The sequence below is a fragment of the Cavia porcellus genome, unplaced genomic scaffold, assembly GCF_034190915.1.
Source record: "Cavia porcellus strain 051 isolate PalLab524CR breed Dunkin Hartley unplaced genomic scaffold, mCavPor4.1 scaffold_3, whole genome shotgun sequence".
Taxonomy (NCBI): domain Eukaryota; kingdom Metazoa; phylum Chordata; class Mammalia; order Rodentia; family Caviidae; genus Cavia; species Cavia porcellus.
The window spans coordinates 1,952,467-2,024,555 of NW_026947486.1; positions in this window are offsets into that span (position 1 = coordinate 1,952,467).

Below are 72,089 nucleotides of genomic sequence, written 5' to 3' on the forward strand. Positions count from 1 at the left end.
CACACCCATTTCAAGGTACAAAAACCAGGGGAAAACATGGGAAAGCAAGAGAGCTGGTTAATTTGACGTAAAAATCTTTCATGATGAAAGGAAAATTATATTCTTATGATGATTTATTCAGGCTGTAGCAGTGAAGTTCTCATGTTGGTTGTCCTATGTGTGGCCTTCTGCATTGGGCAGTGGATGCAGGACAGGAGATCTTCAAATAAATCTGGTGGAACACAAAATAGTGACAAAAATATCAATCTAAATCCTGTGTATTCCTTCCCTTTGAGAACATATATGGATAATGTCCGGAGTTTCAAAAGAGAAAGTGTCTATTGGGTCACGGTTTCACCAATGGAATGATCACTTCACATAACATTTTGAAATTTGCTTTCACAGTTGCTCATGTACCAGGCCTGAGTAAAGCAGAATGCAGAGTAAGCCTCATCAATAGTTGTGCATTCCATAAGTGGTTTTAAAACCAGTGAAACCCTTTGGACCTAGTGTTTGTATTTAATTGGTTGATTGGTTTTTCAAATTGTTTGTTTTACTATTTTTAACTTTGGGAGTCAGGAAAGCCCTCACTCATAGTGATTTAGACCTCTCCAAAAGCTCTGAAGTTATTCATATAACAGCTATTACATGTTATAAGTTTCTCCTATTAAAACTTGAAAGACTAACAGACTCTGCTACTTTTCATCTAAATTCAGTGTTGCGATAAATTCAGTGTTGGACTTTTTACAAGTCCTTTGAAATGTGTCCTCCTCTAGTCACTGGTCGTGCTGGAATGTACTTTCTTGTGAAGACAGGATTTGAGCAAATTCACAAAGTACAGTTTGCCACTACTCTGGACACCCGGTTAAATATCGAGTTCCCTAAATGGTGTGTGTTTTACTTTGATCTCTGCTCACACTTTGCTCATCCAGTTAGAACCACAGGGCTCCAGGCCATAGCGTTCCAGGCCTAAACAAGAAAATTTCCATTCCGTTTTGGGAGTTCATTCGTCTCTCCTAATTACTTTTTCCACAAATGGGTGCTTCAGGAGATGCACTGTCCAAATGTGGAGAGGCCCATTTTCATTCACTCATATTCAGACTTTCTAAGATTTTCAGTTAGTAGAGCTTTGCCCAGACTTGCCATTGTCAAGGAACAGTGCACTTCACTTGAAGTTGTGCAGTATTACTTCATGTGTCTCCGTGGAAATTACACCAATGGGAAATTCTTGCTGTAGTCATCTCCAAGTGTTTCTGTATAAGAAAATATAACTAACAAAGGATATGGTTTCAAGCAGAATGAGGAATGGAGGGATAATCTTTATTTCAGTACAGGTTGACCTTTCAAAGAAATGGTAATTCCTATGAAATAGGAGGTAAAATCTTATGTAAAGAGACATGGACATGACATGCTCAAGTTTATGTCCCGTTTTTTTAAACGCCAAGGGCATTTGAGAAATTCTTGGCTGCTGAATTGTCCCTTTTTTCAAATTTCTCTTAGGTAAGACACTCCAGCTTCTTCAAACCATGGTACAGATCCTTCCATGTAAAAAACCAAAGCATAAAACACAATAAATTAAAACAAAACCCATCAAATTACATTTGAGAGCACACAATTGCTCAGCAGGCCCACTATTCAAGAAGCTAGAGGTACAGAAGCCTCAGCCTTCAGCCCATGTCCTGAAGTTTTGTCTCTATCATGGCCCCTCAATTCCCTGGCATGTCCACATTAACTCATGAAACATTATTCATTTCCTCTTCAAATGCACAGGATCCAATATATTTGAATCCTGTTCACCAGAGCTGTAATCATCCAAGGACACACCAGAGGAAGGGCAGCCACCCCCTTGCCTGGGGCCTTGGAGCTTATCGCAATAGAAATGGACACCTGAACAAGGGGAGCCAAAACAAAGAGAGGAATATTCCTAAAGCCTCAAGCACAGAAGCTACCTATAGACCAGTAGTGGGATTTCACAAATTATGTAAGAATCTCTGTGCACATGCTTGGCATGGTCGCTCATGCCTATAATCCCAGCAATCTGGGGGCTGTGGTGGATGGATCCTTGGGAGGTCCAGTCCATCTTGGGCTACCAATTTATCTCAAGGCCTCTTTCAACAACTACATAAGATGCTGTTTCCAAAAAGAGGACAACAGAAAACTAGACACACTTGGTCTAGGTCCCTGGGTTCACTACATGAGTTGTGGAGTCTAAATATTCCATGCCATGAGAAAATACTTTGAATTTTCAGTGAAAAGGGCATTTGCCTCCCCTTTCTAAGGGTTTCCCTTTCACCATGTTACATTTGAATTCTGGGAAAACCTGCTGGTGATTAGCTATCTAGCATTATGTTGGTTTAGGTATTGAGCTAGTACCTCATGTTTAGTGTTCAGGGTTATGCTGGAATGGCTGCAGACCTCGTTGAAATAGCGATTGCAGACAAGCGAACCCCGAGCAAGCTGGATAGTTGAAGCAGGCACTCCAAACATTCATGCACTGCAAGGATTCACTTGCATTTTGGGACTCATCTTCTGGTTGCTGGCTTTTAGTGCTAACTGATATTACCATGGTGGCAGTAATCCAGCAGATACTGCATGTATGGTTTGCAGGTTTGCTTCCCAAGCCACCAGAAACTTGGCAGAACCCAAATCATTGTGGCATTTTCTTTCCTCCCCTGAAACATTTGGCTTTCTAAGTTTGAAAATTGAATAGACTGGGCTAGTCAGGTTTGGATCCCATGTACCACCAACAGAGCTAAAGACAGAGCCAATTACTTCCCTCCACTTGTCAAAATATGTCAAATTTGCTTGATCACCACAACTTCAAAGAAAATTCTGAGGCAACTTAGAGAGGTGAATCAAATACTGCATGATTGGAATGGCTGTGGGTGTATGAGGTGGAAAGCTGCAGAGTTGGGCTGAAACTGTTCACAGAAATCCACAGGCTTGTGGTTGCCAGGCAACCACACTGGGCTGAGATTGGCTGAACATCACTGTGACGGGGATTTTAGGCTCTAGGTTTGAAAATTTAAAAGACTGGGGTAGTCAAGTTTGGAACCCATCGACCACCGACAGACCAAAAGGTCTTTCAATTACTTCGCTCCACTTCTCAAAATATGTCAAATTTTCTTGATCACTACAACTGTAAAAAAAATTCTGAGGCAACATAGAGAGGCTAATCAAATACTGCATGATTGGAATGGCTGTGGTTGTATGAGGTGGAAAGCTGCAGAGTTGGGCTGAAACAGCCCACAGAAAGCCACAAGCTTGTGGTTCCCAGGCAACCACACTGGGCTGTGATTGGCTGAGCACCATTGTGAGCTGGACTTCAGGCTCTAGGATACAAGTGTGCAGTAGGAGACCTGAGTCACAATGCTGGGCGTTGCCATGGAGACCTCAGTGGCACAGAGGACCTTGTAGGGCAAGATTTAAATAGGATGAATATTCTTGGCCTGGTATGCCTCAATATTCTCTCTGAAGGCTTCACTGCTCAGAATTTGTGGATGGAAATGCTAGCCAATCTACACATGGATGTACTTTCAATGGGAAATGAAATATGCCAAGGCCTGGCAGATGTTCTCTGACATGTCCTATCCTTGAGCATACGCTTTTCCCTTGTCATGTCTGTCATTTGGCTGAGTCCTGTTCCCTAAGCTATTTAGTCAAGACTTGCTGGAATCATTCACCTGCAGTATAAGAGCTTTCTGTGAAATTTCTCAACAAAAATCCTCTGCAAGCACATGGCTTTGGATATGAGAGACAGTCGTGGAAGTTGAATTTCAAGGGCAGATATTTGAAAACAATGGAACAAGCCCCAGATAAGATCTTTACATGTTTCCCAGATGAATATGTTTGGAAATACGGGGGAAGATGGAGATCAAGACTGAGAAGAGTGCACACCCATTTCAAGGTACAAAAACCAGGGGAAAACATGGGAAAGCAAGAGAGCTGGTTAATTTGACGTAAAAATCTTTCATGATGAAAGGAAAATTATATTCTTATGATGATTTATTCAGGCTGTAGCAGTGAAGTTCTCATGTTGGTTGTCCTATGTGTGGCCTTCTGCATTGGGCAGTGGATGCAGGACAGGAGATCTTCAAATAAATCTGGTGGAACACAAAATAGTGAAAAAAATATCAATCTAAATCCTGTGTATTCCTTCCCTTTGAGAACATATATGGATAATGTCCGGAGTTTCAAAAGAGAAAGTGTCTATTGGGTCACGGTTTCACCAATGGAATGATCACTTCACATAACATTTTGAAATTTGCTTTCACAGTTGCTCATGTACCAGGCCTGAGTAAAGCAGAATGCAGAGTAAGCCTCATCAATAGTTGTGCATTCCATAAGTGGTTTTAAAACCAGTGAAACCCTTTGGACCTAGTGTTTGTATTTAATTGGTTGATTGGTTTTTCAAATTGTTTGTTTTACTATTTTTAACTTTGGGAGTCAGGAAAGCCCTCACTCATAGTGATTTAGACCTCTCCAAAAGCTCTGAAGTTATTCATATAACAGCTATTACATGTTATAAGTTTCTCCTATTAAAACTTGAAAGACTAACAGACTCTGCTACTTTTCATCTAAATTCAGTGTTGCGATAAATTCAGTGTTGGACTTTTTACAAGTCCTTTGAAATGTGTCCTCCTCTAGTCACTGGTCGTGCTGGAATGTACTTTCTTGTGAAGACAGGATTTGAGCAAATTCACAAAGTACAGTTTGCCACTACTCTGGACACCCGGTTAAATATCGAGTTCCCTAAATGGTGTGTGTTTTACTTTGATCTCTGCTCACACTTTGCTCATCCAGTTAGAACCACAGGGCTCCAGGCCATAGCGTTCCAGGCCTAAACAAGAAAATTTCCATTCCGTTTTGGGAGTTCATTCGTCTCTCCTAATTACTTTTTCCACAAATGGGTGCTTCAGGAGATGCACTGTCCAAATGTGGAGAGGCCCATTTTCATTCACTCATATTCAGACTTTCTAAGATTTTCAGTTAGTAGAGCTTTGCCCAGACTTGCCATTGTCAAGGAACAGTGCACTTCACTTGAAGTTGTGCAGTATTACTTCATGTGTCTCCGTGGAAATTACACCAATGGGAAATTCTTGCTGTAGTCATCTCCAAGTGTTTCTGTATAAGAAAATATAACTAACAAAGGATATGGTTTCAAGCAGAATGAGGAATGGAGGGATAATCTTTATTTCAGTACAGGTTGACCTTTCAAAGAAATGGTAATTCCTATGAAATAGGAGGTAAAATCTTATGTAAAGAGACATGGACATGACATGCTCAAGTTTATGTCCCTTTTTTTTAAACGCCAAGGGCATTTGAGAAATTCTTGGCTGCTGAATTGTCCCTTTTTTCAAATTTCTCTTAGGTAAGACACTCCAGCTTCTTCAAACCATGGTACAGATCCTTCCATGTAAAAAACCAAAGCATAAAACACAATAAATTAAAACAAAACCCATCAAATTACATTTGAGAGCACACAATTGCTCAGCAGGCCCACTATTCAAGAAGCTAGAGGTACAGAAGCCTCAGCCTTCAGCCCATGTCCTGAAGTTTTGTCTCTATCATGGCCCCTCAATTCCCTGGCATGTCCACATTAACTCATGAAACATTATTCATTTCCTCTTCAAATGCACAGGATCCAATATATTTGAATCCTGTTCACCAGAGCTGTAATCATCCAAGGACACACCAGAGGAAGGGCAGCCACCCCCTTGCCTGGGGCCTTGGAGCTTATCGCAATAGAAATGGACACCTGAACAAGGGGAGCCAAAACAAAGACAGGAATATTCCTAAAGCCTCAAGCACAGAAGCTACCTATAGACCAGTAGTGGGATTTCACAAATTATGTAAGAATCTCTGTGCACATGCTTGGCATGGTCGCTCATGCCTATAATCCCAGCAATCTGGGGGCTGTGGTGGATGGATCCTTGGGAGGTCCAGTCCATCTTGGGCTACCAATTTATCTCAAGGCCTCTTTCAACAACTACATAAGATGCTGTTTCCAAAAAGAGGACAACAGAAAACTAGACACACTTGGTCTAGGTCCCTGGGTTCACTACATGAGTTGTGGAGTCTAAATATTCCATGCCATGAGAAAATACTTTGAATTTTCAGTGAAAAGGGCATTTGCCTCCCCTTTCTAAGGGTTTCCCTTTCACCATGTTACATTTGAATTCTGGGAAAACCTGCTGGTGATTAGCTATCTAGCATTATGTTGGTTTAGGTATTGAGCTAGTACCTCATGTTTAGTGTTCAGGGTTATGCTGGAATGGCTGCAGACCTCGTTGAAATAGCGATTGCAGACAAGCGAACCCCGAGCAAGCTGGATAGTTGAAGCAGGCACTCCAAACATTCATGCACTGCAAGGATTCACTTGCATTTTGGGACTCATCTTCTGGTTGCTGGCTTTTAGTGCTAACTGATATTACCATGGTGGCAGTAATCCAGCAGATACTGCATGTATGGTTTGCAGGTTTGCTTCCCAAGCCACCAGAAACTTGGCAGAACCCAAATCATTGTGGCATTTTCTTTCCTCCCCTGAAACATTTGGCTTTCTAAGTTTGAAAATTGAATAGACTGGGCTAGTCAGGTTTGGATCCCATGTACCACCAACAGAGCTAAAGGCAGAGCCAATTACTTCCCTCCACTTGTCAAAATATGTCAAATTTGCTTGATCACCACAACTTCAAAGAAAATTCTGAGGCAACTTAGAGAGGTGAATCAAATACTGCATGATTGGAATGGCTGTGGGTGTATGAGGTGGAAAGCTGCAGAGTTGGGCTGAAACTGTTCACAGAAATCCACAGGCTTGTGGTTGCCAGGCAACCACACTGGGCTGAGATTGGCTGAACATCACTGTGACGGGGATTTTAGGCTCTAGGTTTGAAAATTTAAAAGACTGGGGTAGTCAAGTTTGGAACCCATCGACCACCGACAGACCAAAAGGTCTTTCAATTACTTCGCTCCACTTCTCAAAATATGTCAAATTTTCTTGATCACTACAACTGTAAAAAAAATTCTGAGGCAACATAGAGAGGCTAATCAAATACTGCATGATTGGAATGGCTGTGGTTGTATGAGGTGGAAAGCTGCAGAGTTGGGCTGAAACAGCCCACAGAAAGCCACAAGCTTGTGGTTCCCAGGCAACCACACTGGGCTGTGATTGGCTGAGCACCATTGTGAGCTGGACTTCAGGCTCTAGGATACAAGTGTGCAGTAGGAGACCTGAGTCACAATGCTGGGCGTTGCCATGGAGACCTCAGTGGCACAGAGGACCTTGTAGGGCAAGATTTAAATAGGATGAATATTCTTGGCCTGGTATGCCTCAATATTCTCTCTGAAGGCTTCACTGCTCAGAATTTGTGGATGGAAATGCTAGCCAATCTACACATGGATGTACTTTCAATGGGAAATGAAATATGCCAAGGCCTGGCAGATGTTCTCTGACATGTCCTATCCTTGAGCATACGCTTTTCCCTTGTCATGTCTGTCATTTGGCTGAGTCCTGTTCCCTAAGCTATTTAGTCAAGACTTGCTGGAATCATTCACCTGCAGTATAAGAGCTTTCTGTGAAATTTCTCAACAAAAATCCTCTGCAAGCACATGGCTTTGGATATGAGAGACAGTCGTGGAAGTTGAATTTCAAGGGCAGATATTTGAAAACAATGGAACAAGCCCCAGATAAGATCTTTACATGTTTCCCAGATGAATATGTTTGGAAATACGGGGGAAGATGGAGATCAAGACTGAGAAGAGTGCACACCCATTTCAAGGTACAAAAACCAGGGGAAAACATGGGAAAGCAAGAGAGCTGGTTAATTTGACGTAAAAATCTTTCATGATGAAAGGAAAATTATATTCTTATGATGATTTATTCAGGCTGTAGCAGTGAAGTTCTCATGTTGGTTGTCCTATGTGTGGCCTTCTGCATTGGGCAGTGGATGCAGGACAGGAGATCTTCAAATAAATCTGGTGGAACACAAAATAGTGAAAAAAATATCAATCTAAATCCTGTGTATTCCTTCCCTTTGAGAACATATATGGATAATGTCCGGAGTTTCAAAAGAGAAAGTGTCTATTGGGTCACGGTTTCACCAATGGAATGATCACTTCACATAACATTTTGAAATTTGCTTTCACAGTTGCTCATGTACCAGGCCTGAGTAAAGCAGAATGCAGAGTAAGCCTCATCAATAGTTGTGCATTCCATAAGTGGTTTTAAAACCAGTGAAACCCTTTGGACCTAGTGTTTGTATTTAATTGGTTGATTGGTTTTTCAAATTGTTTGTTTTACTATTTTTAACTTTGGGAGTCAGGAAAGCCCTCACTCATAGTGATTTAGACCTCTCCAAAAGCTCTGAAGTTATTCATATAACAGCTATTACATGTTATAAGTTTCTCCTATTAAAACTTGAAAGACTAACAGACTCTGCTACTTTTCATCTAAATTCAGTGTTGCGATAAATTCAGTGTTGGACTTTTTACAAGTCCTTTGAAATGTGTCCTCCTCTAGTCACTGGTCGTGCTGGAATGTACTTTCTTGTGAAGACAGGATTTGAGCAAATTCACAAAGTACAGTTTGCCACTACTCTGGACACCCGGTTAAATATCGAGTTCCCTAAATGGTGTGTGTTTTACTTTGATCTCTGCTCGCACTTTGCTCATCCAGTTAGAACCACAGGGCTCCAGGCCATAGCGTTCCAGGCCTAAACAAGAAAATTTCCATTCCGTTTTGGGAGTTCATTCGTCTCTCCTAATTACTTTTTCCACAAATGGGTGCTTCAGGAGATGCACTGTCCAAATGTGGAGAGGCCCATTTTCATTCACTCATATTCAGACTTTCTAAGATTTTCAGTTAGTAGAGCTTTGCCCAGACTTGCCATTGTCAAGGAACAGTGCACTTCACTTGAAGTTGTGCAGTATTACTTCATGTTTCCGTGGAAATTACACCAATGGGAAATTCTTGCTGTAGTCATCTCCAAGTGTTTCTGTATAAGAAAATATAACTAACAAAGGATATGGTTTCAAGCAGAATGAGGAATGGAGGGATAATCTTTATTTCAGTACAGGTTGACCTTTCAAAGAAATGGTAATTCCTATGAAATAGGAGGTAAAATCTTATGTAAAGAGACATGGACATGACATGCTCAAGTTTATGTCCCGTTTTTTTAAACGCCAAGGGCATTTGAGAAATTCTTGGCTGCTGAATTGTCCCTTTTTTCAAATTTCTCTTAGGTAAGACACTCCAGCTTCTTCAAACCATGGTACAGATCCTTCCATGTAAAAAACCAAAGCATAAAACACAATAAATTAAAACAAAACCCATCAAATTACATTTGAGAGCACACAATTGCTCAGCAGGCCCACTATTCAAGAAGCTAGAGGTACAGAAGCCTCAGCCTTCAGCCCATGTCCTGAAGTTTTGTCTCTATCATGGCCCCTCAATTCCCTGGCATGTCCACATTAACTCATGAAACATTATTCATTTCCTCTTCAAATGCACAGGATCCAATATATTTGAATCCTGTTCACCAGAGCTGTAATCATCCAAGGACACACCAGAGGAAGGGCAGCCACCCCCTTGCCTGGGGCCTTGGAGCTTATCGCAATAGAAATGGACACCTGAACAAGGGGAGCCAAAACAAAGACAGGAATATTCCTAAAGCCTCAAGCACAGAAGCTACCTATAGACCAGTAGTGGGATTTCACAAATTATGTAAGAATCTCTGTGCACATGCTTGGCATGGTCGCTCATGCCTATAATCCCAGCAATCTGGGGGCTGTGGTGGATGGATCCTTGGGAGGTCCAGTCCATCTTGGGCTACCAATTTATCTCAAGGCCTCTTTCAACAACTACATAAGATGCTGTTTCCAAAAAGAGGACAACAGAAAACTAGACACACTTGGTCTAGGTCCCTGGGTTCACTACATGAGTTGTGGAGTCTAAATATTCCATGCCATGAGAAAATACTTTGAATTTTCAGTGAAAAGGGCATTTGCCTCCCCTTTCTAAGGGTTTCCCTTTCACCATGTTACATTTGAATTCTGGGAAAACCTGCTGGTGATTAGCTATCTAGCATTATGTTGGTTTAGGTATTGAGCTAGTACCTCATGTTTAGTGTTCAGGGTTATGCTGGAATGGCTGCAGACCTCGTTGAAATAGCGATTGCAGACAAGCGAACCCCGAGCAAGCTGGATAGTTGAAGCAGGCACTCCAAACATTCATGCACTGCAAGGATTCACTTGCATTTTGGGACTCATCTTCTGGTTGCTGGCTTTTAGTGCTAACTGATATTACCATGGTGGCAGTAATCCAGCAGATACTGCATGTATGGTTTGCAGGTTTGCTTCCCAAGCCACCAGAAACTTGGCAGAACCCAAATCATTGTGGCATTTTCTTTCCTCCCCTGAAACATTTGGCTTTCTAAGTTTGAAAATTGAATAGACTGGGCTAGTCAGGTTTGGATCCCATGTACCACCAACAGAGCTAAAGGCAGAGCCAATTACTTCCCTCCACTTGTCAAAATATGTCAAATTTGCTTGATCACCACAACTTCAAAGAAAATTCTGAGGCAACTTAGAGAGGTGAATCAAATACTGCATGATTGGAATGGCTGTGGGTGTATGAGGTGGAAAGCTGCAGAGTTGGGCTGAAACTGTTCACAGAAATCCACAGGCTTGTGGTTGCCAGGCAACCACACTGGGCTGAGATTGGCTGAACATCACTGTGACGGGGATTTTAGGCTCTAGGTTTGAAAATTTAAAAGACTGGGGTAGTCAAGTTTGGAACCCATCGACCACCGACAGACCAAAAGGTCTTTCAATTACTTCGCTCCACTTCTCAAAATATGTCAAATTTTCTTGATCACTACAACTGTAAAAAAAATTCTGAGGCAACATAGAGAGGCTAATCAAATACTGCATGATTGGAATGGCTGTGGTTGTATGAGGTGGAAAGCTGCAGAGTTGGGCTGAAACAGCCCACAGAAAGCCACAAGCTTGTGGTTCCCAGGCAACCACACTGGGCTGTGATTGGCTGAGCACCATTGTGAGCTGGACTTCAGGCTCTAGGATACAAGTGTGCAGTAGGAGACCTGAGTCACAATGCTGGGCGTTGCCATGGAGACCTCAGTGGCACAGAGGACCTTGTAGGGCAAGATTTAAATAGGATGAATATTCTTGGCCTGGTATGCCTCAATATTCTCTCTGAAGGCTTCACTGCTCAGAATTTGTGGATGGAAATGCTAGCCAATCTACACATGGATGTACTTTCAATGGGAAATGAAATATGCCAAGGCCTGGCAGATGTTCTCTGACATGTCCTATCCTTGAGCATACGCTTTTCCCTTGTCATGTCTGTCATTTGGCTGAGTCCTGTTCCCTAAGCTATTTAGTCAAGACTTGCTGGAATCATTCACCTGCAGTATAAGAGCTTTCTGTGAAATTTCTCAACAAAAATCCTCTGCAAGCACATGGCTTTGGATATGAGAGACAGTCGTGGAAGTTGAATTTCAAGGGCAGATATTTGAAAACAATGGAACAAGCCCCAGATAAGATCTTTACATGTTTCCCAGATGAATATGTTTGGAAATACGGGGGAAGATGGAGATCAAGACTGAGAAGAGTGCACACCCATTTCAAGGTACAAAAACCAGGGGAAAACATGGGAAAGCAAGAGAGCTGGTTAATTTGACGTAAAAATCTTTCATGATGAAAGGAAAATTATATTCTTATGATGATTTATTCAGGCTGTAGCAGTGAAGTTCTCATGTTGGTTGTCCTATGTGTGGCCTTCTGCATTGGGCAGTGGATGCAGGACAGGAGATCTTCAAATAAATCTGGTGGAACACAAAATAGTGAAAAAAATATCAATCTAAATCCTGTGTATTCCTTCCCTTTGAGAACATATATGGATAATGTCCGGAGTTTCAAAAGAGAAAGTGTCTATTGGGTCACGGTTTCACCAATGGAATGATCACTTCACATAACATTTTGAAATTTGCTTTCACAGTTGCTCATGTACCAGGCCTGAGTAAAGCAGAATGCAGAGTAAGCCTCATCAATAGTTGTGCATTCCATAAGTGGTTTTAAAACCAGTGAAACCCTTTGGACCTAGTGTTTGTATTTAATTGGTTGATTGGTTTTTCAAATTGTTTGTTTTACTATTTTTAACTTTGGGAGTCAGGAAAGCCCTCACTCATAGTGATTTAGACCTCTCCAAAAGCTCTGAAGTTATTCATATAACAGCTATTACATGTTATAAGTTTCTCCTATTAAAACTTGAAAGACTAACAGACTCTGCTACTTTTCATCTAAATTCAGTGTTGCGATAAATTCAGTGTTGGACTTTTTACAAGTCCTTTGAAATGTGTCCTCCTCTAGTCACTGGTCGTGCTGGAATGTACTTTCTTGTGAAGACAGGATTTGAGCAAATTCACAAAGTACAGTTTGCCACTACTCTGGACACCCGGTTAAATATCGAGTTCCCTAAATGGTGTGTGTTTTACTTTGATCTCTGCTCACACTTTGCTCATCCAGTTAGAACCACAGGGCTCCAGGCCATAGCGTTCCAGGCCTAAACAAGAAAATTTCCATTCCGTTTTGGGAGTTCATTCGTCTCTCCTAATTACTTTTTCCACAAATGGGTGCTTCAGGAGATGCACTGTCCAAATGTGGAGAGGCCCATTTTCATTCACTCATATTCAGACTTTCTAAGATTTTCAGTTAGTAGAGCTTTGCCCAGACTTGCCATTGTCAAGGAACAGTGCACTTCACTTGAAGTTGTGCAGTATTACTTCATGTGTCTCCGTGGAAATTACACCAATGGGAAATTCTTGCTGTAGTCATCTCCAAGTGTTTCTGTATAAGAAAATATAACTAACAAAGGATATGGTTTCAAGCAGAATGAGGAATGGAGGGATAATCTTTATTTCAGTACAGGTTGACCTTTCAAAGAAATGGTAATTCCTATGAAATAGGAGGTAAAATCTTATGTAAAGAGACATGGACATGACATGCTCAAGTTTATGTCCCGTTTTTTTAAACGCCAAGGGCATTTGAGAAATTCTTGGCTGCTGAATTGTCCCTTTTTTCAAATTTCTCTTAGGTAAGACACTCCAGCTTCTTCAAACCATGGTACAGATCCTTCCATGTAAAAAACCAAAGCATAAAACACAATAAATTAAAACAAAACCCATCAAATTACATTTGAGAGCACACAATTGCTCAGCAGGCCCACTATTCAAGAAGCTAGAGGTACAGAAGCCTCAGCCTTCAGCCCATGTCCTGAAGTTTTGTCTCTATCATGGCCCCTCAATTCCCTGGCATGTCCACATTAACTCATGAAACATTATTCATTTCCTCTTCAAATGCACAGGATCCAATATATTTGAATCCTGTTCACCAGAGCTGTAATCATCCAAGGACACACCAGAGGAAGGGCAGCCACCCCCTTGCCTGGGGCCTTGGAGCTTATCGCAATAGAAATGGACACCTGAACAAGGGGAGCCAAAACAAAGACAGGAATATTCCTAAAGCCTCAAGCACAGAAGCTACCTATAGACCAGTAGTGGGATTTCACAAATTATGTAAGAATCTCTGTGCACATGCTTGGCATGGTCGCTCATGCCTATAATCCCAGCAATCTGGGGGCTGTGGTGGATGGATCCTTGGGAGGTCCAGTCCATCTTGGGCTACCAATTTATCTCAAGGCCTCTTTCAACAACTACATAAGATGCTGTTTCCAAAAAGAGGACAACAGAAAACTAGACACACTTGGTCTAGGTCCCTGGGTTCACTACATGAGTTGTGGAGTCTAAATATTCCATGCCATGAGAAAATACTTTGAATTTTCAGTGAAAAGGGCATTTGCCTCCCCTTTCTAAGGGTTTCCCTTTCACCATGTTACATTTGAATTCTGGGAAAACCTGCTGGTGATTAGCTATCTAGCATTATGTTGGTTTAGGTATTGAGCTAGTACCTCATGTTTAGTGTTCAGGGTTATGCTGGAATGGCTGCAGACCTCGTTGAAATAGCGATTGCAGACAAGCGAACCCCGAGCAAGCTGGATAGTTGAAGCAGGCACTCCAAACATTCATGCACTGCAAGGATTCACTTGCATTTTGGGACTCATCTTCTGGTTGCTGGCTTTTAGTGCTAACTGATATTACCATGGTGGCAGTAATCCAGCAGATACTGCATGTATGGTTTGCAGGTTTGCTTCCCAAGCCACCAGAAACTTGGCAGAACCCAAATCATTGTGGCATTTTCTTTCCTCCCCTGAAACATTTGGCTTTCTAAGTTTGAAAATTGAATAGACTGGGCTAGTCAGGTTTGGATCCCATGTACCACCAACAGAGCTAAAGGCAGAGCCAATTACTTCCCTCCACTTGTCAAAATATGTCAAATTTGCTTGATCACCACAACTTCAAAGAAAATTCTGAGGCAACTTAGAGAGGTGAATCAAATACTGCATGATTGGAATGGCTGTGGGTGTATGAGGTGGAAAGCTGCAGAGTTGGGCTGAAACTGTTCACAGAAATCCACAGGCTTGTGGTTGCCAGGCAACCACACTGGGCTGAGATTGGCTGAACATCACTGTGACGGGGATTTTAGGCTCTAGGTTTGAAAATTTAAAAGACTGGGGTAGTCAAGTTTGGAACCCATCGACCACCGACAGACCAAAAGGTCTTTCAATTACTTCGCTCCACTTCTCAAAATATGTCAAATTTTCTTGATCACTACAACTGTAAAAAAAATTCTGAGGCAACATAGAGAGGCTAATCAAATACTGCATGATTGGAATGGCTGTGGTTGTATGAGGTGGAAAGCTGCAGAGTTGGGCTGAAACAGCCCACAGAAAGCCACAAGCTTGTGGTTCCCAGGCAACCACACTGGGCTGTGATTGGCTGAGCACCATTGTGAGCTGGACTTCAGGCTCTAGGATACAAGTGTGCAGTAGGAGACCTGAGTCACAATGCTGGGCGTTGCCATGGAGACCTCAGTGGCACAGAGGACCTTGTAGGGCAAGATTTAAATAGGATGAATATTCTTGGCCTGGTATGCCTCAATATTCTCTCTGAAGGCTTCACTGCTCAGAATTTGTGGATGGAAATGCTAGCCAATCTACACATGGATGTACTTTCAATGGGAAATGAAATATGCCAAGGCCTGGCAGATGTTCTCTGACATGTCCTATCCTTGAGCATACGCTTTTCCCTTGTCATGTCTGTCATTTGGCTGAGTCCTGTTCCCTAAGGTATTTAGTCAAGACTTGCTGGAATCATTCACCTGCAGTATAAGAGCTTTCTGTGAAATTTCTCAACAAAAATCCTCTGCAAGCACATGGCTTTGGATATGAGAGACAGTCGTGGAAGTTGAATTTCAAGGGCAGATATTTGAAAACAATGGAACAAGCCCCAGATAAGATCTTTACATGTTTCCCAGATGAATATGTTTGGAAATACGGGGGAAGATGGAGATCAAGACTGAGAAGAGTGCACACCCATTTCAAGGTACAAAAACCAGGGGAAAACATGGGAAAGCAAGAGAGCTGGTTAATTTGACGTAAAAATCTTTCATGATGAAAGGAAAATTATATTCTTATGATGATTTATTCAGGCTGTAGCAGTGAAGTTCTCATGTTGGTTGTCCTATGTGTGGCCTTCTGCATTGGGCAGTGGATGCAGGACAGGAGATCTTCAAATAAATCTGGTGGAACACAAAATAGTGAAAAAAATATCAATCTAAATCCTGTGTATTCCTTCCCTTTGAGAACATATATGGATAATGTCCGGAGTTTCAAAAGAGAAAGTGTCTATTGGGTCACGGTTTCACCAATGGAATGATCACTTCACATAACATTTTGAAATTTGCTTTCACAGTTGCTCATGTACCAGGCCTGAGTAAAGCAGAATGCAGAGTAAGCCTCATCAATAGTTGTGCATTCCATAAGTGGTTTTAAAACCAGTGAAACCCTTTGGACCTAGTGTTTGTATTTAATTGGTTGATTGGTTTTTCAAATTGTTTGTTTTACTATTTTTAACTTTGGGAGTCAGGAAAGCCCTCACTCATAGTGATTTAGACCTCTCCAAAAGCTCTGAAGTTATTCATATAACAGCTATTACATGTTATAAGTTTCTCCTATTAAAACTTGAAAGACTAACAGACTCTGCTACTTTTCATCTAAATTCAGTGTTGCGATAAATTCAGTGTTGGACTTTTTACAAGTCCTTTGAAATGTGTCCTCCTCTAGTCACTGGTCGTGCTGGAATGTACTTTCTTGTGAAGACAGGATTTGAGCAAATTCACAAAGTACAGTTTGCCACTACTCTGGACACCCGGTTAAATATCGAGTTCCCTAAATGGTGTGTGTTTTACTTTGATCTCTGCTCACACTTTGCTCATCCAGTTAGAACCACAGGGCTCCAGGCCATAGCGTTCCAGGCCTAAACAAGAAAATTTCCATTCCGTTTTGGGAGTTCATTCGTCTCTCCTAATTACTTTTTCCACAAATGGGTGCTTCAGGAGATGCACTGTCCAAATGTGGAGAGGCCCATTTTCATTCACTCATATTCAGACTTTCTAAGATTTTCAGTTAGTAGAGCTTTGCCCAGACTTGCCATTGTCAAGGAACAGTGCACTTCACTTGAAGTTGTGCAGTATTACTTCATGTGTCTCCGTGGAAATTACACCAATGGGAAATTCTTGCTGTAGTCATCTCCAAGTGTTTCTGTATAAGAAAATATAACTAACAAAGGATATGGTTTCAAGCAGAATGAGGAATGGAGGGATAATCTTTATTTCAGTACAGGTTGACCTTTCAAAGAAATGGTAATTCCTATGAAATAGGAGGTAAAATCTTATGTAAAGAGACATGGACATGACATGCTCAAGTTTATGTCCCGTTTTTTTAAACGCCAAGGGCATTTGAGAAATTCTTGGCTGCTGAATTGTCCCTTTTTTCAAATTTCTCTTAGGTAAGACACTCCAGCTTCTTCAAACCATGGTACAGATCCTTCCATGTAAAAAACCAAAGCATAAAACACAATAAATTAAAACAAAACCCATCAAATTACATTTGAGAGCACACAATTGCTCAGCAGGCCCACTATTCAAGAAGCTAGAGGTACAGAAGCCTCAGCCTTCAGCCCATGTCCTGAAGTTTTGTCTCTATCATGGCCCCTCAATTCCCTGGCATGTCCACATTAACTCATGAAACATTATTCATTTCCTCTTCAAATGCACAGGATCCAATATATTTGAATCCTGTTCACCAGAGCTGTAATCATCCAAGGACACACCAGAGGAAGGGCAGCCACCCCCTTGCCTGGGGCCTTGGAGCTTATCGCAATAGAAATGGACACCTGAACAAGGGGAGCCAAAACAAAGACAGGAATATTCCTAAAGCCTCAAGCACAGAAGCTACCTATAGACCAGTAGTGGGATTTCACAAATTATGTAAGAATCTCTGTGCACATGCTTGGCATGGTCGCTCATGCCTATAATCCCAGCAATCTGGGGGCTGTGGTGGATGGATCCTTGGGAGGTCCAGTCCATCTTGGGCTACCAATTTATCTCAAGGCCTCTTTCAACAACTACATAAGATGCTGTTTCCAAAAAGAGGACAACAGAAAACTAGACACACTTGGTCTAGGTCCCTGGGTTCACTACATGAGTTGTGGAGTCTAAATATTCCATGCCATGAGAAAATACTTTGAATTTTCAGTGAAAAGGGCATTTGCCTCCCCTTTCTAAGGGTTTCCCTTTCACCATGTTACATTTGAATTCTGGGAAAACCTGCTGGTGATTAGCTATCTAGCATTATGTTGGTTTAGGTATTGAGCTAGTACCTCATGTTTAGTGTTCAGGGTTATGCTGGAATGGCTGCAGACCTCGTTGAAATAGCGATTGCAGACAAGCGAACCCCGAGCAAGCTGGATAGTTGAAGCAGGCACTCCAAACATTCATGCACTGCAAGGATTCACTTGCATTTTGGGACTCATCTTCTGGTTGCTGGCTTTTAGTGCTAACTGATATTACCATGGTGGCAGTAATCCAGCAGATACTGCATGTATGGTTTGCAGGTTTGCTTCCCAAGCCACCAGAAACTTGGCAGAACCCAAATCATTGTGGCATTTTCTTTCCTCCCCTGAAACATTTGGCTTTCTAAGTTTGAAAATTGAATAGACTGGGCTAGTCAGGTTTGGATCCCATGTACCACCAACAGAGCTAAAGGCAGAGCCAATTACTTCCCTCCACTTGTCAAAATATGTCAAATTTGCTTGATCACCACAACTTCAAAGAAAATTCTGAGGCAACTTAGAGAGGTGAATCAAATACTGCATGATTGGAATGGCTGTGGGTGTATGAGGTGGAAAGCTGCAGAGTTGGGCTGAAACTGTTCACAGAAATCCACAGGCTTGTGGTTGCCAGGCAACCACACTGGGCTGAGATTGGCTGAACATCACTGTGACGGGGATTTTAGGCTCTAGGTTTGAAAATTTAAAAGACTGGGGTAGTCAAGTTTGGAACCCATCGACCACCGACAGACCAAAAGGTCTTTCAATTACTTCGCTCCACTTCTCAAAATATGTCAAATTTTCTTGATCACTACAACTGTAAAAAAAATTCTGAGGCAACATAGAGAGGCTAATCAAATACTGCATGATTGGAATGGCTGTGGTTGTATGAGGTGGAAAGCTGCAGAGTTGGGCTGAAACAGCCCACAGAAAGCCACAAGCTTGTGGTTCCCAGGCAACCACACTGGGCTGTGATTGGCTGAGCACCATTGTGAGCTGGACTTCAGGCTCTAGGATACAAGTGTGCAGTAGGAGACCTGAGTCACAATGCTGGGCGTTGCCATGGAGACCTCAGTGGCACAGAGGACCTTGTAGGGCAAGATTTAAATAGGATGAATATTCTTGGCCTGGTATGCCTCAATATTCTCTCTGAAGGCTTCACTGCTCAGAATTTGTGGATGGAAATGCTAGCCAATCTACACATGGATGTACTTTCAATGGGAAATGAAATATGCCAAGGCCTGGCAGATGTTCTCTGACATGTCCTATCCTTGAGCATACGCTTTTCCCTTGTCATGTCTGTCATTTGGCTGAGTCCTGTTCCCTAAGCTATTTAGTCAAGACTTGCTGGAATCATTCACCTGCAGTATAAGAGCTTTCTGTGAAATTTCTCAACAAAAATCCTCTGCAAGCACATGGCTTTGGATATGAGAGACAGTCGTGGAAGTTGAATTTCAAGGGCAGATATTTGAAAACAATGGAACAAGCCCCAGATAAGATCTTTACATGTTTCCCAGATGAATATGTTTGGAAATACGGGGGAAGATGGAGATCAAGACTGAGAAGAGTGCACACCCATTTCAAGGTACAAAAACCAGGGGAAAACATGGGAAAGCAAGAGAGCTGGTTAATTTGACGTAAAAATCTTTCATGATGAAAGGAAAATTATATTCTTATGATGATTTATTCAGGCTGTAGCAGTGAAGTTCTCATGTTGGTTGTCCTATGTGTGGCCTTCTGCATTGGGCAGTGGATGCAGGACAGGAGATCTTCAAATAAATCTGGTGGAACACAAAATAGTGAAAAAAATATCAATCTAAATCCTGTGTATTCCTTCCCTTTGAGAACATATATGGATAATGTCCGGAGTTTCAAAAGAGAAAGTGTCTATTGGGTCACGGTTTCACCAATGGAATGATCACTTCACATAACATTTTGAAATTTGCTTTCACAGTTGCTCATGTACCAGGCCTGAGTAAAGCAGAATGCAGAGTAAGCCTCATCAATAGTTGTGCATTCCATAAGTGGTTTTAAAACCAGTGAAACCCTTTGGACCTAGTGTTTGTATTTAATTGGTTGATTGGTTTTTCAAATTGTTTGTTTTACTATTTTTAACTTTGGGAGTCAGGAAAGCCCTCACTCATAGTGATTTAGACCTCTCCAAAAGCTCTGAAGTTATTCATATAACAGCTATTACATGTTATAAGTTTCTCCTATTAAAACTTGAAAGACTAACAGACTCTGCTACTTTTCATCTAAATTCAGTGTTGCGATAAATTCAGTGTTGGACTTTTTACAAGTCCTTTGAAATGTGTCCTCCTCTAGTCACTGGTCGTGCTGGAATGTACTTTCTTGTGAAGACAGGATTTGAGCAAATTCACAAAGTACAGTTTGCCACTACTCTGGACACCCGGTTAAATATCGAGTTCCCTAAATGGTGTGTGTTTTACTTTGATCTCTGCTCACACTTTGCTCATCCAGTTAGAACCACAGGGCTCCAGGCCATAGCGTTCCAGGCCTAAACAAGAAAATTTCCATTCCGTTTTGGGAGTTCATTCGTCTCTCCTAATTACTTTTTCCACAAATGGGTGCTTCAGGAGATGCACTGTCCAAATGTGGAGAGGCCCATTTTCATTCACTCATATTCAGACTTTCTAAGATTTTCAGTTAGTAGAGCTTTGCCCAGACTTGCCATTGTCAAGGAACAGTGCACTTCACTTGAAGTTGTGCAGTATTACTTCATGTGTCTCCGTGGAAATTACACCAATGGGAAATTCTTGCTGTAGTCATCTCCAAGTGTTTCTGTATAAGAAAATATAACTAACAAAGGATATGGTTTCAAGCAGAATGAGGAATGGAGGGATAATCTTTATTTCAGTACAGGTTGACCTTTCAAAGAAATGGTAATTCCTATGAAATAGGAGGTAAAATCTTATGTAAAGAGACATGGACATGACATGCTCAAGTTTATGTCCCGTTTTTTTAAACGCCAAGGGCATTTGAGAAATTCTTGGCTGCTGAATTGTCCCTTTTTTCAAATTTCTCTTAGGTAAGACACTCCAGCTTCTTCAAACCATGGTACAGATCCTTCCATGTAAAAAACCAAAGCATAAAACACAATAAATTAAAACAAAACCCATCAAATTACATTTGAGAGCACACAATTGCTCAGCAGGCCCACTATTCAAGAAGCTAGAGGTACAGAAGCCTCAGCCTTCAGCCCATGTCCTGAAGTTTTGTCTCTATCATGGCCCCTCAATTCCCTGGCATGTCCACATTAACTCATGAAACATTATTCATTTCCTCTTCAAATGCACAGGATCCAATATATTTGAATCCTGTTCACCAGAGCTGTAATCATCCAAGGACACACCAGAGGAAGGGCAGCCACCCCCTTGCCTGGGGCCTTGGAGCTTATCGCAATAGAAATGGACACCTGAACAAGGGGAGCCAAAACAAAGAGAGGAATATTCCTAAAGCCTCAAGCACAGAAGCTACCTATAGACCAGTAGTGGGATTTCACAAATTATGTAAGAATCTCTGTGCACATGCTTGGCATGGTCGCTCATGCCTATAATCCCAGCAATCTGGGGGCTGTGGTGGATGGATCCTTGGGAGTTCCAGTCCATCTTGGGCTACCAATTTATCTCAAGGCCTCTTTCAACAACTACATAAGATGCTGTTTCCAAAAAGAGGACAACAGAAAACTAGACACACTTGGTCTAGGTCCCTGGGTTCACTACATGAGTTGTGGAGTCTAAATATTCCATGCCATGAGAAAATACTTTGAATTTTCAGTGAAAAGGGCATTTGCCTCCCCTTTCTAAGGGTTTCCCTTTCACCATGTTACATTTGAATTCTGGGAAAACCTGCTGGTGATTAGCTATCTAGCATTATGTTGGTTTAGGTATTGAGCTAGTACCTCATGTTTAGTGTTCAGGGTTATGCTGGAATGGCTGCAGACCTCGTTGAAATAGCGATTGCAGACAAGCGAACCCCGAGCAAGCTGGATAGTTGAAGCAGGCACTCCAAACATTCATGCACTGCAAGGATTCACTTGCATTTTGGGACTCATCTTCTGGTTGCTGGCTTTTAGTGCTAACTGATATTACCATGGTGGCAGTAATCCAGCAGATACTGCATGTATGGTTTGCAGGTTTGCTTCCCAAGCCACCAGAAACTTGGCAGAACCCAAATCATTGTGGCATTTTCTTTCCTCCCCTGAAACATTTGGCTTTCTAAGTTTGAAAATTGAATAGACTGGGCTAGTCAGGTTTGGATCCCATGTACCACCAACAGAGCTAAAGGCAGAGCCAATTACTTCCCTCCACTTGTCAAAATATGTCAAATTTGCTTGATCACCACAACTTCAAAGAAAATTCTGAGGCAACTTAGAGAGGTGAATCAAATACTGCATGATTGGAATGGCTGTGGGTGTATGAGGTGGAAAGCTGCAGAGTTGGGCTGAAACTGTTCACAGAAATCCACAGGCTTGTGGTTGCCAGGCAACCACACTGGGCTGAGATTGGCTGAACATCACTGTGACGGGGATTTTAGGCTCTAGGTTTGAAAATTTAAAAGACTGGGGTAGTCAAGTTTGGAACCCATCGACCACCGACAGACCAAAAGGTCTTTCAATTACTTCGCTCCACTTCTCAAAATATGTCAAATTTTCTTGATCACTACAACTGTAAAAAAAATTCTGAGGCAACATAGAGAGGCTAATCAAATACTGCATGATTGGAATGGCTGTGGTTGTATGAGGTGGAAAGCTGCAGAGTTGGGCTGAAACAGCCCACAGAAAGCCACAAGCTTGTGGTTCCCAGGCAACCACACTGGGCTGTGATTGGCTGAGCACCATTGTGAGCTGGACTTCAGGCTCTAGGATACAAGTGTGCAGTAGGAGACCTGAGTCACAATGCTGGGCGTTGCCATGGAGACCTCAGTGGCACAGAGGACCTTGTAGGGCAAGATTTAAATAGGATGAATATTCTTGGCCTGGTATGCCTCAATATTCTCTCTGAAGGCTTCACTGCTCAGAATTTGTGGATGGAAATGCTAGCCAATCTACACATGGATGTACTTTCAATGGGAAATGAAATATGCCAAGGCCTGGCAGATGTTCTCTGACATGTCCTATCCTTGAGCATACGCTTTTCCCTTGTCATGTCTGTCATTTGGCTGAGTCCTGTTCCCTAAGCTATTTAGTCAAGACTTGCTGGAATCATTCACCTGCAGTATAAGAGCTTTCTGTGAAATTTCTCAACAAAAATCCTCTGCAAGCACATGGCTTTGGATATGAGAGACAGTCGTGGAAGTGGAATTTCAAGGGCAGATATTTGAAAACAATGGAACAAGCCCCAGATAAGATCTTTACATGTTTCCCAGATGAATATGTTTGGAAATACGGGGGAAGATGGAGATCAAGACTGAGAAGAGTGCACACCCATTTCAAGGTACAAAAACCAGGGGAAAACATGGGAAAGCAAGAGAGCTGGTTAATTTGACGTAAAAATCTTTCATGATGAAAGGAAAATTATATTCTTATGATGATTTATTCAGGCTGTAGCAGTGAAGTTCTCATGTTGGTTGTCCTATGTGTGGCCTTCTGCATTGGGCAGTGGATGCAGGACAGGAGATCTTCAAATAAATCTGGTGGAACACAAAATAGTGACAAAAATATCAATCTAAATCCTGTGTATTCCTTCCCTTTGAGAACATATATGGATAATGTCCGGAGTTTCAAAAGAGAAAGTGTCTATTGGGTCACGGTTTCACCAATGGAATGATCACTTCACATAACATTTTGAAATTTGCTTTCACAGTTGCTCATGTACCAGGCCTGAGTAAAGCAGAATGCAGAGTAAGCCTCATCAATAGTTGTGCATTCCATAAGTGGTTTTAAAACCAGTGAAACCCTTTGGACCTAGTGTTTGTATTTAATTGGTTGATTGGTTTTTCAAATTGTTTGTTTTACTATTTTTAACTTTGGGAGTCAGGAAAGCCCTCACTCATAGTGATTTAGACCTCTCCAAAAGCTCTGAAGTTATTCATATAACAGCTATTACATGTTATAAGTTTCTCCTGTTAAAACTTGAAAGACTAACAGACTCTGCTACTTTTCATCTAAATTCAGTGTTGCGATAAATTCAGTGTTGGACTTTTTACAAGTCCTTTGAAATGTGTCCTCCTCTAGTCACTGGTCGTGCTGGAATGTACTTTCTTGTGAAGACAGGATTTGAGCAAATTCACAAAGTACAGTTTGCCACTACTCTGGACACCCGGTTAAATATCGAGTTCCCTAAATGGTGTGTGTTTTACTTTGATCTCTGCTCACACTTTGCTCATCCAGTTAGAACCACAGGGCTCCAGGCCATAGCGTTCCAGGCCTAAACAAGAAAATTTCCATTCCGTTTTGGGAGTTCATTCGTCTCTCCTAATTACTTTTTCCACAAATGGGTGCTTCAGGAGATGCACTGTCCAAATGTGGAGAGGCCCATTTTCATTCACTCATATTCAGACTTTCTAAGATTTTCAGTTAGTAGAGCTTTGCCCAGACTTGCCATTGTCAAGGAACAGTGCACTTCACTTGAAGTTGTGCAGTATTACTTCATGTGTCTCCGTGGAAATTACACCAATGGGAAATTCTTGCTGTAGTCATCTCCAAGTGTTTCTGTATAAGAAAATATAACTAACAAAGGATATGGTTTCAAGCAGAATGAGGAATGGAGGGATAATCTTTATTTCAGTACAGGTTGACCTTTCAAAGAAATGGTAATTCCTATGAAATAGGAGGTAAAATCTTATGTAAAGAGACATGGACATGACATGCTCAAGTTTATGTCCCGTTTTTTTAAACGCCAAGGGCATTTGAGAAATTCTTGGCTGCTGAATTGTCCCTTTTTTCAAATTTCTCTTAGGTAAGACACTCCAGCTTCTTCAAACCATGGTACAGATCCTTCCATGTAAAAAACCAAAGCATAAAACACAATAAATTAAAACAAAACCCATCAAATTACATTTGAGAGCACACAATTGCTCAGCAGGCCCACTATTCAAGAAGCTAGAGGTACAGAAGCCTCAGCCTTCAGCCCATGTCCTGAAGTTTTGTCTCTATCATGGCCCCTCAATTCCCTGGCATGTCCACATTAACTCATGAAACATTATTCATTTCCTCTTCAAATGCACAGGATCCAATATATTTGAATCCTGTTCACCAGAGCTGTAATCATCCAAGGACACACCAGAGGAAGGGCAGCCACCCCCTTGCCTGGGGCCTTGGAGCTTATCGCAATAGAAATGGACACCTGAACAAGGGGAGCCAAAACAAAGAGAGGAATATTCCTAAAGCCTCAAGCACAGAAGCTACCTATAGACCAGTAGTGGGATTTCACAAATTATGTAAGAATCTCTGTGCACATGCTTGGCATGGTCGCTCATGCCTATAATCCCAGCAATCTGGGGGCTGTGGTGGATGGATCCTTGGGAGGTCCAGTCCATCTTGGGCTACCAATTTATCTCAAGGCCTCTTTCAACAACTACATAAGATGCTGTTTCCAAAAAGAGGACAACAGAAAACTAGACACACTTGGTCTAGGTCCCTGGGTTCACTACATGAGTTGTGGAGTCTAAATATTCCATGCCATGAGAAAATACTTTGAATTTTCAGTGAAAAGGGCATTTGCCTCCCCTTTCTAAGGGTTTCCCTTTCACCATGTTACATTTGAATTCTGGGAAAACCTGCTGGTGATTAGCTATCTAGCATTATGTTGGTTTAGGTATTGAGCTAGTACCTCATGTTTAGTGTTCAGGGTTATGCTGGAATGGCTGCAGACCTCGTTGAAATAGCGATTGCAGACAAGCGAACCCCGAGCAAGCTGGATAGTTGAAGCAGGCACTCCAAACATTCATGCACTGCAAGGATTCACTTGCATTTTGGGACTCATCTTCTGGTTGCTGGCTTTTAGTGCTAACTGATATTACCATGGTGGCAGTAATCCAGCAGATACTGCATGTATGGTTTGCAGGTTTGCTTCCCAAGCCACCAGAAACTTGGCAGAACCCAAATCATTGTGGCATTTTCTTTCCTCCCCTGAAACATTTGGCTTTCTAAGTTTGAAAATTGAATAGACTGGGCTAGTCAGGTTTGGATCCCATGTACCACCAACAGAGCTAAAGGCAGAGCCAATTACTTCCCTCCACTTGTCAAAATATGTCAAATTTGCTTGATCACCACAACTTCAAAGAAAATTCTGAGGCAACTTAGAGAGGTGAATCAAATACTGCATGATTGGAATGGCTGTGGGTGTATGAGGTGGAAAGCTGCAGAGTTGGGCTGAAACTGTTCACAGAAATCCACAGGCTTGTGGTTGCCAGGCAACCACACTGGGCTGAGATTGGCTGAACATCACTGTGACGGGGATTTTAGGCTCTAGGTTTGAAAATTTAAAAGACTGGGGTAGTCAAGTTTGGAACCCATCGACCACCGACAGACCAAAAGGTCTTTCAATTACTTCGCTCCACTTCTCAAAATATGTCAAATTTTCTTGATCACTACAACTGTAAAAAAAATTCTGAGGCAACATAGAGAGGCTAATCAAATACTGCATGATTGGAATGGCTGTGGTTGTATGAGGTGGAAAGCTGCAGAGTTGGGCTGAAACAGCCCACAGAAAGCCACAAGCTTGTGGTTCCCAGGCAACCACACTGGGCTGTGATTGGCTGAGCACCATTGTGAGCTGGACTTCAGGCTCTAGGATACAAGTGTGCAGTAGGAGACCTGAGTCACAATGCTGGGCGTTGCCATGGAGACCTCAGTGGCACAGAGGACCTTGTAGGGCAAGATTTAAATAGGATGAATATTCTTGGCCTGGTATGCCTCAATATTCTCTCTGAAGGCTTCACTGCTCAGAATTTGTGGATGGAAATGCTAGCCAATCTACACATGGATGTACTTTCAATGGGAAATGAAATATGCCAAGGCCTGGCAGATGTTCTCTGACATGTCCTATCCTTGAGCATACGCTTTTCCCTTGTCATGTCTGTCATTTGGCTGAGTCCTGTTCCCTAAGCTATTTAGTCAAGACTTGCTGGAATCATTCACCTGCAGTATAAGAGCTTTCTGTGAAATTTCTCAACAAAAATCCTCTGCAAGCACATGGCTTTGGATATGAGAGACAGTCGTGGAAGTTGAATTTCAAGGGCAGATATTTGAAAACAATGGAACAAGCCCCAGATAAGATCTTTACATGTTTCCCAGATGAATATGTTTGGAAATACGGGGGAAGATGGAGATCAAGACTGAGAAGAGTGCACACCCATTTCAAGGTACAAAAACCAGGGGAAAACATGGGAAAGCAAGAGAGCTGGTTAATTTGACGTAAAAATCTTTCATGATGAAAGGAAAATTATATTCTTATGATGATTTATTCAGGCTGTAGCAGTGAAGTTCTCATGTTGGTTGTCCTATGTGTGGCCTTCTGCATTGGGCAGTGGATGCAGGACAGGAGATCTTCAAATAAATCTGGTGGAACACAAAATAGTGACAAAAATATCAATCTAAATCCTGTGTATTCCTTCCCTTTGAGAACATATATGGATAATGTCCGGAGTTTCAAAAGAGAAAGTGTCTATTGGGTCACGGTTTCACCAATGGAATGATCACTTCACATAACATTTTGAAATTTGCTTTCACAGTTGCTCATGTACCAGGCCTGAGTAAAGCAGAATGCAGAGTAAGCCTCATCAATAGTTGTGCATTCCATAAGTGGTTTTAAAACCAGTGAAACCCTTTGGACCTAGTGTTTGTATTTAATTGGTTGATTGGTTTTTCAAATTGTTTGTTTTACTATTTTTAACTTTGGGAGTCAGGAAAGCCCTCACTCATAGTGATTTAGACCTCTCCAAAAGCTCTGAAGTTATTCATATAACAGCTATTACATGTTATAAGTTTCTCCTGTTAAAACTTGAAAGACTAACAGACTCTGCTACTTTTCATCTAAATTCAGTGTTGCGATAAATTCAGTGTTGGACTTTTTACAAGTCCTTTGAAATGTGTCCTCCTCTAGTCACTGGTCGTGCTGGAATGTACTTTCTTGTGAAGACAGGATTTGAGCAAATTCACAAAGTACAGTTTGCCACTACTCTGGACACCCGGTTAAATATCGAGTTCCCTAAATGGTGTGTGTTTTACTTTGATCTCTGCTCACACTTTGCTCATCCAGTTAGAACCACAGGGCTCCAGGCCATAGCGTTCCAGGCCTAAACAAGAAAATTTCCATTCCGTTTTGGGAGTTCATTCGTCTCTCCTAATTACTTTTTCCACAAATGGGTGCTTCAGGAGATGCACTGTCCAAATGTGGAGAGGCCCATTTTCATTCACTCATATTCAGACTTTCTAAGATTTTCAGTTAGTAGAGCTTTGCCCAGACTTGCCATTGTCAAGGAACAGTGCACTTCACTTGAAGTTGTGCAGTATTACTTCATGTGTCTCCGTGGAAATTACACCAATGGGAAATTCTTGCTGTAGTCATCTCCAAGTGTTTCTGTATAAGAAAATATAACTAACAAAGGATATGGTTTCAAGCAGAATGAGGAATGGAGGGATAATCTTTATTTCAGTACAGGTTGACCTTTCAAAGAAATGGTAATTCCTATGAAATAGGAGGTAAAATCTTATGTAAAGAGACATGGACATGACATGCTCAAGTTTATGTCCCGTTTTTTTAAACGCCAAGGGCATTTGAGAAATTCTTGGCTGCTGAATTGTCCCTTTTTTCAAATTTCTCTTAGGTAAGACACTCCAGCTTCTTCAAACCATGGTACAGATCCTTCCATGTAAAAAACCAAAGCATAAAACACAATAAATTAAAACAAAACCCATCAAATTACATTTGAGAGCACACAATTGCTCAGCAGGCCCACTATTCAAGAAGCTAGAGGTACAGAAGCCTCAGCCTTCAGCCCATGTCCTGAAGTTTTGTCTCTATCATGGCCCCTCAATTCCCTGGCATGTCCACATTAACTCATGAAACATTATTCATTTCCTCTTCAAATGCACAGGATCCAATATATTTGAATCCTGTTCACCAGAGCTGTAATCATCCAAGGACACACCAGAGGAAGGGCAGCCACCCCCTTGCCTGGGGCCTTGGAGCTTATCGCAATAGAAATGGACACCTGAACAAGGGGAGCCAAAACAAAGACAGGAATATTCCTAAAGCCTCAAGCACAGAAGCTACCTATAGACCAGTAGTGGGATTTCACAAATTATGTAAGAATCTCTGTGCACATGCTTGGCATGGTCGCTCATGCCTATAATCCCAGCAATCTGGGGGCTGTGGTGGATGGATCCTTGGGAGGTCCAGTCCATCTTGGGCTACCAATTTATCTCAAGGCCTCTTTCAACAACTACATAAGATGCTGTTTCCAAAAAGAGGACAACAGAAAACTAGACACACTTGGTCTAGGTCCCTGGGTTCACTACATGAGTTGTGGAGTCTAAATATTCCATGCCATGAGAAAATACTTTGAATTTTCAGTGAAAAGGGCATTTGCCTCCCCTTTCTAAGGGTTTCCCTTTCACCATGTTACATTTGAATTCTGGGAAAACCTGCTGGTGATTAGCTATCTAGCATTATGTTGGTTTAGGTATTGAGCTAGTACCTCATGTTTAGTGTTCAGGGTTATGCTGGAATGGCTGCAGACCTCGTTGAAATAGCGATTGCAGACAAGCGAACCCCGAGCAAGCTGGATAGTTGAAGCAGGCACTCCAAACATTCATGCACTGCAAGGATTCACTTGCATTTTGGGACTCATCTTCTGGTTGCTGGCTTTTAGTGCTAACTGATATTACCATGGTGGCAGTAATCCAGCAGATACTGCATGTATGGTTTGCAGGTTTGCTTCCCAAGCCACCAGAAACTTGGCAGAACCCAAATCATTGTGGCATTTTCTTTCCTCCCCTGAAACATTTGGCTTTCTAAGTTTGAAAATTGAATAGACTGGGCTAGTCAGGTTTGGATCCCATGTACCACCAACAGAGCTAAAGGCAGAGCCAATTACTTCCCTCCACTTGTCAAAATATGTCAAATTTGCTTGATCACCACAACTTCAAAGAAAATTCTGAGGCAACTTAGAGAGGTGAATCAAATACTGCATGATTGGAATGGCTGTGGGTGTATGAGGTGGAAAGCTGCAGAGTTGGGCTGAAACTGTTCACAGAAATCCACAGGCTTGTGGTTGCCAGGCAACCACACTGGGCTGAGATTGGCTGAACATCACTGTGACGGGGATTTTAGGCTCTAGGTTTGAAAATTTAAAAGACTGGGGTAGTCAAGTTTGGAACCCATCGACCACCGACAGACCAAAAGGTCTTTCAATTACTTCGCTCCACTTCTCAAAATATGTCAAATTTTCTTGATCACTACAACTGTAAAAAAAATTCTGAGGCAACATAGAGAGGCTAATCAAATACTGCATGATTGGAATGGCTGTGGTTGTATGAGGTGGAAAGCTGCAGAGTTGGGCTGAAACAGCCCACAGAAAGCCACAAGCTTGTGGTTCCCAGGCAACCACACTGGGCTGTGATTGGCTGAGCACCATTGTGAGCTGGACTTCAGGCTCTAGGATACAAGTGTGCAGTAGGAGACCTGAGTCACAATGCTGGGCGTTGCCATGGAGACCTCAGTGGCACAGAGGACCTTGTAGGGCAAGATTTAAATAGGATGAATATTCTTGGCCTGGTATGCCTCAATATTCTCTCTGAAGGCTTCACTGCTCAGAATTTGTGGATGGAAATGCTAGCCAATCTACACATGGATGTACTTTCAATGGGAAATGAAATATGCCAAGGCCTGGCAGATGTTCTCTGACATGTCCTATCCTTGAGCATACGCTTTTCCCTTGTCATGTCTGTCATTTGGCTGAGTCCTGTTCCCTAAGCTATTTAGTCAAGACTTGCTGGAATCATTCACCTGCAGTATAAGAGCTTTCTGTGAAATTTCTCAACAAAAATCCTCTGCAAGCACATGGCTTTGGATATGAGAGACAGTCGTGGAAGTGGAATTTCAAGGGCAGATATTTGAAAACAATGGAACAAGCCCCAGATAAGATCTTTACATGTTTCCCAGATGAATATGTTTGGAAATACGGGGGAAGATGGAGATCAAGACTGAGAAGAGTGCACACCCATGTCAAGGTACAAAAACCAGGGGAAAACATGGGAAAGCAAGAGAGCTGGTTAATTTGACGTAAAAATCTTTCATGATGAAAGGAAAATTATATTCTTATGATGATTTATTCAGGCTGTAGCAGTGAAGTTCTCATGTTGGTTGTCCTATGTGTGGCCTTCTGCATTGGGCAGTGGATGCAGGACAGGAGATCTTCAAATAAATCTGGTGGAACACAAAATAGTGACAAAAATATCAATCTAAATCCTGTGTATTCCTTCCCTTTGAGAACATATATGGATAATGTCCGGAGTTTCAAAAGAGAAAGTGTCTATTGGGTCACGGTTTCACCAATGGAATGATCACTTCACATAACATTTTGAAATTTGCTTTCACAGTTGCTCATGTACCAGGCCTGAGTAAAGCAGAATGCAGAGTAAGCCTCATCAATAGTTGTGCATTCCATAAGTGGTTTTAAAACCAGTGAAACCCTTTGGACCTAGTGTTTGTATTTAATTGGTTGATTGGTTTTTCAAATTGTTTGTTTTACTATTTTTTACTTTGGGAGTCAGGAAAGCCCTCACTCATAGTGATTTAGACCTCTCCAAAAGCTCTGAAGTTATTCATATAACAGCTATTACATGTTATAAGTTTCTCCTGTTAAAACTTGAAAGACTAACAGACTCTGCTACTTTTCATCTAAATTCAGTGTTGCGCTAACTTCAGTGTTGGACTTTTTACAAGTCCTTTGAAATGTGTCCTCCTCTAGTCACTGGTCGTGCTGGAATGTACTTTCTTGTGAAGACAGGATTTGAGCAAATTCACAAAGTACAGTTTGCCACTACTCTGGACACCCGGTTAAATATCGAGTTCCCTAAATGGTGTGTGTTTTACTTTGATCTCTGCTCGCACTTTGCTCATCCAGTTAGAACCACAGGGCTCCAGGCCATAGCGTTCCAGGCCTAAACAAGAAAATTTCCATTCCGTTTTGGGAGTTCATTCGTCTCTCCTAATTACTTTTTCCACAAAAGGGTGCTTCAGGAGATGCACTGTCCAAATGTGGAGAGGCCCATTTTCTTTCACTCATATTCAGACTTTCTAAGATTTTCAGTTAGTAGAGCTTTGCCCAGACTTGCCATTGTCAAGGAACAGTGCCATTCACTTGAAGTTGTGCAGTATTACTTCATGTGTCTCCGTGGAAATTACACCAATGGGAAATTCTTGCTGTAGTCATCTCCAAGTGTTTCTGTATAAGAAAATATAACTAACAAAGGATATGGTTTCAAGCAGAATGAGGAATGGAGGGATAATATTTATTTCAGTACAGGTTGACCTTTCAAAGAAATGGTAATTCCTATGAAATAGGAGGTAAAATCTTATGTAAAGAGACATGGACATGACATGCTCAAGTTTATGTCCCTTTTTTTTAAACGCCAAGGGCATTTGAGAAATTCTTGGCTGCTGAATTGTCCCTTTTTTCAAATTTCTCTTAGGTAAGACACTCCAGCTTCTTCAAACCATGGTACAGATCCTTCCATGTAAAAAACCAAAGCATAAAACACAATAAATTAAAACAAAACCCATCAAATTACATTTGAGAGCACACAATTGCTCAGCAGGCCCACTATTCAAGAAGCTAGAGGTACAGAAGCCTCAGCCTTCAGCCCATGTCCTGAAGTTTTGTCTCTATCATGGCCCCTCAATTCCCTGGCATGTCCACATTAACTCATGAAACATTATTCATTTCCTCTTCAAATGCACAGGATCCAATATATTTGAATCCTGTTCACCAGAGCTGTAATCATCCAAGGACACACCAGAGGAAGGGCAGCCACCCCCTTGCCTGGGGCCTTGGAGCTTATCGCAATAGAAATGGACACCTGAACAAGGGGAGCCAAAACAAAGAGAGGAATATTCCTAAAGCCTCAAGCACAGAAGCTACCTATAGACCAGTAGTGGGATTTCACAAATTATGTAAGAATCTCTGTGCACATGCTTGGCATGGTCGCTCATGCCTATAATCCCAGCAATCTGGGGGCTGTGGTGGATGGATCCTTGGGAGGTCCAGTCCATCTTGGGCTACCAATTTATCTCAAGGCCTCTTTCAACAACTACATAAGATGCTGTTTCCAAAAAGAGGACAACAGAAAACTAGACACACTTGGTCTAGGTCCCTGGGTTCACTACATGAGTTGTGGAGTCTAAATATTCCATGCCATGAGAAAATACTTTGAATTTTCAGTGAAAAGGGCATTTGCCTCCCCTTTCTAAGGGTTTCCCTTTCACCATGTTACATTTGAATTCTGGGAAAACCTGCTGGTGATAAGCTATCTAGCATTATGTTGGTTTAGGTATTGAGCTAGTACCTCATGTTTAGTGTTCAGGGTTATGCTGGAATGGCTGCAGACCTCGTTGAAATAGCGATTGCAGACAAGCGAACCCCGAGCAAGCTGGATAGTTGAAGCAGGCACTCCAAACATTCATGCACTGCAAGGATTCACTTGCATTTTGGGACTCATCTTCTGGTTGCTGGCTTTTAGTGCTAACTGATATTACCATGGTGGCAGTAATCCAGCAGATACTGCATGTATGGTTTGCAGGTTTGCTTCCCAAGCCACCAGAAACTTGGCAGAACCCAAATCATTGTGGCATTTTCTTTCCTCCCCTGAAACATTTGGCTTTCTAAGTTTGAAAATTGAATAGACTGGGCTAGTCAGGTTTGGATCCCATGTACCACCAACAGAGCTAAAGACAGAGCCAATTACTTCCCTCCACTTGTCAAAATATGTCAAATTTGCTTGATCACCACAACTTCAAAGAAAATTCTGAGGCAACTTAGAGAGGTGAATCAAATACTGCATGATTGGAATGGCTGTGGGTGTATGAGGTGGAAAGCTGCAGAGTTGGGCTGAAACTGTTCACAGAAATCCACAGGCTTGTGGTTGCCAGGCAACCACACTGGGCTGAGATTGGCTGAACATCACTGTGACGGGGATTTTAGGCTCTAGGTTTGAAAATTTAAAAGACTGGGGTAGTCAAGTTTGGAACCCATCGACCACCGACAGACCAAAAGGTCTTTCAATTACTTCGCTCCACTTCTCAAAATATGTCAAATTTTCTTGATCACTACAACTGTAAAAAAAATTCTGAGGCAACATAGAGAGGCTAATCAAATACTGCATGATTGGAATGGCTGTGGTTGTATGAGGTGGAAAGCTGCAGAGTTGGGCTGAAACAGCCCACAGAAAGCCACAAGCTTGTGGTTCCCAGGCAACCACACTGGGCTGTGATTGGCTGAGCACCATTGTGAGCTGGACTTCAGGCTCTAGGATACAAGTGTGCAGTAGGAGACCTGAGTCACAATGCTGGGCGTTGCCATGGAGACCTCAGTGGCACAGAGGACCTTGTAGGGCAAGATTTAAATAGGATGAATATTCTTGGCCTGGTATGCCTCAATATTCTCTCTGAAGGCTTCACTGCTCAGAATTTGTGGATGGAAATGCTAGCCAATCTACACATGGATGTACTTTCAATGGGAAATGAAATATGCCAAGGCCTGGCAGATGTTCTCTGACATGTCCTATCCTTGAGCATACTCTTTTCCCTTGTCATGTCTGTCATTTGGCTGAGTCCTGTTCCCTAAGCTATTTAGTCAAGACTTGCTGGAATCATTCACCTGCAGTATAAGAGCTTTCTGTGAAATTTCTCAACAAAAATCCTCTGCAAGCACATGGCTTTGGATATGAGAGACAGTCGTGGAAGTGGAATTTCAAGGGCAGATATTTGAAAACAATGGAACAAGCCCCAGATAAGATCTTTACATGTTTCCCAGATGAATATGTTTGGAAATACGGGGGAAGATGGAGATCAAGACTGAGAAGAGTGCACACCCATGTCAAGGTACAAAAACCAGGGGAAAACATGGGAAAGCAAGAGAGCTGGTTAATTTGACGTAAAAATCTTTCATGATGAAAGGAAAATTATATTCTTATGATGATTTATTCAGGCTGTAGCAGTGAAGTTCTCATGTTGGTTGTCCTATGTGTGGCCTTCTGCATTGGGCAGTGGATGCAGGACAGGAGATCTTCAAATAAATCTGGTGGAACACAAAATAGTGAAAAAAATATCAATCTAAATCCTGTGTATTCCTTCCCTTTGAGAACATATATGGATAATGTCCGGAGTTTCAAAAGAGAAAGTGTCTATTGGGTCACAGTTTCACCAATGGAATGATCACTTCACATAACATTTTGAAATTTGCTTTCACAGTTGCTCATGTACCAGGCCTGAGTAAAGCAGAATGCAGAGTAAGCCTCATCAATAGTTGTGCATTCCATAAGTGGTTTTAAAACCAGTGAAACCCTTTGGACCTAGTGTTTGTATTTAATTGGTTGATTGGTTTTTCAAATTGTTTGTTTTACTATTTTTAACTTTGGGAGTCAGGAAAGCCCTCACTCATAGTGATTTAGACCTCTCCAAAAGCTCTGAAGTTATTCATATAACAGCTATTACATGTTATAAGTTTCTCCTGTTAAAACTTGAAAGACTAACAGACTCTGCTACTTTTCATCTAAATTCAGTGTTGCGCTAACTTCAGTGTTGGACTTTTTACAAGTCCTTTGAAATGTGTCCTCCTCTAGTCACTGGTCGTGCTGGAATGTACTTTCTTGTGAAGACAGGATTTGAGCAAATTCACAAAGTACAGTTTGCCACTACTCTGGACACCCGGTTAAATATCGAGTTCCCTAAATGGTGTGTGTTTTACTTTGATCTCTGCTCGCACTTTGCTCATCCAGTTAGAACCACAGGGCTCCAGGCCATAGCGTTCCAGGCCTAAACAAGAAAATTTCCATTCCGTTTTGGGAGTTCATTCGTCTCTCCTAATTACTTTTTCCACAAAAGGGTGCTTCAGGAGATGCACTGTCCAAATGTGGAGAGGCCCATTTTCTTTCACTCATATTCAGACTTTCTAAGATTTTCAGTTAGTAGAGCTTTGCCCAGACTTGCCATTGTCAAGGAACAGTGCCATTCACTTGAAGTTGTGCAGTATTACTTCATGTGTCTCCGTGGAAATTACACCAATGGGAAATTCTTGCTGTAGTCATCTCCAAGTGTTTCTGTATAAGAAAATATAACTAACAAAGGATATGGTTTCAAGCAGAATGAGGAATGGAGGGATAATATTTATTTCAGTACAGGTTGACTTTTCAAAGAAATGGTAATTCCTATGAAATAGGAGGTAAAATCTTATGTAAAGAGACATGGACATGACATGCTCAAGTTTATGTCCCTTTTTTTTAAACGCCAAGGGCATTTGAGAAATTCTTGGCTGCTGAATTGTCCCTTTTTTCAAATTTCTCTTAGGTAAGACACTCCAGCTTCTTCAAACCATGGTACAGATCCTTCCATGTAAAAAACCAAAGCATAAAACACAATAAATTAAAACAAAACCCATCAAATTCCATTTGAGAGCACACAATTGCTCAGCAGGCCCACTATTCAAGAAGCTAGAGGTACAGAAGCCTCAGCCTTCAGCCCATGTCCTGAAGTTTTGTCTCTATCATGGCCCCTCAATTCCCTGGCATGTCCACATTAACTCATGAAACATTATTCATTTCCTCTTCAAATGCACAGGATCCAATATATTTGAATCCTGTTCACCAGAGCTGTAATCATCCAAGGACACACCAGAGGAAGGGCAGCCACCCCCTTGCCTGGGGCCTTGGAGCTTATCGCAATAGAAATGGACACCTGAACAAGGGGAGCCAAAACAAAGAGAGGAATATTCCTAAAGCCTCAAGCACAGAAGCTACCTATAGACCAGTAGTGGGATTTCACAAATTATGTAAGAATCTCTGTGCACATGCTTGGCATGGTCGCTCATGCCTATAATCCCAGCAATCTGGGGGCTGTGGTGGATGGATCCTTGGGAGGTCCAGTCCATCTTGGGCTACCAATTTATCTCAAGGCCTCTTTCAACAACTACATAAGATGCTGTTTCCAAAAAGAGGACAACAGAAAACTAGACACACTTGGTCTAGGTCCCTGGGTTCACTACATGAGTTGTGGAGTCTAAATATTCCATGCCATGAGAAAATACTTTGAATTTTCAGTGAAAAGGGCATTTGCCTCCCCTTTCTAAGGGTTTCCCTTTCACCATGTTACATTTGAATTCTGGGAAAACCTGCTGGTGATAAGCTATCTAGCATTATGTTGGTTTAGGTATTGAGCTAGTACCTCATGTTTAGTGTTCAGGGTTATGCTGGAATGGCTGCAGACCTCGTTGAAATAGCGATTGCAGACAAGCGAACCCCGAGCAAGCTGGATAGTTGAAGCAGGCACTCCAAACATTCATGCACTGCAAGGATTCACTTGCATTTTGGGACTCATCTTCTGGTTGCTGGCTTTTAGTGCTAACTGATATTACCATGGTGGCAGTAATCCAGCAGATACTGCATGTATGGTTTGCAGGTTTGCTTCCCAAGCCACCAGAAACTTGGCAGAACCCAAATCATTGTGGCATTTTCTTTCCTCCCCTGAAACATTTGGCTTTCTAAGTTTGAAAATTGAATAGACTGGGCTAGTCAGGTTTGGATCCCATGTACCACCAACAGAGCTAAAGACAGAGCCAATTACTTCCCTCCACTTGTCAAAATATGTCAAATTTGCTTGATCACCACAACTTCAAAGAAAATTCTGAGGCAACTTAGAGAGGTAAATCAAATACTGCATGATTGGAATGGCTGTGGGTGTATGAGGTGGAAAGCTGCAGAGTTGGGCTGAAACTGTTCACAGAAATCCACAGGCTTGTGGTTGCCAGGCAACCACACTGGGCTGAGATTGGCTGAACATCACTGTGACGGGGATTTTAGGCTCTAGGTTTGAAAATTTAAAAGACTGGGGTAGTCAAGTTTGGAACCCATCGACCACCGACAGACCAAAAGGTCTTTCAATTACTTCGCTCCACTTCTCAAAATATGTCAAATTTTCTTGATCACTACAACTGTAAAAAAAATTCTGAGGCAACATAGAGAGGCTAATCAAATACTGCATGATTGGAATGGCTGTGGTTGTATGAGGTGGAAAGCTGCAGAGTTGGGCTGAAACAGCCCACAGAAAGCCACAAGCTTGTGGTTCCCAGGCAACCACACTGGGCTGTGATTGGCTGAGCACCATTGTGAGCTGGACTTCAGGCTCTAGGATACAAGTGTGCAGTAGGAGACCTGAGTCACAATGCTGGGCGTTGCCATGGAGACCTCAGTGGCACAGAGGACCTTGTAGGGCAAGATTTAAATAGGATGAATATTCTTGGCCTGGTATGCCTCAATATTCTCTCTGAAGGCTTCACTGCTCAGAATTTGTGGATGGAAATGCTAGCCAATCTACACATGGATGTACTTTCAATGGGAAATGAAATATGCCAAGGCCTGGCAGATGTTCTCTGACATGTCCTATCCTTGAGCATACGCTTTTCCCTTGTCATGTCTGTCATTTGGCTGAGTCCTGTTCCCTAAGCTATTTAGTCAAGACTTGCTGGAATCATTCACCTGCAGTATAAGAGCTTTCTGTGAAATTTCTCAACAAAAATCCTCTGCAAGCACATGGCTTTGGATATGAGAGACAGTCGTGGAAGTTGAATTTCAAGGGCAGATATTTGAAAACAATGGAACAAGCCCCAGATAAGATCTTTACATGTTTCCCAGATGAATATGTTTGGAAATACGGGGGAAGATGGAGATCAAGACTGAGAAGAGTGCACACCCATTTCAAGGTACAAAAACCAGGGGAAAACATGGGAAAGCAAGAGAGCTGGTTAATTTGACGTAAAAATCTTTCATGATGAAAGGAAAATTATATTCTTATGATGATTTATTCAGGCTGTAGCAGTGAAGTTCTCATGTTGGTTGTCCTATGTGTGGCCTTCTGCATTGGGCAGTGGATGCAGGACAGGAGATCTTCAAATAAATCTGGTGGAACACAAAATAGTGAAAAAAATATCAATCTAAATCCTGTGTATTCCTTCCCTTTGAGAACATATATGGATAATGTCCGGAGTTTCAAAAGAGAAAGTGTCTATTGGGTCACGGTTTCACCAATGGAATGATCACTTCACATAACATTTTGAAATTTGCTTTCACAGTTGCTCATGTACCAGGCCTGAGTAAAGCAGAATGCAGAGTAAGCCTCATCAATAGTTGTGCATTCCATAAGTGGTTTTAAAACCAGTGAAACCCTTTGGACCTAGTGTTTGTATTTAATTGGTTGATTGGTTTTTCAAATTGTTTGTTTTACTATTTTTAACTTTGGGAGTCAGGAAAGCCCTCACTCATAGTGATTTAGACCTCTCCAAAAGCTCTGAAGTTATTCATATAACAGCTATTACATGTTATAAGTTTCTCCTATTAAAACTTGAAAGACTAACAGACTCTGCTACTTTTCATCTAAATTCAGTGTTGCGATAAATTCAGTGTTGGACTTTTTACAAGTCCTTTGAAATGTGTCCTCCTCTAGTCACTGGTCGTGCTGGAATGTACTTTCTTGTGAAGACAGGATTTGAGCAAATTCACAAAGTACAGTTTGCCACTACTCTGGACACCCGGTTAAATATCGAGTTCCCTAAATGGTGTGTGTTTTACTTTGATCTCTGCTCGCACTTTGCTCATCCAGTTAGAACCACAGGGCTCCAGGCCATAGCGTTCCAGGCCTAAACAAGAAAATTTCCATTCCGTTTTGGGAGTTCATTCGTCTCTCCTAATTACTTTTTCCACAAAAGGGTGCTTCAGGAGATGCACTGTCCAAATGTGGAGAGGCCCATTTTCTTTCACTCATATTCAGACTTTCTAAGATTTTCAGTTAGTAGAGCTTTGCCCAGACTTGCCATTGTCAAGGAACAGTGCCATTCACTTGAAGTTGTGCAGTATTACTTCATGTGTCTCCGTGGAAATTACACCAATGGGAAATTCTTGCTGTAGTCATCTCCAAGTGTTTCTGTATAAGAAAATATAACTAACAAAGGATATGGTTTCAAGCAGAATGAGGAATGGAGGGATAATCTTTATTTCAGTACAGGTTGACCTTTCAAAGAAATGGTAATTCCTATGAAATAGGAGGTAAAATCTTATGTAAAGAGACATGGACATGACATGCTCAAGTTTATGTCCCTTTTTTTTAAACGCCAAGGGCATTTGAGAAATTCTTGGCTGCTGAATTGTCCCTTTTTTCAAATTTCTCTTAGGTAAGACACTCCAGCTTCTTCAAACCATGGTACAGATCCTTCCATGTAAAAAACCAAAGCATAAAACACAATAAATTAAAACAAAACCCATCAAATTACATTTGAGAGCACACAATTGCTCAGCAGGCCCACTATTCAAGAAGCTAGAGGTACAGAAGCCTCAGCCTTCAGCCCATGTCCTGAAGTTTTGTCTCTATCATGGCCCCTCAATTCCCTGGCATGTCCACATTAACTCATGAAACATTATTCATTTCCTCTTCAAATGCACAGGATCCAATATATTTGAATCCTGTTCACCAGAGCTGTAATCATCCAAGGACACACCAGAGGAAGGGCAGCCACCCCCTTTCCTGGGGCCTTGGAGCTTATCGCAATAGAAATGGACACCTGAACAAGGGGAGCCAAAACAAAGAGAGGAATATTCCTAAAGCCTCAAGCACAGAAGCTACCTATAGACCAGTAGTGGGATTTCACAAATTATGTAAGAATCTCTGTGCACATGCTTGGCATGGTCGCTCATGCCTATAATCCCAGCAATCTGGGGGCTGTGGTGGATGGATCCTTGGGAGTTCCAGTCCATCTTGGGCTACCAATTTATCTCAAGGCCTCTTTCAACAACTACATAAGATGCTGTTTCCAAAAAGAGGACAACAGAAAACTAGACACACTTGGTCTAGGTCCCTGGGTTCACTACATGAGTTGTGGAGTCTAAATATTCCATGCCATGAGAAAATACTTTGAATTTTCAGTGAAAAGGGCATTTGCCTCCCCTTTCTAAGGGTTTCCCTTTCACCATGTTACATTTGAATTCTGGGAAAACCTGCTGGTGATAAGCTATCTAGCATTATGTTGGTTTAGGTATTGAGCTAGTACCTCATGTTTAGTGTTCAGGGTTATGCTGGAATGGCTGCAGACCTCGTTGAAATAGCGATTGCAGACAAGCGAACCCCGAGCAAGCTGGATAGTTGAAGCAGGCACTCCAAACATTCATGCACTGCAAGGATTCACTTGCATTTTGGGACTCATCTTCTGGTTGCTGGCTTTTAGTGCTAACTGATATTACCATGGTGGCAGTAATCCAGCAGATACTGCATGTATGGTTTGCAGGTTTGCTTCCCAAGCCACCAGAAACTTGGCAGAACCCAAATCATTGTGGCATTTTCTTTCCTCCCCTGAAACATTTGGCTTTCTAAGTTTGAAAATTGAATAGACTGGGCTAGTCAGGTTTGGATCCCATGTACCACCAACAGAGCTAAAGACAGAGCCAATTACTTCCCTCCACTTGTCAAAATATGTCAAATTTGCTTGATCACCACAACTTCAAAGAAAATTCTGAGGCAACTTAGAGAGGTGAATCAAATACTGCATGATTGGAATGGCTGTGGGTGTATGAGGTGGAAAGCTGCAGAGTTGGGCTGAAACTGTTCACAGAAATCCACAGGCTTGTGGTTGCCAGGCAACCACACTGGGCTGAGATTGGCTGAACATCACTGTGACGGGGATTTTAGGCTCTAGGTTTGAAAATTTAAAAGACTGGGGTAGTCAAGTTTGGAACCCATCGACCACCGACAGACCAAAAGGTCTTTCAATTACTTCGCTCCACTTCTCAAAATATGTCAAATTTTCTTGATCACTACAACTGTAAAAAAAATTCTGAGGCAACATAGAGAGGCTAATCAAATACTGCATGATTGGAATGGCTGTGGTTGTATGAGGTGGAAAGCTGCAGAGTTGGGCTGAAACAGCCCACAGAAAGCCACAAGCTTGTGGTTCCCAGGCAACCACACTGGGCTGTGATTGGCTGAGCACCATTGTGAGCTGGACTTCAGGCTCTAGGATACAAGTGTGCAGTAGGAGACCTGAGTCACAATGCTGGGCGTTGCCATGGAGACCTCAGTGGCACAGAGGACCTTGTAGGGCAAGATTTAAATAGGATGAATATTCTTGGCCTGGTATGCCTCAATATTCTCTCTGAAGGCTTCACTGCTCAGAATTTGTGGATGGAAATGCTAGCCAATCTACACATGGATGTACTTTCAATGGGAAATGAAATATGCCAAGGCCTGGCAGATGTTCTCTGACATGTCCTATCCTTGAGCATACGCTTTTCCCTTGTCATGTCTGTCATTTGGCTGAGTCCTGTTCCCTAAGCTATTTAGTCAAGACTTGCTGGAATCATTCACCTGCAGTATAAGAGCTTTCTGTGAAATTTCTCAACAAAAATCCTCTGCAAGCACATGGCTTTGGATATGAGAGACAGTCGTGGAAGTTGAATTTCAAGGGCAGATATTTGAAAACAATGGAACAAGCCCCAGATAAGATCTTTACATGTTTCCCAGATGAATATGTTTGGAAATACGGGGGAAGATGGAGATCAAGACTGAGAAGAGTGCACACCCATTTCAAGGTACAAAAACCAGGGGAAAACATGGGAAAGCAAGAGAGCTGGTTAATTTGACGTAAAAATCTTTCATGATGAAAGGAAAATTATATTCTTATGATGATTTATTCAGGCTGTAGCAGTGAAGTTCTCATGTTGGTTGTCCTATGTGTGGCCTTCTGCATTGGGCAGTGGATGCAGGACAGGAGATCTTCAAATAAATCTGGTGGAACACAAAATAGTGAAAAAAATATCAATCTAAATCCTGTGTATTCCTTCCCTTTGAGAACATATATGGATAATGTCCGGAGTTTCAAAAGAGAAAGTGTCTATTGGGTCACGGTTTCACCAATGGAATGATCACTTCACATAACATTTTGAAATTTGCTTTCACAGTTGCTCATGTACCAGGCCTGAGTAAAGCAGAATGCAGAGTAAGCCTCATCAATAGTTGTGCATTCCATAAGTGGTTTTAAAACCAGTGAAACCCTTTGGACCTAGTGTTTGTATTTAATTGGTTGATTGGTTTTTCAAATTGTTTGTTTTACTATTTTTAACTTTGGGAGTCAGGAAAGCCCTCACTCATAGTGATTTAGACCTCTCCAAAAGCTCTGGAAGTTATTCATATAACAGCTATTACATGTTATAAGTTTCTCCTATTAAAACTTGAAAGACTAACAGACTCTGCTACTTTTCATCTAAATTCAGTGTTGCGATAAATTCAGTGTTGGACTTTTTACAAGTCCTTTGAAATGTGTCCTCCTCTAGTCACTGGTCGTGCTGGAATGTACTTTCTTGTGAAGACAGGATTTGAGCAAATTCACAAAGTACAGTTTGCCACTACTCTGGACACCCGGTTAAATATCGAGTTCCCTAAATGGTGTGTGTTTTACTTTGATCTCTGCTCGCACTTTGCTCATCCAGTTAGAACCACAGGGCTCCAGGCCATAGCGTTCCAGGCCTAAACAAGAAAATTTCCATTCCGTTTTGGGAGTTCATTCGTCTCTCCTAATTACTTTTTCCACAAAAGGGTGCTTCAGGAGATGCACTGTCCAAATGTGGAGAGGCCCATTTTCTTTCACTCATATTCAGACTTTCTAAGATTTTCAGTTAGTAGAGCTTTGCCCAGACTTGCCATTGTCAAGGAACAGTGCCATTCACTTGAAGTTGTGCAGTATTACTTCATGTGTCTCCGTGGAAATTACACCAATGGGAAATTCTTGCTGTAGTCATCTCCAAGTGTTTCTGTATAAGAAAATATAACTAACAAAGGATATGGTTTCAAGCAGAATGAGGAATGGAGGGATAATCTTTATTTCAGTACAGGTTGACCTTTCAAAGAAATGGTAATTCCTATGAAATAGGAGGTAAAATCTTATGTAAAGAGACATGGACATGACATGCTCAAGTTTATGTCCCTTTTTTTTAAACGCCAAGGGCATTTGAGAAATTCTTGGCTGCTGAATTGTCCCTTTTTTCAAATTTCTCTTAGGTAAGACACTCCAGCTTCTTCAAACCATGGTACAGATCCTTCCATGTAAAAAACCAAAGCATAAAACACAATAAATTAAAACAAAACCCATCAAATTACATTTGAGAGCACACAATTGCTCAGCAGGCCCACTATTCAAGAAGCTAGAGGTACAGAAGCCTCAGCCTTCAGCCCATGTCCTGAAGTTTTGTCTCTATCATGGCCCCTCAATTCCCTGGCATGTCCACATTAACTCATGAAACATTATTCATTTCCTCTTCAAATGCACAGGATCCAATATATTTGAATCCTGTTCACCAGAGCTGTAATCATCCAAGGACACACCAGAGGAAGGGCAGCCACCCCCTTGCCTGGGACCTTGGAGCTTATCGCAATAGAAATGGACACCTGAACAAGGGGAGCCAAAACAAAGACAGGAATATTCCTAAAGCCTCAAGCACAGAAGCTACCTATAGACCAGTAGTGGGATTTCACAAATTATGTAAGAATCTCTGTGCACATGCTTGGCATGGTCGCTCATGCCTATAATCCCAGCAATCTGGGGGCTGTGGTGGATGGATCCTTGGGAGGTCCAGTCCATCTTGGGCTACCAATTTATCTCAAGGCCTCTTTCAACAACTACATAAGATGCTGTTTCCAAAAAGAGGACAACAGAAAACTAGACACACTTGGTCTAGGTCCCTGGGTTCACTACATGAGTTGTGGAGTCTAAATATTCCATGCCATGAGAAAATACTTTGAATTTTCAGTGAAAAGGGCATTTGCCTCCCCTTTCTAAGGGTTTCCCTTTCACCATGTTACATTTGAATTCTGGGAAAACCTGCTGGTGATTAGCTATCTAGCATTATGTTGGTTTAGGTATTGAGCTAGTACCTCATGTTTAGTGTTCAGGGTTATGCTGGAATGGCTGCAGACCTCGTTGAAATAGCGATTGCAGACAAGCGAACCCCGAGCAAGCTGGATAGTTGAAGCAGGCACTCCAAACATTCATGCACTGCAAGGATTCACTTGCATTTTGGGACTCATCTTCTGGTTGCTGGCTTTTAGTGCTAACTGATATTACCATGGTGGCAGTAATCCAGCAGATACTGCATGTATGGTTTGCAGGTTTGCTTCCCAAGCCACCAGAAACTTGGCAGAACCCAAATCATTGTGGCATTTTCTTTCCTCCCCTGAAACATTTGGCTTTCTAAGTTTGAAAATTGAATAGACTGGGCTAGTCAGGTTTGGATCCCATGTACCACCAACAGAGCTAAAGGCAGAGCCAATTACTTCCCTCCACTTGTCAAAATATGTCAAATTTGCTTGATCACCACAACTTCAAAGAAAATTCTGAGGCAACTTAGAGAGGTGAATCAAATACTGCATGATTGGAATGGCTGTGGGTGTATGAGGTGGAAAGCTGCAGAGTTGGGCTGAAACTGTTCACAGAAATCCACAGGCTTGTGGTTGCCAGGCAACCACACTGGGCTGAGATTGGCTGAACATCACTGTGACGGGGATTTTAGGCTCTAGGTTTGAAAATTTAAAAGACTGGGGTAGTCAAGTTTGGAACCCATCGACCACCGACAGACCAAAAGGTCTTTCAATTACTTCGCTCCACTTCTCAAAATATGTCAAATTTTCTTGATCACTACAACTGTAAAAAAAATTCTGAGGCAACATAGAGAGGCTAATCAAATACTGCATGATTGGAATGGCTGTGGTTGTATGAGGTGGAAAGCTGCAGAGTTGGGCTGAAACAGCCCACAGAAAGCCACAAGCTTGTGGTTCCCAGGCAACCACACTGGGCTGTGATTGGCTGAGCACCATTGTGAGCTGGACTTCAGGCTCTAGGATACAAGTGTGCAGTAGGAGACCTGAGTCACAATGCTGGGCGTTGCCATGGAGACCTCAGTGGCACAGAGGACCTTGTAGGGCAAGATTTAAATAGGATGAATATTCTTGGCCTGGTATGCCTCAATATTCTCTCTGAAGGCTTCACTGCTCAGAATTTGTGGATGGAAATGCTAGCCAATCTACACATGGATGTACTTTCAATGGGAAATGAAATATGCCAAGGCCTGGCAGATGTTCTCTGACATGTCCTATCCTTGAGCATACGCTTTTCCCTTGTCATGTCTGTCATTTGGCTGAGTCCTGTTCCCTAAGCTATTTAGTCAAGACTTGCTGGAATCATTCACCTGCAGTATAAGAGCTTTCTGTGAAATTTCTCAACAAAAATCCTCTGCAAGCACATGGCTTTGGATATGAGAGACAGTCGTGGAAGTTGAATTTCAAGGGCAGATATTTGAAAACAATGGAACAAGCCCCAGATAAGATCTTTACATGTTTCCCAGATGAATATGTTTGGAAATACGGGGGAAGATGGAGATCAAGACTGAGAAGAGTGCACACCCATTTCAAGGTACAAAAACCAGGGGAAAACATGGGAAAGCAAGAGAGCTGGTTAATTTGACGTAAAAATCTTTCATGATGAAAGGAAAATTATATTCTTATGATGATTTATTCAGGCTGTAGCAGTGAAGTTCTCATGTTGGTTGTCCTATGTGTGGCCTTCTGCATTGGGCAGTGGATGCAGGACAGGAGATCTTCAAATAAATCTGGTGGAACACAAAATAGTGAAAAAAATATCAATCTAAATCCTGTGTATTCCTTCCCTTTGAGAACATATATGGATAATGTCCGGAGTTTCAAAAGAGAAAGTGTCTATTGGGTCACGGTTTCACCAATGGAATGATCACTTCACATAACATTTTGAAATTTGCTTTCACAGTTGCTCATGTACCAGGCCTGAGTAAAGCAGAATGCAGAGTAAGCCTCATCAATAGTTGTGCATTCCATAAGTGGTTTTAAAACCAGTGAAACCCTTTGGACCTAGTGTTTGTATTTAATTGGTTGATTGGTTTTTCAAATTGTTTGTTTTACTATTTTTAACTTTGGGAGTCAGGAAAGCCCTCACTCATAGTGATTTAGACCTCTCCAAAAGCTCTGAAGTTATTCATATAACAGCTATTACATGTTATAAGTTTCTCCTATTAAAACTTGAAAGACTAACAGACTCTGCTACTTTTCATCTAAATTCAGTGTTGCGATAAATTCAGTGTTGGACTTTTTACAAGTCCTTTGAAATGTGTCCTCCTCTAGTCACTGGTCGTGCTGGAATGTACTTTCTTGTGAAGACAGGATTTGAGCAAATTCACAAAGTACAGTTTGCCACTACTCTGGACACCCGGTTAAATATCGAGTTCCCTAAATGGTGTGTGTTTTACTTTGATCTCTGCTCGCACTTTGCTCATCCAGTTAGAACCACAGGGCTCCAGGCCATAGCGTTCCAGGCCTAAACAAGAAAATTTCCATTCCGTTTTGGGAGTTCATTCGTCTCTCCTAATTACTTTTTCCACAAAAGGGTGCTTCAGGAGATGCACTGTCCAAATGTGGAGAGGCCCATTTTCTTTCACTCATATTCAGACTTTCTAAGATTTTCAGTTAGTAGAGCTTTGCCCAGACTTGCCATTGTCAAGGAACAGTGCCATTCACTTGAAGTTGTGCAGTATTACTTCATGTGTCTCCGTGGAAATTACACCAATGGGAAATTCTTGCTGTAGTCATCTCCAAGTGTTTCTGTATAAGAAAATATAACTAACAAAGGATATGGTTTCAAGCAGAATGAGGAATGGAGGGATAATCTTTATTTCAGTACAGGTTGACCTTTCAAAGAAATGGTAATTCCTATGAAATAGGAGGTAAAATCTTATGTAAAGAGACATGGACATGACATGCTCAAGTTTATGTCCCTTTTTTTTAAACGCCAAGGGCATTTGAGAAATTCTTGGCTGCTGAATTGTCCCTTTTTTCAAATTTCTCTTAGGTAAGACACTCCAGCTTCTTCAAACCATGGTACAGATCCTTCCATGTAAAAAACCAAAGCATAAAACACAATAAATTAAAACAAAACCCATCAAATTACATTTGAGAGCACACAATTGCTCAGCAGGCCCACTATTCAAGAAGCTAGAGGTACAGAAGCCTCAGCCTTCAGCCCATGTCCTGAAGTTTTGTCTCTATCATGGCCCCTCAATTCCCTGGCATGTCCACATTAACTCATGAAACATTATTCATTTCCTCTTCAAATGCACAGGATCCAATATATTTGAATCCTGTTCACCAGAGCTGTAATCATCCAAGGACACACCAGAGGAAGGGCAGCCACCCCCTTGCCTGGGGCCTTGGAGCTTATCGCAATAGAAATGGACACCTGAACAAGGGGAGCCAAAACAAAGACAGGAATATTCCTAAAGCCTCAAGCACAGAAGCTACCTATAGACCAGTAGTGGGATTTCACAAATTATGTAAGAATCTCTGTGCACATGCTTGGCATGGTCGCTCATGCCTATAATCCCAGCAATCTGGGGGCTGTGGTGGATGGATCCTTGGGAGTTCCAGTCCATCTTGGGCTACCAATTTATCTCAAGGCCTCTTTCAACAACTACATAAGATGCTGTTTCCAAAAAGAGGACAACAGAAAACTAGACACACTTGGTCTAGGTCCCTGGGTTCACTACATGAGTTGTGGAGTCTAAATATTCCATGCCATGAGAAAATACTTTGAATTTTCAGTGAAAAGGGCATTTGCCTCCCCTTTCTAAGGGTTTCCCTTTCACCATGTTACATTTGAATTCTGGGAAAACCTGCTGGTGATAAGCTATCTAGCATTATGTTGGTTTAGGTATTGAGCTAGTACCTCATGTTTAGTGTTCAGGGTTATGCTGGAATGGCTGCAGACCTCGTTGAAATAGCGATTGCAGACAAGCGAACCCCGAGCAAGCTGGATAGTTGAAGCAGGCACTCCAAACATTCATGCACTGCAAGGATTCACTTGCATTTTGGGACTCATCTTCTGGTTGCTGGCTTTTAGTGCTAACTGATATTACCATGGTGGCAGTAATCCAGCAGATACTGCATGTATGGTTTGCAGGTTTGCTTCCCAAGCCACCAGAAACTTGGCAGAACCCAAATCATTGTGGCATTTTCTTTCCTCCCCTGAAACATTTGGCTTTCTAAGTTTGAAAATTGAATAGACTGGGCTAGTCAGGTTTGGATCCCATGTACCACCAACAGAGCTAAAGACAGAGCCAATTACTTCCCTCCACTTGTCAAAATATGTCAAATTTGCTTGATCACCACAACTTCAAAGAAAATTCTGAGGCAACTTAGAGAGGTGAATCAAATACTGCATGATTGGAATGGCTGTGGGTGTATGAGGTGGAAAGCTGCAGAGTTGGGCTGAAACTGTTCACAGAAATCCACAGGCTTGTGGTTGCCAGGCAACCACACTGGGCTGAGATTGGCTGAACATCACTGTGACGGGGATTTTAGGCTCTAGGTTTGAAAATTTAAAAGACTGGGGTAGTCAAGTTTGGAACCCATCGACCACCGACAGACCAAAAGGTCTTTCAATTACTTCGCTCCACTTCTCAAAATATGTCAAATTTTCTTGATCACTACAACTGTAAAAAAAATTCTGAGGCAACATAGAGAGGCTAATCAAATACTGCATGATTGGAATGGCTGTGGTTGTATGAGGTGGAAAGCTGCAGAGTTGGGCTGAAACAGCCCACAGAAAGCCACAAGCTTGTGGTTCCCAGGCAACCACACTGGGCTGTGATTGGCTGAGCACCATTGTGAGCTGGACTTCAGGCTCTAGGATACAAGTGTGCAGTAGGAGACCTGAGTCACAATGCTGGGCGTTGCCATGGAGACCTCAGTGGCACAGAGGACCTTGTAGGGCAAGATTTAAATAGGATGAATATTCTTGGCCTGGTATGCCTCAATATTCTCTCTGAAGGCTTCACTGCTCAGAATTTGTGGATGGAAATGCTAGCCAATCTACACATGGATGTACTTTCAATGGGAAATGAAATATGCCAAGGCCTGGCAGATGTTCTCTGACATGTCCTATCCTTGAGCATACGCTTTTCCCTTGTCATGTCTGTCATTTGGCTGAGTCCTGTTCCCTAAGCTATTTAGTCAAGACTTGCTGGAATCATTCACCTGCAGTATAAGAGCTTTCTGTGAAATTTCTCAACAAAAATCCTCTGCAAGCACATGGCTTTGGATATGAGCGACAGTCGTGGAAGTTGAATTTCAAGGGCAGATATTTGAAAACAATGGAACAAGCCCCAGATAAGATCTTTACATGTTTCCCAGATGAATATGTTTGGAAATACGGGGGAAGATGGAGATCAAGACTGAGAAGAGTGCACACCCATTTCAAGGTACAAAAACCAGGGGAAAACATGGGAAAGCAAGAGAGCTGGTTAATTTGACGTAAAAATCTTTCATGATGAAAGGAAAATTATATTCTTATGATGATTTATTCAGGCTGTAGCAGTGAAGTTCTCATGTTGGTTGTCCTATGTGTGGCCTTCTGCATTGGGCAGTGGATGCAGGACAGGAGATCTTCAAATAAATCTGGTGGAACACAAAATAGTGAAAAAAATATCAATCTAAATCCTGTGTATTCCTTCCCTTTGAGAACATATATGGATAATGTCCGGAGTTTCAAAAGAGAAAGTGTCTATTGGGTCACGGTTTCACCAATGGAATGATCACTTCACATAACATTTTGAAATTTGCTTTCACAGTTGCTCATGTACCAGGCCTGAGTAAAGCAGAATGCAGAGTAAGCCTCATCAATAGTTGTGCATTCCATAAGTGGTTTTAAAACCAGTGAAACCCTTTGGACCTAGTGTTTGTATTTAATTGGTTGATTGGTTTTTCAAATTGTTTGTTTTACTATTTTTAACTTTGGGAGTCAGGAAAGCCCTCACTCATAGTGATTTAGACCTCTCCAAAAGCTCTGAAGTTATTCATATAACAGCTATTACATGTTATAAGTTTCTCCTATTAAAACTTGAAAGACTAACAGACTCTGCTACTTTTCATCTAAATTCAGTGTTGCGATAAATTCAGTGTTGGACTTTTTACAAGTCCTTTGAAATGTGTCCTCCTCTAGTCACTGGTCGTGCTGGAATGTACTTTCTTGTGAAGACAGGATTTGAGCAAATTCACAAAGTACAGTTTGCCACTACTCTGGACACCCGGTTAAATATCGAGTTCCCTAAATGGTGTGTGTTTTACTTTGATCTCTGCTCGCACTTTGCTCATCCAGTTAGAACCACAGGGCTCCAGGCCATAGCGTTCCAGGCCTAAACAAGAAAATTTCCATTCCGTTTTGGGAGTTCATTCGTCTCTCCTAATTACTTTTTCCACAAAAGGGTGCTTCAGGAGATGCACTGTCCAAATGTGGAGAGGCCCATTTTCTTTCACTCATATTCAGACTTTCTAAGATTTTCAGTTAGTAGAGCTTTGCCCAGACTTGCCATTGTCAAGGAACAGTGCCATTCACTTGAAGTTGTGCAGTATTACTTCATGTGTCTCCGTGGAAATTACACCAATGGGAAATTCTTGCTGTAGTCATCTCCAAGTGTTTCTGTATAAGAAAATATAACTAACAAAGGATATGGTTTCAAGCAGAATGAGGAATGGAGGGATAATCTTTATTTCAGTACAGGTTGACCTTTCAAAGAAATGGTAATTCCTATGAAATAGGAGGTAAAATCTTATGTAAAGAGACATGGACATGACATGCTCAAGTTTATGTCCCTTTTTTTTAAACGCCAAGGGCATTTGAGAAATTCTTGGCTGCTGAATTGTCCCTTTTTTCAAATTTCTCTTAGGTAAGACACTCCAGCTTCTTCAAACCATGGTACAGATCCTTCCATGTAAAAAACCAAAGCATAAAACACAATAAATTAAAACAAAACCCATCAAATTACATTTGAGAGCACACAATTGCTCAGCAGGCCCACTATTCAAGAAGCTAGAGGTACAGAAGCCTCAGCCTTCAGCCCATGTCCTGAAGTTTTGTCTCTATCATGGCCCCTCAATTCCCTGGCATGTCCACATTAACTCATGAAACATTATTCATTTCCTCTTCAAATGCACAGGATCCAATATATTTGAATCCTGTTCACCAGAGCTGTAATCATCCAAGGACACACCAGAGGAAGGGCAGCCACCCCCTTGCCTGGGGCCTTGGAGCTTATCGCAATAGAAATGGACACCTGAACAAGGGGAGCCAAAACAAAGACAGGAATATTCCTAAAGCCTCAAGCACAGAAGCTACCTATAGACCAGTAGTGGGATTTCACAAATTATGTAAGAATCTCTGTGCACATGCTTGGCATGGTCGCTCATGCCTATAATCCCAGCAATCTGGGGGCTGTGGTGGATGGATCCTTGGGAGGTCCAGTCCATCTTGGGCTACCAATTTATCTCAAGGCCTCTTTCAACAACTACATAAGATGCTGTTTCCAAAAAGAGGACAACAGAAAACTAGACACACTTGGTCTAGGTCCCTGGGTTCACTACATGAGTTGTGGAGTCTAAATATTCCATGCCATGAGAAAATACTTTGAATTTTCAGTGAAAAGGGCATTTGCCTCCCCTTTCTAAGGGTTTCCCTTTCACCATGTTACATTTGAATTCTGGGAAAACCTGCTGGTGATTAGCTATCTAGCATTATGTTGGTTTAGGTATTGAGCTAGTACCTCATGTTTAGTGTTCAGGGTTATGCTGGAATGGCTGCAGACCTCGTTGAAATAGCGATTGCAGACAAGCGAACCCCGAGCAAGCTGGATAGTTGAAGCAGGCACTCCAAACATTCATGCACTGCAAGGATTCACTTGCATTTTGGGACTCATCTTCTGGTTGCTGGCTTTTAGTGCTAACTGATATTACCATGGTGGCAGTAATCCAGCAGATACTGCATGTATGGTTTGCAGGTTTGCTTCCCAAGCCACCAGAAACTTGGCAGAACCCAAATCATTGTGGCATTTTCTTTCCTCCCCTGAAACATTTGGCTTTCTAAGTTTGAAAATTGAATAGACTGGGCTAGTCAGGTTTGGATCCCATGTACCACCAACAGAGCTAAAGACAGAGCCAATTACTTCCCTCCACTTGTCAAAATATGTCAAATTTGCTTGATCACCACAACTTCAAAGAAAATTCTGAGGCAACTTAGAGAGGTGAATCAAATACTGCATGATTGGAATGGCTGTGGGTGTATGAGGTGGAAAGCTGCAGAGTTGGGCTGAAACTGTTCACAGAAATCCACAGGCTTGTGGTTGCCAGGCAACCACACTGGGCTGAGATTGGCTGAACATCACTGTGACGGGGATTTTAGGCTCTAGGTTTGAAAATTTAAAAGACTGGGGTAGTCAAGTTTGGAACCCATCGACCACCGACAGACCAAAAGGTCTTTCAATTACTTCGCTCCACTTCTCAAAATATGTCAAATTTTCTTGATCACTACAACTGTAAAAAAAATTCTGAGGCAACATAGAGAGGCTAATCAAATACTGCATGATTGGAATGGCTGTGGTTGTATGAGGTGGAAAGCTGCAGAGTTGGGCTGAAACAGCCCACAGAAAGCCACAAGCTTGTGGTTCCCAGGCAACCACACTGGGCTGTGATTGGCTGAGCACCATTGTGAGCTGGACTTCAGGCTCTAGGATACAAGTGTGCAGTAGGAGACCTGAGTCACAATGCTGGGCGTTGCCATGGAGACCTCAGTGGCACAGAGGACCTTGTAGGGCAAGATTTAAATAGGATGAATATTCTTGGCCTGGTATGCCTCAATATTCTCTCTGAAGGCTTCACTGCTCAGAATTTGTGGATGGAAATGCTAGCCAATCTACACATGGATGTACTTTCAATGGGAAATGAAATATGCCAAGGCCTGGCAGATGTTCTCTGACATGTCCTATCCTTGAGCATACGCTTTTCCCTTGTCATGTCTGTCATTTGGCTGAGTCCTGTTCCCTAAGCTATTTAGTCAAGACTTGCTGGAATCATTCACCTGCAGTATAAGAGCTTTCTGTGAAATTTCTCAACAAAAATCCTCTGCAAGCACATGGCTTTGGATATGAGAGACAGTCGTGGAAGTTGAATTTCAAGGGCAGATATTTGAAAACAATGGAACAAGCCCCAGATAAGATCTTTACATGTTTCCCAGATGAATATGTTTGGAAATACGGGGGAAGATGGAGATCAAGACTGAGAAGAGTGCACACCCATTTCAAGGTACAAAAACCAGGGGAAAACATGGGAAAGCAAGAGAGCTGGTTAATTTGACGTAAAAATCTTTCATGATGAAAGGAAAATTATATTCTTATGATGATTTATTCAGGCTGTAGCAGTGAAGTTCTCATGTTGGTTGTCCTATGTGTGGCCTTCTGCATTGGGCAGTGGATGCAGGACAGGAGATCTTCAAATAAATCTGGTGGAACACAAAATAGTGAAAAAAATATCAATCTAAATCCTGTGTATTCCTTCCCTTTGAGAACATATATGGATAATGTCCGGAGTTTCAAAAGAGAAAGTGTCTATTGGGTCACGGTTTCACCAATGGAATGATCACTTCACATAACATTTTGAAATTTGCTTTCACAGTTGCTCATGTACCAGGCCTGAGTAAAGCAGAATGCAGAGTAAGCCTCATCAATAGTTGTGCATTCCATAAGTGGTTTTAAAACCAGTGAAACCCTTTGGACCTAGTGTTTGTATTTAATTGGTTGATTGGTTTTTCAAATTGTTTGTTTTACTATTTTTAACTTTGGGAGTCAGGAAAGCCCTCACTCATAGTGATTTAGACCTCTCCAAAAGCTCTGAAGTTATTCATATAACAGCTATTACATGTTATAAGTTTCTCCTATTAAAACTTGAAAGACTAACAGACTCTGCTACTTTTCATCTAAATTCAGTGTTGCGATAAATTCAGTGTTGGACTTTTTACAAGTCCTTTGAAATGTGTCCTCCTCTAGTCACTGGTCGTGCTGGAATGTACTTTCTTGTGAAGACAGGATTTGAGCAAATTCACAAAGTACAGTTTGCCACTACTCTGGACACCCGGTTAAATATCGAGTTCCCTAAATGGTGTGTGTTTTACTTTGATCTCTGCTCGCACTTTGCTCATCCAGTTAGAACCACAGGGCTCCAGGCCATAGCGTTCCAGGCCTAAACAAGAAAATTTCCATTCCGTTTTGGGAGTTCATTCGTCTCTCCTAATTACTTTTTCCACAAAAGGGTGCTTCAGGAGATGCACTGTCCAAATGTGGAGAGGCCCATTTTCTTTCACTCATATTCAGACTTTCTAAGATTTTCAGTTAGTAGAGCTTTGCCCAGACTTGCCATTGTCAAGGAACAGTGCCATTCACTTGAAGTTGTGCAGTATTACTTCATGTGTCTCCGTGGAAATTACACCAATGGGAAATTCTTGCTGTAGTCATCTCCAAGTGTTTCTGTATAAGAAAATATAACTAACAAAGGATATGGTTTCAAGCAGAATGAGGAATGGAGGGATAATCTTTATTTCAGTACAGGTTGACCTTTCAAAGAAATGGTAATTCCTATGAAATAGGAGGTAAAATCTTATGTAAAGAGACATGGACATGACATGCTCAAGTTTATGTCCCTTTTTTTTAAACGCCAAGGGCATTTGAGAAATTCTTGGCTGCTGAATTGTCCCTTTTTTCAAATTTCTCTTAGGTAAGACACTCCAGCTTCTTCAAACCATGGTACAGATCCTTCCATGTAAAAAACCAAAGCATAAAACACAATAAATTAAAACAAAACCCATCAAATTACATTTGAGAGCACACAATTGCTCAGCAGGCCCACTATTCAAGAAGCTAGAGGTACAGAAGCCTCAGCCTTCAGCCCATGTCCTGAAGTTTTGTCTCTATCATGGCCCCTCAATTCCCTGGCATGTCCACATTAACTCATGAAACATTATTCATTTCCTCTTCAAATGCACAGGATCCAATATATTTGAATCCTGTTCACCAGAGCTGTAATCATCCAAGGACACACCAGAGGAAGGGCAGCCACCCCCTTGCCTGGGGCCTTGGAGCTTATCGCAATAGAAATGGACACCTGAACAAGGGGAGCCAAAACAAAGAGAGGAATATTCCTAAAGCCTCAAGCACAGAAGCTACCTATAGACCAGTAGTGGGATTTCACAAATTATGTAAGAATCTCTGTGCACATGCTTGGCATGGTCGCTCATGCCTATAATCCCAGCAATCTGGGGGCTGTGGTGGATGGATCCTTGGGAGTTCCAGTCCATCTTGGGCTACCAATTTATCTCAAGGCCTCTTTCAACAACTACATAAGATGCTGTTTCCAAAAAGAGGACAACAGAAAACTAGACACACTTGGTCTAGGTCCCTGGGTTCACTACATGAGTTGTGGAGTCTAAATATTCCATGCCATGAGAAAATACTTTGAATTTTCAGTGAAAAGGGCATTTGCCTCCCCTTTCTAAGGGTTTCCCTTTCACCATGTTACATTTGAATTCTGGGAAAACCTGCTGGTGATAAGCTATCTAGCATTATGTTGGTTTAGGTATTGAGCTAGTACCTCATGTTTAGTGTTCAGGGTTATGCTGGAATGGCTGCAGACCTCGTTGAAATAGCGATTGCAGACAAGCGAACCCCGAGCAAGCTGGATAGTTGAAGCAGGCACTCCAAACATTCATGCACTGCAAGGATTCACTTGCATTTTGGGACTCATCTTCTGGTTGCTGGCTTTTAGTGCTAACTGATATTACCATGGTGGCAGTAATCCAGCAGATACTGCATGTATGGTTTGCAGGTTTGCTTCCCAAGCCACCAGAAACTTGGCAGAACCCAAATCATTGTGGCATTTTCTTTCCTCCCCTGAAACATTTGGCTTTCTAAGTTTGAAAATTGAATAGACTGGGCTAGTCAGGTTTGGATCCCATGTACCACCAACAGAGCTAAAGACAGAGCCAATTACTTCCCTCCACTTGTCAAAATATGTCAAATTTGCTTGATCACCACAACTTCAAAGAAAATTCTGAGGCAACTTAGAGAGGTGAATCAAATACTGCATGATTGGAATGGCTGTGGGTGTATGAGGTGGAAAGCTGCAGAGTTGGGCTGAAACTGTTCACAGAAATCCACAGGCTTGTGGTTGCCAGGCAACCACACTGGGCTGAGATTGGCTGAACATCACTGTGACGGGGATTTTAGGCTCTAGGTTTGAAAATTTAAAAGACTGGGGTAGTCAAGTTTGGAACCCATCGACCACCGACAGACCAAAAGGTCTTTCAATTACTTCGCTCCACTTCTCAAAATATGTCAAATTTTCTTGATCACTACAACTGTAAAAAAAATTCTGAGGCAACATAGAGAGGCTAATCAAATACTGCATGATTGGAATGGCTGTGGTTGTATGAGGTGGAAAGCTGCAGAGTTGGGCTGAAACAGCCCACAGAAAGCCACAAGCTTGTGGTTCCCAGGCAACCACACTGGGCTGTGATTGGCTGAGCACCATTGTGAGCTGGACTTCAGGCTCTAGGATACAAGTGTGCAGTAGGAGACCTGAGTCACAATGCTGGGCGTTGCCATGGAGACCTCAGTGGCACAGAGGACCTTGTAGGGCAAGATTTAAATAGGATGAATATTCTTGGCCTGGTATGCCTCAATATTCTCTCTGAAGGCTTCACTGCTCAGAATTTGTGGATGGAAATGCTAGCCAATCTACACATGGATGTACTTTCAATGGGAAATGAAATATGCCAAGGCCTGGCAGATGTTCTCTGACATGTCCTATCCTTGAGCATACGCTTTTCCCTTGTCATGTCTGTCATTTGGCTGAGTCCTGTTCCCTAAGCTATTTAGTCAAGACTTGCTGGAATCATTCACCTGCAGTATAAGAGCTTTCTGTGAAATTTCTCAACAAAAATCCTCTGCAAGCACATGGCTTTGGATATGAGAGACAGTCGTGGAAGTTGAATTTCAAGGGCAGATATTTGAAAACAATGGAACAAGCCCCAGATAAGATCTTTACATGTTTCCCAGATGAATATGTTTGGAAATACGGGGGAAGATGGAGATCAAGACTGAGAAGAGTGCACACCCATTTCAAGGTACAAAAACCAGGGGAAAACATGGGAAAGCAAGAGAGCTGGTTAATTTGACGTAAAAATCTTTCATGATGAAAGGAAAATTATATTCTTATGATGATTTATTCAGGCTGTAGCAGTGAAGTTCTCATGTTGGTTGTCCTATGTGTGGCCTTCTGCATTGGGCAGTGGATGCAGGACAGGAGATCTTCAAATAAATCTGGTGGAACACAAAATAGTGAAAAAATATCAATCTAAATCCTGTGTATTCCTTCCCTTTGAGAACATATATGGATAATGTCCGGAGTTTCAAAAGAGAAAGTGTCTATTGGGTCACGGTTTCACCAATGGAATGATCACTTCACATAACATTTTGAAATTTGCTTTCACAGTTGCTCATGTACCAGGCCTGAGTAAAGCAGAATGCAGAGTAAGCCTCATCAATAGTTGTGCATTCCATAAGTGGTTTTAAAACCAGTGAAACCCTTTGGACCTAGTGTTTGTATTTAATTGGTTGATTGGTTTTTCAAATTGTTTGTTTTACTATTTTTAACTTTGGGAGTCAGGAAAGCCCTCACTCATAGTGATTTAGACCTCTCCAAAAGCTCTGAAGTTATTCATATAACAGCTATTACATGTTATAAGTTTCTCCTATTAAAACTTGAAAGACTAACAGACTCTGCTACTTTTCATCTAAATTCAGTGTTGCGATAAATTCAGTGTTGGACTTTTTACAAGTCCTTTGAAATGTGTCCTCCTCTAGTCACTGGTCGTGCTGGAATGTACTTTCTTGTGAAGACAGGATTTGAGCAAATTCACAAAGTACAGTTTGCCACTACTCTGGACACCCGGTTAAATATCGAGTTCCCTAAATGGTGTGTGTTTTACTTTGATCTCTGCTCGCACTTTGCTCATCCAGTTAGAACCACAGGGCTCCAGGCCATAGCGTTCCAGGCCTAAACAAGAAAATTTCCATTCCGTTTTGGGAGTTCATTCGTCTCTCCTAATTACTTTTTCCACAAAAGGGTGCTTCAGGAGATGCACTGTCCAAATGTGGAGAGGCCCATTTTCTTTCACTCATATTCAGACTTTCTAAGATTTTCAGTTAGTAGAGCTTTGCCCAGACTTGCCATTGTCAAGGAACAGTGCCATTCACTTGAAGTTGTGCAGTATTACTTCATGTGTCTCCGTGGAAATTACACCAATGGGAAATTCTTGCTGTAGTCATCTCCAAGTGTTTCTGTATAAGAAAATATAACTAACAAAGGATATGGTTTCAAGCAGAATGAGGAATGGAGGGATAATCTTTATTTCAGTACAGGTTGACCTTTCAAAGAAATGGTAATTCCTATGAAATAGGAGGTAAAATCTTATGTAAAGAGACATGGACATGACATGCTCAAGTTTATGTCCCTTTTTTTTAAACGCCAAGGGCATTTGAGAAATTCTTGGCTGCTGAATTGTCCCTTTTTTCAAATTTCTCTTAGGTAAGACACTCCAGCTTCTTCAAACCATGGTACAGATCCTTCCATGTAAAAAACCAAAGCATAAAACACAATAAATTAAAACAAAACCCATCAAATTACATTTGAGAGCACACAATTGCTCAGCAGGCCCACTATTCAAGAAGCTAGAGGTACAGAAGCCTCAGCCTTCAGCCCATGTCCTGAAGTTTTGTCTCTATCATGGCCCCTCAATTCCCTGGCATGTCCACATTAACTCATGAAACATTATTCATTTCCTCTTCAAATGCACAGGATCCAATATATTTGAATCCTGTTCACCAGAGCTGTAATCATCCAAGGACACACCAGAGGAAGGGCAGCCACCCCCTTGCCTGGGGCCTTGGAGCTTATTGCAATAGAAATGGACACCTGAACAAGGGGAGCCAAAACAAAGAGAGGAATATTCCTAAAGCCTCAAGCACAGAAGCTACCTATAGACCAGTAGTGGGATTTCACAAATTATGTAAGAATCTCTGTGCACATGCTTGGCATGGTCGCTCATGCCTATAATCCCAGCAATCTGGGGGCTGTGGTGGATGGATCCTTGGGAGTTCCAGTCCATCTTGGGCTACCAATTTATCTCAAGGCCTCTTTCAACAACTACATAAGATGCTGTTTCCAAAAAGAGGACAACAGAAAACTAGACACACTTGGTCTAGGTCCCTGGGTTCACTACATGAGTTGTGGAGTCTAAATATTCCATGCCATGAGAAAATACTTTGAATTTTCAGTGAAAAGGGCATTTGCCTCCCCTTTCTAAGGGTTTCCCTTTCACCATGTTACATTTGAATTCTGGGAAAACCTGCTGGTGATAAGCTATCTAGCATTATGTTGGTTTAGGTATTGAGCTAGTACCTCATGTTTAGTGTTCAGGGTTATGCTGGAATGGCTGCAGACCTCGTTGAAATAGCGATTGCAGACAAGCGAACCCCGAGCAAGCTGGATAGTTGAAGCAGGCACTCCAAACATTCATGCACTGCAAGGATTCACTTGCATTTTGGGACTCATCTTCTGGTTGCTGGCTTTTAGTGCTAACTGATATTACCATGGTGGCAGTAATCCAGCAGATACTGCATGTATGGTTTGCAGGTTTGCTTCCCAAGCCACCAGAAACTTGGCAGAACCCAAATCATTGTGGCATTTTCTTTCCTCCCCTGAAACATTTGGCTTTCTAAGTTTGAAAATTGAATAGACTGGGCTAGTCAGGTTTGGATCCCATGTACCACCAACAGAGCTAAAGACAGAGCCAATTACTTCCCTCCACTTGTCAAAATATGTCAAATTTGCTTGATCACCACAACTTCAAAGAAAATTCTGAGGCAACTTAGAGAGGTGAATCAAATACTGCATGATTGGAATGGCTGTGGGTGTATGAGGTGGAAAGCTGCAGAGTTGGGCTGAAACTGTTCACAGAAATCCACAGGCTTGTGGTTGCCAGGCAACCACACTGGGCTGAGATTGGCTGAACATCACTGTGACGGGGATTTTAGGCTCTAGGTTTGAAAATTTAAAAGACTGGGGTAGTCAAGTTTGGAACCCATCGACCACCGACAGACCAAAAGGTCTTTCAATTACTTCGCTCCACTTCTCAAAATATGTCAAATTTTCTTGATCACTACAACTGTAAAAAAATTCTGAGGCAACATAGAGAGGCTAATCAAATACTGCATGATTGGAATGGCTGTGGTTGTATGAGGTGGAAAGCTGCAGAGTTGGGCTGAAACAGCCCACAGAAAGCCACAAGCTTGTGGTTCCCAGGCAACCACACTGGGCTGTGATTGGCTGAGCACCATTGTGAGCTGGACTTCAGGCTCTAGGATACAAGTGTGCAGTAGGAGACCTGAGTCACAATGCTGGGCGTTGCCATGGAGACCTCAGTGGCACAGAGGACCTTGTAGGGCAAGATTTAAATAGGATGAATATTCTTGGCCTGGTATGCCTCAATATTCTCTCTGAAGGCTTCACTGCTCAGAATTTGTGGATGGAAATGCTAGCCAATCTACACATGGATGTACTTTCAATGGGAAATGAAATATGCCAAGGCCTGGCAGATGTTCTCTGACATGTCCTATCCTTGAGCATACGCTTTTCCCTTGTCATGTCTGTCATTTTGGCTGAGTCCTGTTCCCTAAGCTATTTAGTCAAGACTTGCTGGAATCATTCACCTGCAGTATAAGAGCTTTCTGTGAAATTTCTCAACAAAAATCCTCTGCAAGCACATGGCTTTGGATATGAGAGACAGTCGTGGAAGTTGAATTTCAAGGGCAGATATTTGAAAACAATGGAACAAGCCCCAGATAAGATCTTTACATGTTTCCCAGATGAATATGTTTGGAAATACGGGGGAAGATGGAGATCAAGACTGAGAAGAGTGCACACCCATTTCAAGGTACAAAAACCAGGGGAAAACATGGGAAAGCAAGAGAGCTGGTTAATTTGACGTAAAAATCTTTCATGATGAAAGGAAAATTATATTCTTATGATGATTTATTCAGGCTGTAGCAGTGAAGTTCTCATGTTGGTTGTCCTATGTGTGGCCTTCTGCATTGGGCAGTGGATGCAGGACAGGAGATCTTCAAATAAATCTGGTGGAACACAAAATAGTGAAAAAAATATCAATCTAAATCCTGTGTATTCCTTCCCTTTGAGAACATATATGGATAATGTCCGGAGTTTCAAAAGAGAAAGTGTCTATTGGGTCACGGTTTCACCAATGGAATGATCACTTCACATAACATTTTGAAATTTGCTTTCACAGTTGCTCATGTACCAGGCCTGAGTAAAGCAGAATGCAGAGTAAGCCTCATCAATAGTTGTGCATTCCATAAGTGGTTTTAAAACCAGTGAAACCCTTTGGACCTAGTGTTTGTATTTAATTGGTTGATTGGTTTTTCAAATTGTTTGTTTTACTATTTTTAACTTTGGGAGTCAGGAAAGCCCTCACTCATAGTGATTTAGACCTCTCCAAAAGCTCTGAAGTTATTCATATAACAGCTATTACATGTTATAAGTTTCTCCTATTAAAACTTGAAAGACTAACAGACTCTGCTACTTTTCATCTAAATTCAGTGTTGCGATAAATTCAGTGTTGGACTTTTTACAAGTCCTTTGAAATGTGTCCTCCTCTAGTCACTGGTCGTGCTGGAATGTACTTTCTTGTGAAGACAGGATTTGAGCAAATTCACAAAGTACAGTTTGCCACTACTCTGGACACCCGGTTAAATATCGAGTTCCCTAAATGGTGTGTGTTTTACTTTGATCTCTGCTCGCACTTTGCTCATCCAGTTAGAACCACAGGGCTCCAGGCCATAGCGTTCCAGGCCTAAACAAGAAAATTTCCATTCCGTTTTGGGAGTTCATTCGTCTCTCCTAATTACTTTTTCCACAAAAGGGTGCTTCAGGAGATGCACTGTCCAAATGTGGAGAGGCCCATTTTCTTTCACTCATATTCAGACTTTCTAAGATTTTCAGTTAGTAGAGCTTTGCCCAGACTTGCCATTGTCAAGGAACAGTGCCATTCACTTGAAGTTGTGCAGTATTACTTCATGTGTCTCCGTGGAAATTACACCAATGGGAAATTCTTGCTGTAGTCATCTCCAAGTGTTTCTGTATAAGAAAATATAACTAACAAAGGATATGGTTTCAAGCAGAATGAGGAATGGAGGGATAATCTTTATTTCAGTACAGGTTGACCTTTCAAAGAAATGGTAATTCCTATGAAATAGGAGGTAAAATCTTATGTAAAGAGACATGGACATGACATGCTCAAGTTTATGTCCCTTTTTTTTAAACGCCAAGGGCATTTGAGAAATTCTTGGCTGCTGAATTGTCCCTTTTTTCAAATTTCTCTTAGGTAAGACACTCCAGCTTCTTCAAACCATGGTACAGATCCTTCCATGTAAAAAACCAAAGCATAAAACACAATAAATTAAAACAAAACCCATCAAATTACATTTGAGAGCACACAATTGCTCAGCAGGCCCACTATTCAAGAAGCTAGAGGTACAGAAGCCTCAGTCTTCAGCCCATGTCCTGAAGTTTTGTCTCTATCATGGCCCCTCAATTCCCTGGCATGTCCACATTAACTCATGAAACATTATTCATTTCCTCTTCAAATGCACAGGATCCAATATATTTGAATCCTGTTCACCAGAGCTGTAATCATCCAAGGACACACCAGAGGAAGGGCAGCCACCCCCTTGCCTGGGGCCTTGGAGCTTATCGCAATAGAAATGGACACCTGAACAAGGGGAGCCAAAACAAAGAGAGGAATATTCCTAAAGCCTCAAGCACAGAAGCTACCTATAGACCAGTAGTGGGATTTCACAAATTATGTAAGAATCTCTGTGCACATGCTTGGCATGGTCGCTCATGCCTATAATCCCAGCAATCTGGGGGCTGTGGTGGATGGATCCTTGGGAGTTCCAGTCCATCTTGGGCTACCAATTTATCTCAAGGCCTCTTTCAACAACTACATAAGATGCTGTTTCCAAAAAGAGGACAACAGAAAACTAGACACACTTGGTCTAGGTCCCTGGGTTCACTACATGAGTTGTGGAGTCTAAATATTCCATGCCATGAGAAAATACTTTGAATTTTCAGTGAAAAGGGCATTTGCCTCCCCTTTCTAAGGGTTTCCCTTTCACCATGTTACATTTGAATTCTGGGAAAACCTGCTGGTGATAAGCTATCTAGCATTATGTTGGTTTAGGTATTGAGCTAGTACCTCATGTTTAGTGTTCAGGGTTATGCTGGAATGGCTGCAGACCTCGTTGAAATAGCGATTGCAGACAAGCGAACCCCGAGCAAGCTGGATAGTTGAAGCAGGCACTCCAAACATTCATGCACTGCAAGGATTCACTTGCATTTTGGGACTCATCTTCTGGTTGCTGGCTTTTAGTGCTAACTGATATTACCATGGTGGCAGTAATCCAGCAGATACTGCATGTATGGTTTGCAGGTTTGCTTCCCAAGCCACCAGAAACTTGGCAGAACCCAAATCATTGTGGCATTTTCTTTCCTCCCCTGAAACATTTGGCTTTCTAAGTTTGAAAATTGAATAGACTGGGCTAGTCAGGTTTGGATCCCATGTACCACCAACAGAGCTAAAGGCAGAGCCAATTACTTCCCTCCACTTGTCAAAATATGTCAAATTTGCTTGATCACCACAACTTCAAAGAAAATTCTGAGGCAACTTAGAGAGGTGAATCAAATACTGCATGATTGGAATGGCTGTGGGTGTATGAGGTGGAAAGCTGCAGAGTTGGGCTGAAACTGTTCACAGAAATCCACAGGCTTGTGGTTGCCAGGCAACCACACTGGGCTGAGATTGGCTGAACATCACTGTGACGGGGATTTTAGGCTCTAGGTTTGAAAATTTAAAAGACTGGGGTAGTCAAGTTTGGAACCCATCGACCACCGACAGACCAAAAGGTCTTTCAATTACTTCGCTCCACTTCTCAAAATATGTCAAATTTTCTTGATCACTACAACTGTAAAAAAAATTCTGAGGCAACATAGAGAGGCTAATCAAATACTGCATGATTGGAATGGCTGTGGTTGTATGAGGTGGAAAGCTGCAGAGTTGGGCTGAAACAGCCCACAGAAAGCCACAAGCTTGTGGTTCCCAGGCAACCACACTGGGCTGTGATTGGCTGAGCACCATTGTGAGCTGGACTTCAGGCTCTAGGATACAAGTGTGCAGTAGGAGACCTGAGTCACAATGCTGGGCGTTGCCATGGAGACCTCAGTGGCACAGAGGACCTTGTAGGGCAAGATTTAAATAGGATGAATATTCTTGGCCTGGTATGCCTCAATATTCTCTCTGAAGGCTTCACTGCTCAGAATTTGTGGATGGAAATGCTAGCCAATCTACACATGGATGTACTTTCAATGGGAAATGAAATATGCCAAGGCCTGGCAGATGTTCTCTGACATGTCCTATCCTTGAGCATACGCTTTTCCCTTGTCATGTCTGTCATTTGGCTGAGTCCTGTTCCCTAAGCTATTTAGTCAAGACTTGCTGGAATCATTCACCTGCAGTATAAGAGCTTTCTGTGAAATTTCTCAACAAAAATCCTCTGCAAGCACATGGCTTTGGATATGAGAGACAGTCGTGGAAGTTGAATTTCAAGGGCAGATATTTGAAAACAATGGAACAAGCCCCAGATAAGATCTTTACATGTTTCCCAGATGAATATGTTTGGAAATACGGGGGAAGATGGAGATCAAGACTGAGAAGAGTGCACACCCATTTCAAGGTACAAAAACCAGGGGAAAACATGGGAAAGCAAGAGAGCTGGTTAATTTGACGTAAAAATCTTTCATGATGAAAGGAAAATTATATTCTTATGATGATTTATTCAGGCTGTAGCAGTGAAGTTCTCATGTTGGTTGTCCTATGTGTGGCCTTCTGCATTGGGCAGTGGATGCAGGACAGGAGATCTTCAAATAAATCTGCTGGAACACAAAATAGTGAAAAAAATATCAATCTAAATCCTGTGTATTCCTTCCCTTTGAGAACATATATGGATAATGTCCGGAGTTTCAAAAGAGAAAGTGTCTATTGGGTCACGGTTTCACCAATGGAATGATCACTTCACATAACATTTTGAAATTTGCTTTCACAGTTGCTCATGTACCAGGCCTGAGTAAAGCAGAATGCAGAGTAAGCCTCATCAATAGTTGTGCATTCCATAAGTGGTTTTAAAACCAGTGAAACCCTTTGGACCTAGTGTTTGTATTTAATTGGTTGATTGGTTTTTCAAATTGTTTGTTTTACTATTTTTAACTTTGGGAGTCAGGAAAGCCCTCACTCATAGTGATTTAGACCTCTCCAAAAGCTCTGAAGTTATTCATATAACAGCTATTACATGTTATAAGTTTCTCCTATTAAAACTTGAAAGACTAACAGACTCTGCTACTTTTCATCTAAATTCAGTGTTGCGATAAATTCAGTGTTGGACTTTTTACAAGTCCTTTGAAATGTGTCCTCCTCTAGTCACTGGTCGTGCTGGAATGTACTTTCTTGTGAAGACAGGATTTGAGCAAATTCACAAAGTACAGTTTGCCACTACTCTGGACACCCGGTTAAATATCGAGTTCCCTAAATGGTGTGTGTTTTACTTTGATCTCTGCTCGCACTTTGCTCATCCAGTTAGAACCACAGGGCTCCAGGCCATAGCGTTCCAGGCCTAAACAAGAAAATTTCCATTCCGTTTTGGGAGTTCATTCGTCTCTCCTAATTACTTTTTCCACAAAAGGGTGCTTCAGGAGATGCACTGTCCAAATGTGGAGAGGCCCATTTTCTTTCACTCATATTCAGACTTTCTAAGATTTTCAGTTAGTAGAGCTTTGCCCAGACTTGCCATTGTCAAGGAACAGTGCCATTCACTTGAAGTTGTGCAGTATTACTTCATGTGTCTCCGTGGAAATTACACCAATGGGAAATTCTTGCTGTAGTCATCTCCAAGTGTTTCTGTATAAGAAAATATAACTAACAAAGGATATGGTTTCAAGCAGAATGAGGAATGGAGGGATAATCTTTATTTCAGTACAGGTTGACCTTTCAAAGAAATGGTAATTCCTATGAAATAGGAGGTAAAATCTTATGTAAAGAGACATGGACATGACATGCTCAAGTTTATGTCCCGTTTTTTTAAACGCCAAGGGCATTTGAGAAATTCTTGGCTGCTGAATTGTCCCTTTTTTCAAATTTCTCTTAGGTAAGACACTCCAGCTTCTTCAAACCATGGTACAGATCCTTCCATGTAAAAAACCAAAGCATAAAACACAATAAATTAAAACAAAACCCATCAAATTACATTTGAGAGCACACAATTGCTCAGCAGGCCCACTATTCAAGAAGCTAGAGGTACAGAAGCCTCAGCCTTCAGCCCATGTCCTGAAGTTTTGTCTCTATCATGGCCCCTCAATTCCCTGGCATGTCCACATTAACTCATGAAACATTATTCATTTCCTCTTCAAATGCACAGGATCCAATATATTTGAATCCTGTTCACCAGAGCTGTAATCATCCAAGGACACACCAGAGGAAGGGCAGCCACCCCCTTGCCTGGGGCCTTGGAGCTTATCGCAATAGAAATGGACACCTGAACAAGGGGAGCCAAAACAAAGAGAGGAATATTCCTAAAGCCTCAAGCACAGAAGCTACCTATAGACCAGTAGTGGGATTTCACAAATTATGTAAGAATCTCTGTGCACATGCTTGGCATGGTCGCTCATGCCTATAATCCCAGCAATCTGGGGGCTGTGGTGGATGGATCCTTGGGAGTTCCAGTCCATCTTGGGCTACCAATTTATCTCAAGGCCTCTTTCAACAACTACATAAGATGCTGTTTCCAAAAAGAGGACAACAGAAAACTAGACACACTTGGTCTAGGTCCCTGGGTTCACTACATGAGTTGTGGAGTCTAAATATTCCATGCCATGAGAAAATACTTTGAATTTTCAGTGAAAAGGGCATTTGCCTCCCCTTTCTAAGGGTTTCCCTTTCACCATGTTACATTTGAATTCTGGGAAAACCTGCTGGTGATAAGCTATCTAGCATTATGTTGGTTTAGGTATTGAGCTAGTACCTCATGTTTAGTGTTCAGGGTTATGCTGGAATGGCTGCAGACCTCGTTGAAATAGCGATTGCAGACAAGCGAACCCCGAGCAAGCTGGATAGTTGAAGCAGGCACTCCAAACATTCATGCACTGCAAGGATTCACTTGCATTTTGGGACTCATCTTCTGGTTGCTGGCTTTTAGTGCTAACTGATATTACCATGGTGGCAGTAATCCAGCAGATACTGCATGTATGGTTTGCAGGTTTGCTTCCCAAGCCACCAGAAACTTGGCAGAACCCAAATCATTGTGGCATTTTCTTTCCTCCCCTGAAACATTTGGCTTTCTAAGTTTGAAAATTGAATAGACTGGGCTAGTCAGGTTTGGATCCCATGTACCACCAACAGAGCTAAAGACAGAGCCAATTACTTCCCTCCACTTGTCAAAATATGTCAAATTTGCTTGATCACCACAACTTCAAAGAAAATTCTGAGGCAACTTAGAGAGGTGAATCAAATACTGCATGATTGGAATGGCTGTGGGTGTATGAGGTGGAAAGCTGCAGAGTTGGGCTGAAACTGTTCACAGAAATCCACAGGCTTGTGGTTGCCAGGCAACCACACTGGGCTGAGATTGGCTGAACATCACTGTGACGGGGATTTTAGGCTCTAGGTTTGAAAATTTAAAAGACTGGGGTAGTCAAGTTTGGAACCCATCGACCACCGACAGACCAAAAGGTCTTTCAATTACTTCGCTCCACTTCTCAAAATATGTCAAATTTTCTTGATCACTACAACTGTAAAAAAAATTCTGAGGCAACATAGAGAGGCTAATCAAATACTGCATGATTGGAATGGCTGTGGTTGTATGAGGTGGAAAGCTGCAGAGTTGGGCTGAAACAGCCCACAGAAAGCCACAAGCTTGTGGTTCCCAGGCAACCACACTGGGCTGTGATTGGCTGAGCACCATTGTGAGCTGGACTTCAGGCTCTAGGATACAAGTGTGCAGTAGGAGACCTGAGTCACAATGCTGGGCGTTGCCATGGAGACCTCAGTGGCACAGAGGACCTTGTAGGGCAAGATTTAAATAGGATGAATATTCTTGGCCTGGTATGCCTCAATATTCTCTCTGAAGGCTTCACTGCTCAGAATTTGTGGATGGAAATGCTAGCCAATCTACACATGGATGTACTTTCAATGGGAAATGAAATATGCCAAGGCCTGGCAGATGTTCTCTGACATGTCCTATCCTTGAGCATACGCTTTTCCCTTGTCATGTCTGTCATTTGGCTGAGTCCTGTTCCCTAAGCTATTTAGTCAAGACTTGCTGGAATCATTCACCTGCAGTATAAGAGCTTTCTGTGAAATTTCTCAACAAAAATCCTCTGCAAGCACATGGCTTTGGATATGAGAGACAGTCGTGGAAGTTGAATTTCAAGGGCAGATATTTGAAAACAATGGAACAAGCCCCAGATAAGATCTTTACATGTTTCCCAGATGAATATGTTTGGAAATACGGGGGAAGATGGAGATCAAGACTGAGAAGAGTGCACACCCATTTCAAGGTACAAAAACCAGGGGAAAACATGGGAAAGCAAGAGAGCTGGTTAATTTGACGTAAAAATCTTTCATGATGAAAGGAAAATTATATTCTTATGATGATTTATTCAGGCTGTAGCAGTGAAGTTCTCATGTTGGTTGTCCTATGTGTGGCCTTCTGCATTGGGCAGTGGATGCAGGACAGGAGATCTTCAAATAAATCTGGTGGAACACAAAATAGTGAAAAAAATATCAATCTAAATCCTGTGTATTCCTTCCCTTTGAGAACATATATGGATAATGTCCGGAGTTTCAAAAGAGAAAGTGTCTATTGGGTCACGGTTTCACCAATGGAATGATCACTTCACATAACATTTTGAAATTTGCTTTCACAGTTGCTCATGTACCAGGCCTGAGTAAAGCAGAATGCAGAGTAAGCCTCATCAATAGTTGTGCATTCCATAAGTGGTTTTAAAACCAGTGAAACCCTTTGGACCTAGTGTTTGTATTTAATTGGTTGATTGGTTTTTCAAATTGTTTGTTTTACTATTTTTAACTTTGGGAGTCAGGAAAGCCCTCACTCATAGTGATTTAGACCTCTCCAAAAGCTCTGAAGTTATTCATATAACAGCTATTACATGTTATAAGTTTCTCCTATTAAAACTTGAAAGACTAACAGACTCTGCTACTTTTCATCTAAATTCAGTGTTGCGATAAATTCAGTGTTGGACTTTTTACAAGTCCTTTGAAATGTGTCCTCCTCTAGTCACTGGTCGTGCTGGAATGTACTTTCTTGTGAAGACAGGATTTGAGCAAATTCACAAAGTACAGTTTGCCACTACTCTGGACACCCGGTTAAATATCGAGTTCCCTAAATGGTGTGTGTTTTACTTTGATCTCTGCTCGCACTTTGCTCATCCAGTTAGAACCACAGGGCTCCAGGCCATAGCGTTCCAGGCCTAAACAAGAAAATTTCCATTCCGTTTTGGGAGTTCATTCGTCTCTCCTAATTACTTTTTCCACAAAAGGGTGCTTCAGGAGATGCACTGTCCAAATGTGGAGAGGCCCATTTTCTTTCACTCATATTCAGACTTTCTAAGATTTTCAGTTAGTAGAGCTTTGCCCAGACTTGCCATTGTTAAGGAACAGTGCCATTCACTTGAAGTTGTGCAGTATTACTTCATGTGTCTCCGTGGAAATTACACCAATGGGAAATTCTTGCTGTAGTCATCTCCAAGTGTTTCTGTATAAGAAAATATAACTAACAAAGGATATGGTTTCAAGCAGAATGAGGAATGGAGGGATAATCTTTATTTCAGTACAGGTTGACCTTTCAAAGAAATGGTAATTCCTATGAAATAGGAGGTAAAATCTTATGTAAAGAGACATGGACATGACATGCTCAAGTTTATGTCCCTTTTTTTTAAACGCCAAGGGCATTTGAGAAATTCTTGGCTGCTGAATTGTCCCTTTTTTCAAATTTCTCTTAGGTAAGACACTCCAGCTTCTTCAAACCATGGTACAGATCCTTCCATGTAAAAAACCAAAGCATAAAACACAATAAATTAAAACAAAACCCATCAAATTACATTTGAGAGCACACAATTGCTCAGCAGGCCCACTATTCAAGAAGCTAGAGGTACAGAAGCCTCAGTCTTCAGCCCATGTCCTGAAGTTTTGTCTCTATCATGGCCCCTCAATTCCCTGGCATGTCCACATTAACTCATGAAACATTATTCATTTCCTCTTCAAATGCACAGGATCCAATATATTTGAATCCTGTTCACCAGAGCTGTAATCATCCAAGGACACACCAGAGGAAGGGCAGCCACCCCCTTGCCTGGGGCCTTGGAGCTTATCGCAATAGAAATGGACACCTGAACAAGGGGAGCCAAAACAAAGAGAGGAATATTCCTAAAGCCTCAAGCACAGAAGCTACCTATAGACCAGTAGTGGGATTTCACAAATTATGTAAGAATCTCTGTGCACATGCTTGGCATGGTCGCTCATGCCTATAATCCCAGCAATCTGGGGGCTGTGGTGGATGGATCCTTGGGAGTTCCAGTCCATCTTGGGCTACCAATTTATCTCAAGGCCTCTTTCAACAACTACATAAGATGCTGTTTCCAAAAAGAGGACAACAGAAAACTAGACACACTTGGTCTAGGTCCCTGGGTTCACTACATGAGTTGTGGAGTCTAAATATTCCATGCCATGAGAAAATACTTTGAATTTTCAGTGAAAAGGGCATTTGCCTCCCCTTTCTAAGGGTTTCCCTTTCACCATGTTACATTTGAATTCTGGGAAAACCTGCTGGTGATAAGCTATCTAGCATTATGTTGGTTTAGGTATTGAGCTAGTACCTCATGTTTAGTGTTCAGGGTTATGCTGGAATGGCTGCAGACCTCGTTGAAATAGCGATTG